Source organism: Lissotriton helveticus, chromosome 2_1 (genome assembly GCF_964261635.1).
Source record: "Lissotriton helveticus chromosome 2_1, aLisHel1.1, whole genome shotgun sequence".
Classification (NCBI taxonomy): Eukaryota; Metazoa; Chordata; class Amphibia; order Caudata; family Salamandridae; genus Lissotriton; species Lissotriton helveticus.
Window position 1 is genome coordinate 1,002,022,226 of NC_136059.1, and position 72,089 is coordinate 1,002,094,314.

The following is a 72,089-nucleotide window of genomic DNA, read 5'->3' on the forward strand; positions in this document are numbered from 1 at the left end:
TCATAACTCCGGTTCTACTTAAGGTGTCAAAGAATTTATTGCAGTTTACTCTATTTTTCTAAATTGGTGTGGGATTTTTCTTGTGTTGTGTTTTCACTTTATTACACTTTAAGGCCAGGGCACTGAAACCGCCCTCGTTAAAGCAGCCAATGAATTAGAACCATCTTTGACCACTGAATTGAGTCCACCACCTTCCCGGTATTCAAAAGTCGAAACCTAGGTGTTTTATTTGACGATAACTTAACTTTCACCTCACATGCTAATGCGATCGTCTCCTCATACTTCTACACCCTAAGGATGATTAAAAAACTTTTACCCTTCCTTCCTTTACACGCTGGCAAAACTTTCATTAACCCACTAGTAATGTCTAAAATTGACTATTGTAATGGCCTTTAATTAACGCCCAGAAAAAGATCACCAACAGACTCCAGATGGTGCAGAATTCAGCAGCTAGATTGATAAAAAGCACACCCAAGTACCTTCCAATCTTCTCAGCAGTTTGAAACCTTCACTGGCTTGCTATAATAAGCCAATTACGTTTAAGGCCCTGTGCATTGCCTTTAAGGCCATCCATAACACCGGACCGGACATTTAAAAAAAAGCTCTGTGTGGATACACCCCTAACAGAACCCTCCGCTCATCAACTGCCAACCTTCTGCACATCCTCCGCACAAGGAAAGCAGCCTGGGGCGACAAAAGATTCACAGTCGCCACTGCTATATTCTGGAACACCCTTCCCCAGCATATTAAATCTTGTTCGCATTCAAGAAACTAATCAAGACCTGGCTTTTTAATCAATAGGCACCTACATTTGGCTCTACCCTCTAGTCTGTTTGCAGCACCGAGACACCCCAGGGTATTTGCGCGCTCTATAAATTGCTTAAATAAATAAATAAAATAAATAAATTAAGGGCTTCAAAAACACTTTACACCTTGCTTCTAAGTTAAGCTTAATTGCTTTTGTGCCAATCTACCAGAACGGTAAAGGCAGGTTAGTTTAGTGACTTTTTGTGCTTCACCTTGACAAGGATGTGGCTGTTGCGCCTCTCAACCAAAAACCCAATTTCTCACAGCAAGTACAGTGCATCAACAAATAAAGTATATTTTCAACAACCTTTTTGTTATGAGAACTAATCGTAAATTGACTTTGAATTTGATGTTTGATGAGATGGTGTTTTTGAATTTGGAGGCAGAAAAACAACCTTGTTGTGAATTTAAGAAGCTGGAGAATGTGGCTAGTAAACTCGGGTAGATTTATACAAAAGGAGGACTTGTATGTCTTATATAGTGGTAATGACAGAAGCTGAAATGCAAAAGGTGACCATTATACAATTGAGAGCAAGTTTGAAAATACTTGTCGAGTTAATCAGATTTTGAGAAAGTGGAAAGAAACAAGTGAGAATGGATTGCAAAGACGTTAAAGAATAAAGTAAGGAGAGTTGTGAGTGATTCTAGGAGTGGAGTGGAGAACTACCATTGAGTGAAGAGCCAAGTGCTAGTGGGTCTGCTTATGTTAACATACTGTGGAGAAGACATGATTTTTGGGCTCTTACGAAAGTGTTTCCAAAGTGTAGAGAAGAACCGTAGAAATTAAATGCAGAGGTGGAAAGGATTGTTACAGTATCAAAAGTATTATGGAAAGATTTGGATGCATTGCTTTATCAAAATGCCAAAGCATTTATAATTTCAATGCAAGACAATTACAAAATGTGGTCAGATGAAGAACCATTTAAGAGTCTGTCGATCTATACCCTCTCTTTGTTGGTTATGGATGAGTGTGCTGAGGTTATTCAGCATTTGAAGGAAGAGTTTCTTGAGGAACAGGTTCACTGGTAAAAAAATATGAGAACAATGCAAAATGCAGATGAGTAAGTTAATGCATATTATTCAATTCTAAAATATGTATTAACATATTTTGAATTTAAAAACATAATGTAATGTTAAATTGTTTTTTAAATAATAATTCGATCATTAAATATTTTATGACTAAATATACATATGTAATGTTTTTATATATTTTCCTAACATTAATTTATATTGCTTATATTTTTTACTATTTTAAATTATTGATTTATTTCATGTACCGTTTTACTTTAAGACTCTTCCTCAGCTATTTTCTATGGGAGGGTGTTGCAGTACCAGCAATTGGCCATGTGTATTGCTGGACTTACCGTAAAAGTGTAAGTTCCTACAGAAGTGTAAGTTACTATAGATGGGCAGTTTGTGAATAACAAAAGGTAGTAAAGTTACTAAAAAGTGTAAAGTTACTCAAAAGTGAAAGAAAAGATTGTGAATCAGGCCACCAGTGATTAGTGATTCATTTCCAAAATTTGCAGGTACCCTTGAAATTCCACGGGGACAGAGTCAGGCACAATGATGGTGCCTGAGAGGAGAGGAGGATTGCATGCTAATTCACCTATAATGATCTTGTGAAAACCTTGTGGGAAAGGAAGGTTGGTTTAAGATCTTTGAAAGATTATGGAGATAGTAGCAGGATGTTGTCCCTTGGTACCACATCTAGCAGTGAATTTGTTTCAGATTCTAGCAGATGCAGGGTGGTTCACAATGATTGATTTGTGCTCGGCATTCTTCTCCATTCCTTTACTTGAAAATAGCCAGTATCTATTTGCCTTCAAATTTACAAATAAGTAATTTTTTTAGGCAGGAATCCTACAGTGGTATATAGAATACCCTTATATCTTTTCCTGAGTGCATACAATTTAGAATCTTTGGAGTTACCCTGTCAGTCAGTCTTGGTGCAATACATTGATGATGTAATGACTGCACCTAAAACAAAAGAGGAAAGTAAGTTGGATACCATCGCATTGTTGAATCATTCAGCTGATAATGGGCATAAAGTTTCACCTACCAAATTACAGTAAATTACTTATTTGGGACAACAAATTCACAAAGGAGCTAGGAAAGTGTCCAAAGATTTGCGGTTCTGTGGTTATGCGAATGAATCCGTGCATTATACAGTAAAAAAAATTCCTGGGGAGGATTGGCTACTGTCATCAGAGGATTCCCAATTTTTCCTTAATTGCAAAGCCATTACAGAAATTGACTCACAGTGATGTAATCAATCTGGTATCTTGGGATGTAAAATGTTTGGAAGCCTTCCTGGAGCTTAGTTATAGTTTATATAAGGCACCCTCTGTAGGAATGCTCAATTATGGAACATAGTTTTATTTCTTTTCTCATAAAAAAGAAGGGAACTCACATTTTTGCACAACAACATGTCACTGGAGGAAGGCATGTGGCTTACATTTCTGAAATTCTAGACCCAGTTACTGCTGCTTTACTTGGATGCTTATGTCTGTAGCAGCCACTTCTGTTGCCATTTCTCAAAGTGATTCAATTGTCATGGGTCACAAGTTATTGGTGTTAGTGCCTCATTCAGTGGAGACACTTCTGATCCAAACCAGAACTCAACAGCTGAACAATGAAATATTGACTTAACAATCATTGGCAATAATTGCTCTACCAGATGTGTCAATAAAAAGATGGTATATTTTATATCCTGCAACTCTTTTGCCACCTTTGTAAGATGACAGTGATGAGAATGTGTCTGAAACTGATCCTGATTACCTTGATGTACCATCATTGTTTATTAAGCCAAAAACAGATATTTAAAATGTACCACTCGGTGTGGCTGATTTGGGTTTCATTTAGGATGGCTCATGTTTGAGAGACATCCATGGAAATTTATGAGTATCATATGCAGATTGCATGTTGACATGTATTATGGGGGCATTGTACTGTAATTTCTGCACAAGTGGCTAAATCGGTTGCCGTTACTATAGCATGCTACATGGCGAGTGCGTTGTGTTTTACAATATATACTATCACTAAAACTTTGGAGTACTCCACAATTTTGGCCAATTGTGGTCACAGCATTGTTTCATGACTTCAACTGGGATACCAATGTGTAATGGAGCATGCATTTCTGATTTTATTTTTCATGCTTTGAAATTGGCATTGAATATTCGAGTGGTAAGGGGCATGGCCAAGATGGCAACAAGACCTGACGTGCTCTAACTAGCTCTGCTGGGGCCTACAAAGATTCCTGCTGAATCTCATGGCATCTGGGCCTGGGATGACTGATATTGCATACCACAGTCTTCCTGAGGGGCCACTGCTGGTCGACGACACCTGACTCAGGCAGCACCTGGGTGGCTGCAGGGCGAGGCGTTGACTGGGCCCTCATCCACAACACTTGCATGGAGTGGTGCTGCAACGTGGTACTGCAGGCACTGTAGACCGTGTACTAGAGCTGTGGCAGTATAGACGCTGGACAACGAGGGAAGCTGCACTGGCTGAGCGGCCGTGAGTTGCTGCACTGAACTAATAAGACACTTGGTTGCGGTGCACCCACGAGAAGGCTTCCATCCACGTGTGGCAGCAGCTACCTGACTGTGAAGAACGTGAGCGATGTGAAACCCCCTTTGGGACACATAATGCAGTGATGATCAGGAAGAGGCACAATCCTCTGCCATACACCTTTTCCGCAGGTGTTAGCCGGGTGCACCCATGCTCCAGCAGGGCCGTTGCGAGGGCGGTGCTATTGCTCAACACCGATGATGGTGAGGAGGTCCAGTGGCCTGCCAGCAGTGCATGGACCTTTACAGCAGAGAGCTGTCATGAGGTAGGCCCCACCTCCCCTGGGCGGTATCTGAATTGTGCTTCTCCCTGGTGTGCTGCGGGTGTCCATCTGCTGCCTTGTTGCGTGGGAGGTCTGGCAGGAGGAGAGATGAGTGTTGGATTTGAGCACACCCCCGGGGGCACCCTGGAATGAGCAGGCCCCCTACCGGAACATTGCTAGTGGGAATACAAACCTGAAATAAGGGCCTCCTCTAGTTGTAGTTAGCCTAGGCTGGAAGGACGACTGCCGCTGTACCTTTGGGGCAGAAAGGAAAATTGGGGAGAGAGGCAGCCTGGTGAATCTGTGTGCCACTATCCTAGTCCATAGGACCTGAGGCCCAGTGCACTGTGGGCTGAGTTAGCAGACCTGGCAGGTGGGATTTTCATTACATTACCTGTTGAGACCACCGCCTGCTGAGGCTGAACACCTGGGCCATTGCATGCTCCACATGCTGCTTTGAGTGGGAGCCCTGTGACCACTCCCTGTGTGAGCCTATGACACTTATTTCTTCCACCTTTAACACTCCTGCTTTTTTTTACCAGAAGATGGGATGGACCAGCCTTTGTTGTCTCTGTGCCCTTCTACATTGATCATATACACCGCCTGGAGCCAGTTGTGAAGACTGGCTGGGAACCCTTGTGCTGCCTCTAGGAGGATGACTACTTGCAACACTACTCAACCCTGCACAGGTCATAATGGTGAAGCCAAACTCCAGTAACGGCCTGACCTTGGGCTGACTGAAGACCCTGTGCTATCTGCCACCTCAGAGACCGACATTGGCCCACTGGCCCACCAGGAGCCCACTCTGCGCAAACATTGTGCCCAGTTTGAAAAGGTCATACATGCTATACTCGAAACCAAGATATTGTTGCCAAGATAGATGCTGTGTGTTGGTGGATGGCAATCTACTTCAAACAGAACACCAGAAGGGGACGGAGAGAGTGGATACCATGGAATCCTCACTCTCCTCTTTAAGTCTTATGCTGCTTAATCATCTCTAGAACCGACTGAAAGAGATGCAGGCAGAGATGGCCACCCTCCATAGATGGGCGGAAGACGTGGAGGGCTGCTTGCGATGCAACAATGTCCGCCTTTTGGGCTCTGAGGGGCCAAGCATGGAACTCTTTGTGGAGAATTGGCTGATGAGCACCGTGCTAGCAGGCAAGGTACCAAAATTGTTCTCAGTGAGGGCATGCACATCGCATCCTATGGCAACCCTCTCTTCCGGGAGCTTGCCCATGACCTTTTATCACCTGATTTAATAACTTCAGGGATAGAGACCTAATACTGCAACTGTTCAGAAGAAAAGGATTTTGCTCCTTTGAGTACCAAACCATCACTGAATACCCAGATTCTACAGAGGAGGTCCAGCGGCTTCGCAGCTCTTACACCGCAGTCAAACAGCGACTCCGGGAGTCAAACTAGAGTATGCATTGAAAAACCCAGCAAATCTCTGGGGTCTGGATGATGAGACATCCCACTTCTTCTCCCCGGAAGATGAAAGGACATTGCTTCATGCAAAAGGCCTAATACCAAGTACCACTGACGATCCATTGAGGATTCACCCACAAGCGAATGGCTGACTCCCCGGACATGCCACAGGGATGCAGAGGAATCGGAGGTCATCCGACCTGGGAACAAGTGGCCCACGAACAGGCATAAGCAGTGGCGAAGGTGTTGCACCAAAGTCAAAACCCATTTGATTCATTGCGTCTCGACCGAGCATTCGTAGACTGGCTCAGACACCGGAGAATTACTCGCATTATTGATTACTTTTCAAAACCTTGGTATTTTGCTGTTGAAGATTGAATTTTGCAAGAACTATTAATAAGAAGGAAGAAAATGTCTTCAAGAAATGAGAGATACCCATGGCTTTGCAATTAAGTTTAATAATTCTTATTTTTGCTATACCTATTAGTGTTTTAATGTATACATAATCTGATGGGTAACTTGCAATCACTAATAATTTATCGCTTTTTCTGAATACTACTAAGCATCATTATTCAGGATGCAGAAATAGTTGCAACCAACATTTTGGGGAAAACTCTTACATAGATTTGTTGAAAAGTCAAAGAGACATAATGAATTTATCTGAATGAGATATTTTAACTCATGTACCAATTTCTGTTTCATAAGGTGTGATTTACATACAGTTACCTTTATTATGTGGTTTATCATAATCAGATTATTATTCTATTACTACGCATCGGAATTATTTAGAATAGGCTAATGTAGATTACAATGTTCCAATAGATCATTCATCTGCCATTAAGAGACTTGAAATAGCTAACATTTTTAGAAGATTCATATTATTAACACTTTCATAGGTAGTATACAGAATGTATGTAGTTTAACTGATATACACCATAACTTTATCAAAGAATATCGCAAGAAAAGATATCATGGTAGGTTGATGAGTTCAAACATATACTATAATATTCTATGCTATACTGTACTATGCTAGTAATTTGTAAAGCACCTAGTGGCCCCTAGAGAGGGCATCCCCACGTTGGCCTGCTACTACAGTGATAACCTAAAATAGACACTGAAAGACCTACGCTGCGAACAGCCAGGTCTTCAGCTGTTTGCAACAACAAAGGTGATTAGAAGTTTACCTTAAATATAGAGGCAAATTGTGACATTGTACCAGAGCTATCACTTGGAAGGAGCAACCTCAATTGCTAACTAGATTAATGCAGGGTGTCGCTGCCACATTCAACTCTGTTAAATGTAAATATCTGGTAGAATTGTAGGGCTGAAGCAGGGCTGCCAAACTTGACACATACACAGAGGGATAACTTTAGCATGTTTCCACCCAGTGGGCATCACCAATGTGGACAGGGAGAGATTTGCTGGATTAACAAATGTAGGAACTAGAATCTCCTGCAATTTAAGCATCAATGCTGGTTTGATAGGTTCATCAAGGGAACCCGACTTAACTTTACACATAATGGATTTAAAGGAGATAGAATCCAGTTATTCAAACTACACCTGCCCATCCCAACGGCAATGTAATACCAGTCATTGGGGAGGGACATGCAGTATTAGATCCGAGGATATCAGCCAGAAAATGTGTATAAATATAATTTACCTTTTTTGTAAAAATAGTCCCCAAGCTTATCACATTTCTCAGCGGATGCTTCCACTGGATGCACATTTGCTGTAGGCTTAAGCAAACTATGTACTTTGGGATATATTTCTTTTGTGGGATTACTACTTTTTGCAATTTTATTCACATTAAAATTGGCGCTGGCCATTTTGACCATTTCGTTATAGACTTTAATGGCCCTCATACCATTTTCTTGTTCTGGGATAATAGGATTTCCTTTTCCTCCAGGTGACGTCAAGCACCTTACAGCGCTTTTTCTCCTCAATCAGTTTTGCATCAAACCATGCAGTAGAAGACCTCTTTTTCTGCTTACCGGTGCACACGGGAATAAGGCTATCCAGAGTGAATACTAGCGAGTCGTTTGTCTTCTGTACTTCTAGCTCAATAGTCGAGTCGTGCTTAGGAATACTGTTCTGGACAAGATTACAAAACCTCTTAATATCTAATTTATTCCATTGCGTGCCCGTAGCAGTTTTGACTTCTGCTGGACCTTGGGCACATGGGACTCTGAATTCAAAAGGGACTATAAAGTGGTTAGACCATACTACCGGGAAAGGGGTGAGTTGCTGAGGCTAGTTAGATTCGAGAAGATAGGGTTCAGTAAATTCCATGCCTCGGGTGTGGTGCCAGTCACAAGTTGGGTCATTTGAACGGCTTCCAAATCGCTAATTAGGTTAGATGCTTGACTGCATTTATTCTGATCGAAATGCCGGTTAAGGTCACCTAAACCATTGAAATTAGCCCTCTTCAAACTAACAGAGAAATATAATCCACCAGTGATTTTCTGAAACATTTTACTGCCCTAGGGGTCTGTAGACAAATAGGCCCGAAAAAAAACTGAAATATTTTTCTGTTGAATCTGAAAAAATGCACTTTCACACTCTTGTACATCTTATCATAACATAGCATACGTATTTGTAAAGTGCACGTTCACCTGTGGGCATTTTGGAGCTGAATAACATGTTTATTGTCAAAAAGAGTATCAAGTCTGCAAGCGAGAGAGTCCCTATACGTAATGGCAATTACCAAATCCACCTTTCGATGCAGTAACCAATGGGAAGAGCTAATGCAGTCTCTGCATATATAGATTGATTAAGCCAAGTTTACGGAAGGAATATAACATCTCGTGCGTACTCAGAAATTAAGTCCAAAATTTGAGCGTGATGGTGAGCCAAACATCAGCAGTTAAAGCCATACATGCTGAAACTCATTATTCTGCTTCCCCCCTACAAAGGCCTATCACCAACATTATGGCAAGCAGTAAAGCTACAGTACTTACAGTTGGAACCCACCACCCCGGATACATGTAATAGGTATGCTTACTGTGCTGCACAGGGCGAAAAGACACCAACTTGGAAGAGGAGTAGTGGATGACCTGCCTGTGCAAAATGACTAAAGTCTATGCTCCCTGGCACTGTCCAGGCATGGACAGGCACAAACAGACTTGCTCACTTTTTATAGAACTTAGGGCACTTTTGTTCTAGCGCATGCCAACCAACTAAAGAGCTGGATTCCGGGAGGCAACAGCCTAACCAAAATGGCCGACAAGAAGCATGCTCCTCTACAAAGCAAAAGCAGAGGAACAACACAGTAGAGACAGTCCAAGACTGAAAAAACTGCAACTCCTTCCCCAACCCCCTGCAAAATCTAACAAATTCACAAAACAGTTTTTTGTAATGAAATTCTGGTAGTCGAGATGTAATTTTAGAAGATGACTTATTTAGTCTATGGGCCATATGTATCAAAGCAAAATGGGTTCGCAAATGCCGAAATTCGCAGAATTCCGGCGTTTGCGAACCCATTTTTGCTAAATGGTATGTATGATACATTTTTGGTGCAAAATAAGGAATCGCTAAATTTGCCATTCCTTATTTTGCGATTGCATTTAAGGAATTGCAAATTTTGCGATTCCTTATATGCAATGTATCAAGGAAAAAAAATGCCATTAAGGAATCCCAAATTACCACCAACTTCTAGTTGGTGGTAAGTTACGAATTCTTTAAAAAAAGCATTTTTTAAACATCAAAAGGTGCCATGTGACGTCATACATGCCCTTAGGGCATGTATGTGCGCCATATGCGCACATATGTCATTTTCAGGGGTGCAGCAGGGTGTTCTTGAGACACCCCTGCACCCTTGAAAATATTCACAGTTTGCGATTAGCAAATTGCTAATCGCAAATTTCCCCTTCATTCCTATGGGTCTCCTGGCCCATAGAAATGAGTGGGAAATTTGTGATTAGCAATTTGCTAATCGCAATTTAGGAATGTTAAGGAATCGCTAAAAAGAAGCAATTTCCTACATACATACCATTTTGCGATTTCTAAATAGCGATTCCTTAAAAATCGCTATTTAGGAATCGCAAAACGGAATGTTGATACATATGGCCCTTCGTTGCAGATAAGTACATCCATAGCTAGGTCCTTAAGGTTAGCCTCTCAAATAGCCCCACTAGGAGCAGCCTCCCTGCTGCTCAGCCCATACTCCAACTGACACTCCTCACCTCACAGGCACACAAACATTCCATTGCATCCCCACCAATCCAACATTCCATACAGTACATTCACATTGACTGACCAGCAAGGGCCAAAGCACCAGGGAAGATGCAAAGATAAGTACATAAGATATAACATATCCTCCCCCTTTATAAAACATGAAAATATATTCAAAGCAAGATAGAATAAACCCTTTACATGAGGGAACGTGCCTAGTGAAATTACACTCAATGTAACACACCTTCTCCTTTATAAAGCACATAAAAATATATAAATGCAATAGGAAAAAACACCTTTACATGAGGGAACATGCATAGTGAAATTACACTCAATGTAACACACCATCCCCTTTAAAGAACATATGAAGATATATAGCAGATGCAAGCTGGTCACCAAACATTTTCTTTAAAATCACAGGTTGCTGAACAAAAAGACTGAGGAAGGACTCTACCAGCCTTACATAACCATACAACATGAAACACGCAATGCCGCTCCTATTACCACCAACACCAGCTGGCCAGACAAGCATGACAGGTGGCATAACACTGCACAGCACACTAACCAACAGTAGCAAACATCCACACAATCAAAAAAACCTCCCATAGTCAGATACACAATCAAAAAACACGCATCTCAGACAGAATTAATGGGTGAGTTTAACCCCACACAAACATTCCCAAGAAAGGGCATCTACTGTAAAACATAGAAACGGGTGAACTCCACCTCAAACCTTCATCCCTCATATAAGAGCATCTACTGTAAAATGTAGAAATGGGTGACCTCCTCCCATACAGCCATCCCTCATGTAGGGACAACTAGTGCAAAATGTAGCAATTTAGCAATAAAACATACAGTAAAATAAGTGGTCGCTCCCACGTAAAGGAAACTTGCACACCAGAAGGAAATCACCACACCAGAAAAGAATATGTCACCACAGCACCTCAGTAGCGACACCAACGCAAAGGAAACTTGCGCACGGGAAGGAAATGGACAAACACTGTATATAAAACATAATGGCAAATACCACAGTAGAGATATCCATGCACAGGAAACTCCACCCATCAGAGTCACCGGGTTTCTTTACCACCATAACATTCCCACACACATAGGGAATTTTAGAAAACAGTAGAAAAGATAATTCTTTGAAGCCATACGCCTTGCACACTCTTAAACAATGCACCAGAACAAAATCTCAGACACACAGGAAATAAGCACTCAAGAAAACATGGCGCGATAAGCATACTGTTGAGGAAAACAATAATATAAGAATAAGGCAGCAAATAAGAATAGTATGTAACTTCCTGGACAGCATGGCACAAAGTGAACATACTGTTAGGCAGCAATGTGGGCTTCAGAATGCCAACGAAAATTAAAAACAACAGCTTGCATGAAATACAACAACATGTTCTGAAACCCAAATATACCGCGGCCAAATATACCGCATTACAGGAACGTAAGAATCAGCATACCATGGATGGAAACAATATTAAAAAACGAAAGGTGTAAATTAGAATAGAACATGTGGAAATAAAAGCATAACATTAAAAGGAAGGCATACAATTGAAATGAAGAACAACATCATGGCAGTAAACAAGCAACAAAGGATGAAGTTACTGGTGAGAGGACGCCTCATCCCCAAACTGCATGCAACATCACACATTGAAAACCCTGCAGAACCTGACCATTTTCTGAATAAAGCAAAGTTCCCAAACACAGAACACTGAGAGCCTGTTTTTCAGGGCCCTCCCATAGCACCATTCGCAAAAAATGCACTTGTCAGGTACAAAACAAAATCTTGGTGAGAAGTGGCTACTCCTCTGTAGATCTTGAAGAACATAACATGTAGTTACTTGCCGAACATAGTCAAGATCCAGACAAAGAACACTGTGAGCCTGTTCTACGGCTCACATGTCGCGCCATCCGGTAGATGTTTACTTGTAAGTTACCATTACAAAAACTCGATGAAAAATGGCAGCATCATAAAATATTGTTACATTGCATAGTACCCAGCGAGGATGACAAACGCCGTAAAAAAAGATGGCGGCAGATAAGAATGATCAGTGGCTCCAAGCGCGTGCGTCCTCCAAATGTCGTTGGACAGCCCATGTTCCTTGACGGCAAAAGAGAGGCGCTGCTGCTCATTCCGCAGCACCTTCATGCAACCCCACGACAATGTTAAAGGGATGCACGCATTCTCTAGGCCAACTCACGTGATAGAACATTGCATGCGCATGCATCCGGTTCCAAGCCAGATACGGAGATTGCTAATACATTGTGATTTGCAGACATGGGCTCGGATATCATACTCTTAACCAAAATGTTGTAATGAAAGTCTGGTAGCTGAGATGTAATTTAGAAGATGATTTCTGTAATCTTAGTTGCAGAAAAGAACATCCATAGCCATAGTCCCCTCATGGCAACAGGACCCCCCCGCCCCACTCATGGATACCCTACAAACATGAAATAATACACAGGACACAGTGTTTGGTTGGAAAGAAAATGCTGCAGGATTTATTACATACAACATATGTAATCAAGATGGGTTATCTTACGGGTGATCCAAGGGCAGGCCGCATTCTCGCCACCTGCCCGCCTGATGAGCCGGGCAGCACAGTGTGGAACCACCTGTGTGCTGCCCCATATGTTAATTAACTAAGCTCACGCCCCGAGGGGCGGAGCGCAACAAGGCAACCCCCGGTTGTACAGGCCCACAACCACCCGAAGGACTACTGAGGCGCCGACACGTGTACCCGGACCTCCCATGAAGTCCAGGTGTTAGGCTCTGGCACCCCTATGTGCCTGCTGAGGTACAACGCTGCACCTCTCAGCTTCCGGATGACCCTGTAACTCCGCCACAGCCCGACCGGCGGCCACCGCCGCCGCCCGGGCCCCCCATCCACTAGGCTCCTTTCTACCTGCAGCCTCTCTCCTGCAAAGCATCGTACAAATCTAGGAGGAAAAGGTCCAAGCCCACTGGATTGAGATGCACGCCATCTATCTTAAAGTAACCCTTTATCTTGTCCTGAATCATCTCATGGCGGATGAAACCAATGCCTCTCTGCGACGTGAATTTACGCATGTCGCGGTTTACCCTCCTCCTAGATTTTTCTATGGCTTCGCATGACCTAGCGCCTCGCCAGACTCTGCGTGGGAGCAACTCGGACCACCAGACCTCACAGCTCCCCACCATTCTGCAAACCTCCACCAGGTCCGCCTTCATTTTATGCAGCAGCGCGGACCTTCCCATGTTGGTGATGTCGTTGCCCCCCAGGTGAATGACCAAGTGATGTGGTGGATCGCCACCTGTCGCAAGCGAGTGCCTGAGTCTGGGCAAGAGGCCGCTCCAGCGCATACCCGGGAAACCTAACCATACACACTCCGTGTTGGAGAAACCCCGCATCCAGTTCCTGGTGGCTGCCCATCGACCTAACCTTGCGACGGTTGAATGGCCCAGAACCCAAACTCTCGAACCTGTCAACACAAAAGACACCAATAACTTTTTTTGTTCTTTTATTGCACACTTAACACAGCAAAAAAGGCACAGCAAACAAAACATGCATAGTGTTCGAATAACTTGTAAGGCCCTTGTGCTAAGGGCGGACATAGCGCTTGTAACAAAGTGACTCCCAGCGCCCCACCCTTCTAATGCCTTCTGCCGGCATGCCCGCCCCGGAGGCGGAGGTGGCCGCCCCGATACGAAAGGAGTGGCTGGAGAAGCGCTTCCCTTTGTCAGTCCGGCCAGCTCGGGCTAGGCAGGCCAGCATTATTTTATCCATCTGGTACCTGGTGAGGGGTGAGAGGTCCTCGTGCACAAGGAGGTAGCCCGCCCCCGCTGGTCGCAGGGCGAGGTAGTTTCGGACCGCCGCCACGGGGCAGCCAGCTTGCTCCCCAATGGGAGCCAGTACAATGCGAACCCCCTTTCTGGTTTGGTCTGTCTTGGACTTCCTGAGCGTGACCGTCATGTCTGAGTCCATGGCGACGTCCCCCAGGCATAGGGCATCGCCAGAGGAATCGGTCTTGGAGCGTGCAACCAGCTCGCTGCTCCTAAAGGCCCCGAAAAAAGCGAGGCAGAAAGCTGCCGTGAACAGGGTGGCCTCAAAATGAGAGCGGGCTACCGATTGCAAAACTCCCAGCATGTCCTGCAGGGTGCGGAAGTCGATGGGGGCTCTGTTGTCCGGAGCCCTGGGCTCGTCCCGCGACCATCCCTTCAGTGCTGCCCTGATGGCGAAAGACTGGGTGGGATCTGTGCACCCTCTTAGTTTGGCGTCGTGGCCGATGGCCGCCAAATGTCCGCAGACCCAAGAGTGGGATTTCCCTAGCTTCCTGGCACTGACAATGAAAGCTTTGACTCTGTCCTCCAGGGGGAGGTCCCCCAAGCCCATGCCATCCACGATCCCGTGGAACGTGGCAAGGTAATTCCCATAGCGCTTCCTGGTGCTTGGTGCAAGGGCCCTCTCCCCCATGGCTCTTAGTTCCTGCTCCACTCCAAGATGCGCCATAGCTCCGGCGGGAACGGGGTAATCTCCTCACTCGCCCATGGGCAGGCCGCCCGGAAACGGCCCCACTGAAAGCGAGAAAGTGCATCCGCTGCAATGTTAATGACCCCAGGTATGTGACGCGCCCTAAATTCAAGGTTGCAGCGCAGGCTACTTCTCACCAGGTCCCTCAGTAGGCAGAGGACCAGAGGACAACTGGCCGTTTGACTGTTGATCGCCTGGACCACCGCTAGGTTGTCCGACCAGAAAAGGACCTTCCGATCTGACAGAGGGCCGGGCCAGAGATGGAGGGCAATGACGATGGGAAAAAGTTCTAAAACTGTTATGTTGGCAGTGATGCCTCGCCTACGCCATGCATTGGGCCATTCCTGCGCACACCACTGCTCGCCCAAATTAGCTCCAAAGACCTCCCTCCCTGAGGCGTCGGTGAACATGCTAAGTTCTGGACTGTCCGCCCAAGGTGCCCTCCAAATGACAGTGCCATTGAATTTGTCCAAGAACTCCGCCCATACTTCCAAATCCCGCTTTATTCCAGCTGAGAGTCTCACAAAGTGATGGCGTTGGACTACGCTCGCAGTTGCCCTGGCTAGGCGTCTTGCAAAGACCCGCCCGGCCGGGATGACCCGGGCTGCAAAGTTGAGTTTGCCGAGGAGACTCTGTATGACCCCCAGCGGTGCCTTGTTCCTCCCGAGCAGGTCCCGAATGTCCAGTTGCAGTTCCTGCACCTTGCCCGCAGGGAGTCTGGACACCCCGTTGACCGTGTCTAGCTCAATGCCCAGAAAAGTGAGAACCTGTGCTGGTCCCTCGGTCTTGCCCGGTGCCAGAGGCACCCCTAGGTGACTTGCCAGATCCAAAAAACGCAACAACCCCTCCCTGCATTCCCCAGTGCCGTCCCTCCCAATGAACAAGAAGTCGTCGAGGTAATGCGTCACCGCTTCGACCCCATACTTCACTGAGAGAGACCACTGCAGGAAGGTGCTGAAAGCCTCGAAGAAAGCGCACGAGACCGAGCAACCCATTGGCATGCACTTGTCGAAGAAGTACTGACCTCCCCATTTGAACCCCAGGAGGTGGTGGCTCTCCGGGTGGACAGGCAGGAGCCTGATTGCTGCCTCGATGTCGGCCTTTGCTAACCATGCCCCCTTCCCTGATCTCCTGACCTGATCAATGGCGGTGTCTAGTGAGCTGTAATGGACCGAGCATGCTTCCTCAGCCAGCCAGGAGTTGACAGAGTCCCCTTCTGGGAAGGACAGGTGGTGAATCAACCTGAAAGCCCCCTGCTCTTTCTTCGGGACGACCCCCAAAGGAGATACCACGAAATCAGGGAGGGGGGGAAGGGAACGGACCCGCCACCCTCCCCAGGAGCAGTTCTTTCCTGATCTTTTCCGTTACCACCTCGGGGAGGTCCCTGGCTGATTTCAAGTTGTCTGCCTCCCTGCTGACCCTCGGACCTAGGTACGGGATCCTAAAACCTTCCAGAAAACCTTCTGCTAGCGTTGCCCTGTCCTTAGCAATGGGGTAAGATCTCAGTAGTGGCAGCAGGTTGGGGATGACAATTGGAGAGGGGCCCTTGTGTTGAAGCTGCCCAATCTGCGTGGTGGGCGACAGCCTGGGGTGGGTCAGGGCCTCCCGGGGGGGGTTTGGTTGCAGGGTGATGGGGGAGAGGGTGTTGTACCGGACCAGTGGAGGGGCTGTTACTTCTCTTGTTTCTGATGACCCCCAGCTGTATCTCGTTTCTCGCAGGAGGTCGCTGCGTGATAGCCACTGCATTTGCTGCATGTGTGCGCGAATCTGCACGCTTTCCCCCATGTGCAGTTCCCTGCATTGAACAATCTGCATGTGCCCACAAATGCTCGTTTCCCCCCCCTATTGGGGGGCCCGCTGCCTCGACCCCCGCGAAAAGACTGCCTGAAGTGACCTTTTTTCCCCCGTCGTTGTCCCTTTGCTACCTCAGTGTTCTTGTCGCTGTTGCCCGATTTGGCAAGGCCCTCAGCCTTCCCCTTACCCATGTGCTGCATCCACAATCTGACCTCTATCTGATCCCATTCCAATTCGGAACACATGGACATCTTCTTTCTAAATTCGTAATCATATCTGTACCAACCCGTACCCCCATTCTCCGCTTCCTCCGTGATAATGCTCTCATACTGAAACAGACCCTGCGCCTGTTCCGGGAATCTCTCTGTGATTACTGCCGCTAATATTCCAAAAGCCTGCCTCCAGTTCTTGAGTGATTTCTCGAGCCATGCCTTGTATCGCGCTTTTTTCTCATCCTCTTTTGCCCCCACTTTCCTGATGTCAACGCCTTCCACCCCTATCATCAGCAGGGAGAAGATGTCTATGAACTCCCTGCGCCAAATGGCCTCCCTACCCGCCTGCGGTACCAACCAGGCTAGGGAGCATTTGCCTGAGAGCAGGGGAGCCATGGTCATCATGGAGGGCGCAGGGGTGCTCGGCGAGGGAGGTGAGGTAGTGGGTGGCGCAAGGGGGGGCACAGCAGAGGAGGTGGGCGGTGATGTGGACGGAGGAATTGGAGAAACTACCAAAGACCGCTCAGCCGCCGCGTGGGAGGAGGACAGAACTGGCGCGCTGGGGGTCGCTGAGCCACTGCTGCTGCTGCTCCCCTGTGAAAGTTGCCCACCCCACGCGTGCGCGAAAGACAACTCCGCTGTAACTGTTGGGGCCGGGGGGGCAGCAGAACACTCAACTGCCGGCTGCGCCGCCGCCCTACTGCCTGCTCTCATTTCGTTCATGAATTCCTGCAGAGAGCTGGTGAGCTTACCCAACTCATCCCGTGTGGCAAAATTCGCAGGAGGGGCCGCCACTTCCTGGGGTGGCGTAGCCTGGACCACCTGCGAGGGGGATAAGGCTGCCGGCACGTGGACGATAACATTCCTCGCTAACTCAGGTGCGCGGCTTTTGGCAGGGGCCGGCTCTGCAGGAAAGTCCTTGCAAGTGGTCTTCCTAACTCTCTTGGACCTCGTGTGTCCAGTGTCCTTATTCTCTGTGATTTCCTGTTCTACCGCAGGGGTTGCCACAACAACCCCGGAGTCTCCTTGGCTGCTGACACCAAGTGCTTCACTGGCCCACGCCACCCCTTTGGCCTTTATTATGTCCAAGAGTGCCTTCAATTGCGCATCGGGGGCGGCTCCTGTAAGGGTTTCCCCAACCTGGGACGTCTGGGAAAACAGTGGAGGGGATCCCTGGCTGTCCATTCCGCCGGCTCCCGTCGACCCTGAAAAAGAAAATGCCCGGTGAGCTACGCTACCAAAGATGACAACCACGCTACTCACCACGCTACTTACCTGCCTTTACTGCCAACGGGCATTGCCGTGAGGGGAACGGCGGGAGCAGCACACGCCGGGAGGCGTCACGTGAGAACGGACCACACTCCCCAGAACTCCCTCTGCCAGCAGCGCGCCCGTGACGCGCAGAGAGCGCCGGAGGCGCCAGATAAAGCCTGACCCCCCGGGAGCCCAGTGGGGGAACACCACGCTACTCACCACGCTACTTACCTGCCTTTACTGCCAACGGGCATTGCCGTGAGGGGAACGGCGGGAGCAGCACACGCCGGGAGGCGTCACGTGAGAACGGACCACACTCCCCAGAACTCCCTCTGCCAGCAGCGCGCCCGTGACGCGCAGAGAGCGCCGGAGGCGCCAGATAAAGCCTGACCCCCCGGGAGCCCAGTGGGGGAACACCACGCTACTCACCACGCTACTTACCTGCCTTTACTGCCAACGGGCATTGCCGTGAGGGGAACGGCGGGAGCAGCACACGCCGGGAGGCGTCACGTGAGAACGGACCACACTCCCCAGAACTCCCTCTGCCAGCAGCGCGCCCATGACGCGCAGAGAGCGCCGGAGGCGCCAGATAAAGCCTGACACCCCCTATCGCCCCGCGAGACGCGCGCGGGAGCGCCCGGGGCGAAGCCCGGGCAAAGGGCGGGCCCTCTACGGCCCTCATAGGCACGAGGAGGCAGGGCAGGGCCAGAAACCCTGCGCAAGGTTCTTGAGGCATTCTACCGTCCAAGTAAGATTGTATTGTTTGTGATACATAGTTCCCTGTGTGTTTGAGGAGTTCTAGCTCTTTGTTACAATTATCAGTATGCCTAAAAAGGGATCTGCACCACCAGCCAATACAATGGAAAACTATTTGGTGCAAACAGTGAAAAAAATCAATCTACAGAGGAGAGAATCGCTGGGATTGAGTCAGTCACCTGACTTACACTGTTTGTCCCCATCTTCATCCCCCTCACCTGAGGACTTAGTGTCCTTGCAGACTTTCTCTGATGCCTGTTCTAATTGCCCCACCACGCAGGAATCCGGCTCCCTAAATGATAATATGTCGTCTGGTCCCGAGGTTCTTATCGTGGAGCTTGGAAATAAATCTGACAGTGATGTGGATCAGGAAATTCGTGCTGACCCTACAGATGAAGATATTTCTATCACTGAACAAACCTCTCGATTAGACTCTGTGAAAATCAAAAACCCGCCGAGACGGGGGGGACTAAGATCAGGGGCTAGGAGGAAGAGGGTAAACACCCCAAAAGCAAACCTCAAGGAAGTTGAAGGGGGAAGTGTTAAGACTAATGTCAGCCATGATGAGGACTTGTTTGATAGAATTGCTGACTTAATAGATAGTAAAATCAAATCCATTGTTAAACCATTACTCTCTAAAATTGATAAATTACAATCTGAAGTCAAAAAGCTGGGAGGGCAGTTGAACAAACTAACAGAGGGTGTTGATAATGTCACGATGTTGGTATCAAACCTGGACAATAATAGTAGAGAAGTTGATGTTCAGGAGGGGGAGAATACAGATGACGTATCAAATAATCCACCACCTCAGCTTCCTGATCCAAAAACTAATGGACCCAATACTAATAGAGGGGACGGTCTTTTAATGGTTGAGATACCCCCTGCACACGCTCAGTCAACTGACCCTCTTCAATTTATAGTTGAAGCCTCCCCTGTTGTTTTAGTACTGGCAAATGTACCACTCTTAGAAGCCGGTGCTGAAGAATCCTCTTCCTCTTTGTCTAACAAAGCCTTGCAGTGGCTTACAACTAATATGAGGTTAGCCCCAGGGGGGGGTCAACTGCTGGCTCAAGAGATTAAAACTGCTAAAAGGGTCCCATGGCTAGGTAATCGCCCCAAAAAATTTAAGGGGGATTGCGTGGCAGTAAGCTTCTCACACTCAGGCGTGTTGCCTAACATCCTCATTAATCTATTCCCACCCCAACGCAGGCAGGGTTCTGTTGTACCATTAACTTTGAAGTTCTTTTATGGTGAGCAGCAGAATGTCACCTACCCTAAAACACCAGCCTTTGGATGGGATACCAATTCTGATTTAAACTATAGATGGGGCCGTGTACAACATCGGAATACTGTGAATCAATCCGCTCCCTTAGTACATCAGAATTCTTTTGCTCAACCCCTCTTATTGTCTAATCGATTTGCACCCTTATCCTTTTTGGATCATAATGACTGACTCTCGTCAGAACATTCTAGACAGACAGAGAAAATAGTGTGCCAGTACTCAGTATGCTTACTTGGAACATAGCAGGTTTAAAGACTAAAGTAGGTAACGCAACATGGTTGACTTTTATAACTAAGTATGGTATCATTGCTTTGCAGGAAACTTGGGAAACAAATAATAGTTTTTCTCTTGATGGCTACAGTTATTTTTGTATTCCTGCTGTGGCTAGCACAGCAGGAAGAGCAAAGGGAGGACTGTTAAGCCTCTTCAAACTAGACATTAAAGGTAGCCTTAAGAAATGTGACTCAGGATCTGAGCAATGCCTTATTGTTGAATTGTCTCGTGTGGAATCTCCCAATATTTTGTTTATTAATTTTTATAATTCCAACGTTGCTGACTGTACATCACATAGTCTAGGTAGATTGGATTACTTTTTGTCAGTCTTTAGTGAAGATGTTAATCCATTTGAAATCATCTTTTTGGGGGATTTTAATATACACCCTTGTTCACTTATGTGTGTTTGCGATGACTCAGAGTCCCCTCCAAATTGTGCACTGGTCCATCTTGAACATAACAAACAGGGGGGCTGTTTAGAGAACTTCCTCGCAAGATGGAATTTATACGAATCCAGTTGTGGGGAGGGGGGGATTAGGGCCCCTACTTTCAAGGGCTCAGACAATGACTCTATTATTGATTATATTTTTATTTCTGCATGTTTTTTATTCAAGGTTTTAATGTATAGAACTGTGGTTTCCGCTTTTAGCGATCATAACCCAGTTTCCATGGACCTAGTAGTGTCTGAATTTTTAGGGCGAAACCATGGTCCTTGTTATGAAGAAAGAAAGCTTAAAGTTAAGGACCAGGGACGGAGATTGAAATGGGATAGTATAATCCCAGAACCCTTTGTTCAAGAAGTTTTTTCAGAGGCTGAGGAGGAGGTCGGAGTGTGTTTAGCCAGTGATTCTAATGATGGGGAAGGGATCCTTGCATTTAGCAGCATATGTAGCAAGATAAACGGCAGGCTTTCTGTGACTAGTAAACCCAAGTCGAAACCTCTTAAAAGATGGTTCGATCACAGTTGCTCAAAAGCACATTCTGCATTGCTCAATGCTTTAAAAACCGTTCCGAAAGATCGTGACCTCATCAGTAATAGTAGAGCACTATACAAAAAGGCCATTGCAGTAAGGAAAAAACAGCTTAAAGATGAAGCCTGGACACAACTCACTGATCCAGCCATACTAAAAAATAGTGGAGAATTCTGGAGGATTGTCAACCAACCCTTACTCACAGGGGAGGATAACTCCCCTCTAGAAACTAACATCCCTGATGAGGGTTGGATTAAACACTTCAGAGACATCTATTCAGCTCATAATAACGCTGAAACCAGGGAACAGGATGTGAATATCATTTCATTAGGGAACCATTTGCACTTTGAAGTCAGTGAAGTATTATCTGCAATAGATTGTACTCTGAAAAAAAGGCACCGGGACCTGATGGTGTTCCTGCTGATGCCTTTAAATGCTTCCCTAACTTCTGGTCAAGATTGCTCTGCAGGGTCTTTAATGCCTTAAACCGTGATAATATCCCCAAGTCATGGAAAACATCAATAATTATTCCTGTTTTTAAAAAAGGAAATAGGCAGGATCCTGCATGTTATAGACCAATTTCACTGATTGATTCCTCAGTTAAGATTCTAGGGAGAGTCATATTAGTCAAATTGAACGAATGGGCCACTGAGAATAATATCTTGAGTAATGTGCAATATGGGTTCAGACCTAAAAGAAGTACCCTGGATCAGTGCCTTAATCTCCACCTGCTGATCGAGAAATACACCAGGGCAAAGGATGGGTCCATGTACCTTGGGTTCATGGACCTCTCCTCTGCGTTTGATATGGTCAACAGAACCAAGCTCTGGTTAAAATTACTTGACATGGGCCTGGATAGATCCATAGTTAATTTATTGGCTGACCTACACTCTGGCCTTACTGCTAAAATTAGAGTATCCTCGAATGGAAGGTGTACAGATGTTTTTGCGTCTGAAAAGGGAGTCAGACAGGGTTGTATACTTGCACCACTGTTGTTTACGCTTTATGTGAACGCGCTGGAGCCTGCCCTCAGGGGCGTTACAAGCGACATCCCACGTGCAGGAGAGCAGGGGATACCAGTTCTCCTTTACGCGGATGACGCGGTTCTTCTTGCACGTACTGGGGTGGGGCTTCAACGACTCCTGGATGCCTTTGAATCCTTTATGGGCTCACTTGACCTGAAAATAAACGCGAAAAAATCGCAGGTTATGCTCATGGGCAGGGCCTCTAGGAGACCTTTTCATAAAACCTTTCTCTGTGGGCAGGAAAAGCTCGCACACGTCTCCTCCTTTCCCTACCTGGGGCTCACCTTTGACGAGAAAGGTAGCTGGGGTCCTCATGTTAAAAGCAGAGCATCCATGCTGGCCAGGACATCTGCTGCCCTCCATGGGTTTTCTAAAAAACTGGGGGGTAGGCCATTTGCAGCTGTCAGCAAAATATACAAGGCTAAAGGCATTTCAGTTGCAACATATGGTGGTTCATTGTGGGGACATAGGGGAGTGGAACCCATACAGACAATGGAAAACAAATTTTTTAGATCTGTTTTGGGTGTCCCTCAGTCAACCCCGTCCTATACCGTCCACATGGAACTGGGGGAAGGCTACATCTCAGACCTGATTAGAATAGCACCTTTAGTTGCCTGGCTGAGGATGTGGCTCAACACAGAAATTCCTCTAAATCATACCATAATGAGGGACTGTTTGACCCTAGATAAGGTACACAGGATCAGGTGGTTGATGTACATTAAGGAAAGTTTTCTGAGGTTGGGGAGGCCTGAACTTTACACTGTTATTGACTCTGTAACATCTAAAGATATTGTTTACACCAAAGTTGGAATGAAGGAGCTCCTATCCCTGGAGAGGGAAGAAATTGAGCTGAAGAAACCCTGTGTCAGGGCCAGTGTATTGCTGGCTATACCCAATGGTCCTGACAGTTACCTTAACGTGGTGACCGATCCCTACCACAGGTTTATTTTAACTCGTTTTCGATTTAATTTGATACATTTTAGCTTGGGTTTTTATCCCGTTTGGAGTACCCCTGAAAAGGCACCACCCTGTTCCTGCGATCATTTCTCTGAGCAAAGTACTTTGCATTTTATAATGTTTTGTAGCCACTACAATGAAGCTCGGAAATTGTTTCTTGTACCTATACTCAAGGAAGCAGGATTTATTTTAGTTAGACCTGCTCTTATTTATTTACAAATGTTACAAACTCCCAGGATTATATTTTATGTGGCTAGTTTCCTGGTGAGAGCTATTAGAAGCAGGAACATCAGACTGAAAAATGTGTCTACCTCCCTTTGTAGTATAGACCAACACTCTAGTTAGTCTGTTTGCTAGGTGACCTTTTGGGTCAGCATTTTTAGAAAGCACTGTAACAGGGTTAGTAGTTGCCAGTTCTAAATATTCTGCTGGGGACCTCCTTAGCATTTTTAAACCTTTATTTAAGCCTTCTTTGCACTTTAGCACTTTGCACTTTAGCACTTTGCACTTTGTATTAGTTATGCTGATGTAAAACTGTTACATTGTGTATGTTGGTCTTTTTCTTTTTTAACTTGTTAATCTTAAATTGTTTTTAACTGCTTTTAATGTATGTGTTGTTTGTATTTTTGTTTTATATATTTGCCATTGTCTTTGTATGATATTAAGTTATCGCAATAAAGTATTTTGACTGACTGACATCATGGTGAAAACAGGAGCGAGGGCCCCGCCTGCCCTCGTTGCCGCCCCCACCTGAAGCTCTCCCGCATCCCCGCCTAGCACACCTGACACCCCTCATTCTGTTCTCTTGAGCAAACACTGTGCCCAAGATACATACCTTCCGAAAGAAGCCGAGGATGGTGCACGGGTGCGACTGCGAGTGTAATCGCTGCAAGACGTAGCCTGGAATGGAAATGGGAGCATGAGTAACTGAACGACCCGGTGGGTCGTAGACTGCTGGCCACGGCGCCTGGGCAACCCCCCTCCTGCGCAAGCACTGTGGGTGGCGAGAGCCCGCAGCCGGACCCCCCAAATGTCCCCCCAAAAAGCCGTCTCGGCCAACATTACCTGAACTTCTCAACTCCCACACTGTGTGGCCCTGCACGCCCCGCTTAATGTCTCCTCCCTGGTACCTGAAAACAGAGGAAACCATGAGCGCCCATCCAGTTCAATTTCACCTTTACAAGACCCTGCCGGATGGAGCTGGTGCCCCTCACTCTATGGGCAGGGGACACAATTGTTTAACTCAATGCACCTTTACAAGACCCTGCCGGATGGAGCTGGTGCCCCTCACTCTATGGGCAGGGGACACAATTGTTTAACTCAATGCACCTTTACAAGACCCTGCCGGATGGAGCTGGTGCCCCTCACTCTATGGGCAGGTGACACAATTATTTAACTCAAAGCACTTTACCAGACCCTGCCGGATGGAGCTGATGCCCCTCACTCTGTGGGCAGGGGACACAAATTACCAACCCCGTCCCCCGTCCCTCTGAGACACCATTGACCAACCCTGTCGCTCTGACCCATAGACCGTTGGTGCCGGGCCCCTGAAACCCCTATTCAGCACGGCCGGGCCCCCCCTGCCCGAAGTCTCTTCATTGTGTGCGCTCCTGCCGGCCCCCCGTTTGGGAGCGCGCCATCGGTTGGGGGTCGCGCGATATGCTTGCTTTTCGCTGAAGGCTTACAAGCCGTCAGCGGGCACTCTGCTGCACGGGGTGTGCCAGGGCAAAGTACGGGCCAAGAATGGGCCAACCAGTGCCTGTGAGAGCCAGGGCTACATCTCTTTCATCAATGGAAAGTCATAGGACCTACTATGGGTAAGCGTAAATTGACCTCCACTACCTGCCCTTCCACTACAGCTAAGACGTACAAGAGCTTGTCTATTATTTCGTCGGAGACTTCAGCAGTGGGGCCTTGACTACAGAAATCACCTCTGTAGTAGAGGAAAGAACGTGGATGCATATCTTTTGCCGACGGGCACCGCATCCTAAATGGCCAACGAGGGGGGAGACAAGGGGGCCTAGACACATGTGCCCAACCTCGAACAATTGCAGGCCTAATATGGACATGAGCACCCATTAACATTGCACGCCTGATCTAGACATGAGCACCAATAACACATTTGCGCGCCTAATCTGGACGTGAACACCCAGTAAACATTTGCACGCCTGATCTGGACATGAGCGCACAATGAAACATTCGCACGCCTCTTATGCCCTCTACACATTTGCGCCGTGGGGCCACCAAGGAATACATAATAGAGACGTTCGCCCCTCACCATGACCCAGAAGGCAATGAATAAATGAACTCCCGGGCCCCGCCTAGCCCACGGAGACGGTCTAGGCCCGAGACACACTGCCCCGATACCCCGGCCCGCCTACATCTCGGGCGGGTCCCAGCTGGAGGCACATGATAGACACACCGTGCCAGAGGGGGAATGGGAGGGCAGGCCAACGATCCCCTTCCGTCCGCCGAATGCAGCGGGACCCGTTGCCTTGCACACGTGGCCCCAGCCATTGTCTGCTGGGGCAAACGAGGCTGACGCCGCTCAGAGCCGCCCGGACCTCGGAGGTAATGCGGAACCCGGCAGCACCGAACCCCCACCTCGGCCCGTTGATGCACGGACCCCCCAATCCACTACATTTCTCCGGTAAGAGGAGGTAATCAGCAGGGTGGGGCGGCACATCCTGTAAGCCACCGGCCGGGTCACAGTCCCCGAAAGTAGAGAGCCTGTGAACGGTCGAAAGGTGGTGCTCATCATTTATATCAGCGATGGCGTGGCAAGAACCCTGCCTCGCCGGGTGTGAAAGAAAGATGATGGAGTGCGGCGATCGTAAAACGGGCACGGCAAGCAGCACATAAATAATAAAATGAAAAACCTGCATTTTACCGTAACACAGTGAGGCCATGTAGGAACCAGGAAATGACTCCACAAACTGCATACCACCACAGCCTATGGAGTTGTGTGTTTTCTAAAGTGATTCTGGCGAGCGTTCCCTACAGAAAGGGGTGCAGCCGCCATTGCACGCCATGGGGGTGCTCCAGCACCACAAAAACAAATGTTGTGTTAAAACAAATCCCATGATTCCTGGACTCACGCACAAGTCAAGAATCTAATGACACACCACATTCCCTTCCCTTCATAATCAAACAGCTGCGCCAACACTTTTGCTTAAAAAGTAATAGTACCGTGGGCCAAGCAACGATTCGTCATCACCACCGGCATCCAGCTACTGCCCGCATTTTATCGTGCTGGGTGACGCAGTGGAGCCTTTACCCCCAAGTTAACGGGGAGCTAGCGGCGACCCGAGTTCCCGGTGGTCAAGCAAGGTTGGGGTGGGGGTCGCCGCTCCGGAGGCACTGCCTGCGGTCGCTCCGACGGCAGCTCCTCAATTCCGGCCCGCACTAGCCGGGCGGGGGGGGGGGGGATCGGTGTTTGGGCGATGCGGTGGGGCACCGACCTCCTGGCAGCAGAGCACTGCCCGCACGTGGGTGTATGTCCGGCCGCTTAGCCCCCTCGCGGCCTGCCCCCCCGCCCGTTCTTTCCCCCTGGCGTGGCCTGTGAGCCGCCGGACACGCGGCCTGTGGCCTCCCTTCGGGACCACATGGTCCGGTGAAAGGTCGACGGCGAGGGAGGCTGGGCAAATCGCCCGTTGCTCCCCCCCATGCGTGGCCCGTGGAGGGAGGGGATATGGGGTGGTGTAGGAGAGCGGGCGTGGAGGGCCTCCCCCCGCGTGGTGGGGGCCTACCGGGAAGCGCGGGCCAAGCCCCGTGGGGAGAGCTTGCGGGCGACCCACTGTCGGGCTTCACCAGCCCAAAGGTCCACCGCATCAGGCTTGCGCCCGGCCCGGTCAAGGCGCCGACACGGGACCCACCATAACCCCCGACCTCAACCCCCGTGCTAAACCCCCAGAGCGATGCTCAGTATGGTGGCACCCCCCACTCCACAGCGGCCTGCTTCCTAAGCAAGCGCCTGGCCCCGATCGACCTCCGCTAGGAGGGAGTGGGCGGAGGAGGGGTGCCGGCCAACTAGGCCTGACTCACCGCAAACACGACGGTCCTTGCGAAGTGCGTCCTACGACCGTCTGTCCGTGGTGAGGGGCGGCAAAGAGGCCTGAACATGGCGAGGGGGACTTAAGTACCCCTCACCCGGCCTGCTGCCCCCCGAAGCACGTCACTGGGCCAGCCCCGTTCCTTGCTGGACCCCTCCTGCCCGCGGGAGGAGGGAGTGCCTGCACGGAAAGGGGGCGGGGGGGGGAGCCCCCCGGCGACTAAGGTGCCGCCCTCTTGATGGCCACCGGGTGGCCTCGGGCAGCTGCAGGTCCTTAGGATAGCCCTATGGTTAGCTCGTAGAATAGCCCCACCAGGAGCAGCCTCCCTGCTTCTCAGCACATACTCCAACTGACACTCCTCACCTCACAGGCATCCAAACATTCCATTGCATCACCACCACTCCAACATTCCACACAGAACATTCACATTGGCTGAACAGCAAGGGCCAAAGCACCAGACAAGAGGCATAGATAAGTACACAAAATACAACACCGTTGAAAAATCACTTTCTAAAAACTTCACTATTTATAAAAATGCATTAAAAAGCATTAAAACTGTTGCCATACATTCTATAGGAGAGAAATCACCAATAATAGCAGGGCACATCCACACATCAGCCTGCTTTTTATATAACTTGGGCACATCGGTTCTAACATGCAAGGCCGGACTGGGAACAGCAACCAGCCATGGCAGATTGCTGCTCGACCTGCCCTGGGAGGGGGGGAGGGGATGCTAGTGAAAAGCACTGCTACCACTTTTATTACTGCCTGCCAACTAGAGCACTAACTTCCAGGCAGCAACTGCCTAACCACAATGGCTGACGGGGTCGGAACTTGATTGTAGAGAAAAGACTGTGGTTAAAAATTCACAAATACATCTTAGCCTTAGAACCTGGAAGGAAAAAGAATTAAATGTTTGCATGATGCAAATTAAATGCAGTGAGTATGATAAATCAGTTATGATAGCGAATAGTGTGTTCTTATAATTATATCATTTTTAGGTTTTATTTGGAAGGTACTATTGACCTTATGTTTAGAGGCATTTTTCATATTTGTAAAAAAACTGCTTATTTTACTCTTCAACAAGGTTGGGCAAGTTCTTGTTATTTAGCTTTAGTCTTTCCTAAAATCTAACATGTAAATAGTTTAAGTAATGTGCCTCATGAAAGAGTGAAAAGAGGAAGTGTGGGCCAACAAGTATTAGATGCGTTTTGTGTTTTGATTTCTCCTATAGAGATTGCTTTGAATGATGTGAATTTTGGAGAATTGTCCACTTTAGTGGATCAGTTGGCAGATAACACAGCTGGCGCCTTTGCTAAGCTTAATGAGGAGATACTTGTGACTAGATCAATGGGATTCTATTCAAAATTAAATGGCTTTAGAAATACTTTAGCTATTATCCAAACGGCCTGATATAAACATAATATCCTCAATAAACATGTACATGATATAAATAATTTTAATGAAAAGCAAAGGGTGCTAAAACAGTTACACTCATACTATACATGAAAAACATATAACATGTAAAAAATCAAAAACACAATGGCAGAGGAAAATATATATACAGCGACAAACACAGTGTAAATCAAACAATAGTGTCCTCTGGGATTTAGGCCATGTTGGAAGCGTCAACGACGTTTCAACCCAAAGTTATTTAAAGGGTCATCATCAGGACATAAAGCTTCAGGAGTGAGAAGCAACCACTTAACAAACTTTTCTAAAAGAATGAAAAACACGTACTTGGAAATGATAAATGATACTACAAATCAGAACTAGTCAGACCTTATCAACACCGAAATGTGTGCTCGAGAGTCTTAGGGTTGGTGAAGTAATCAAAGAAGGTTTTAAGTTGAGATAGAAGTGAGAAGGAGAAGAATAGAGTCAATCATCCCAGCAATTACACCAAGTGTAACTAATTTGAAAAAAAAAGAAGTGAAATATATTAGAAATACTATAGGCAAAAGAGGGATGTGTTTGTCATGTAATATCACAGTGTTTTACTTATATATTTCAAATAATAGTCAAAGTATTTTTAACTAAGTTGATAACATGACAAACCTTCTAAATAAGACTTACCCATTAGGAGAACCTGAAATCTGGATAAGGTAGATTCATGGAAAGGCAATGAGTTATCTATAAATATTGTTCCTTCATTAGTAATATTATTGACAGTTGCATTCAGTGCGTCTTTAATGTTTACGTTTTGTGGATCAATTTGTATAAGGGATTTATAAATAATTGCAGGGGTAAGAAAAAGAAGACAATGAAACAATTAACGAGGGAAGAATTTGCTCTCAATGAAAAGAAAGCGGAAATCTATGAACATCTGAGAGCGCTGGAGAGGAAAAATCCTTCATTATCAATAGTGATGACTGAGTTGTAATAGTTTGGTGGTGTGATCATTTTCAAATATCAGAGGAAGGATTGTGGAACATAAACTGTATTTAGAAAAATAATGCTTAGCATAGGCTTGGTTTACTTGACGTATCTAGGTCTCAATAGGCCACATTATTGAAAGTATGTGTTTAAATGTGCATGAGCATCTCTTTTCATTTGCTTTTCAGAAAATCATCAAAATTCAGCTGTAGCCACAGTTTGTATCTGTACTTGTCATTATGGTTGTCTAGAACAGTTAATTGAATTAATTTTCATTTCTTGTTTATTTCTTCTGCGCAACTAAATTGTGCAAGTTATGCTAAATAAAATTATGCACAAGTGGGTGTTATTTAGGGTGGGTTGGAAGCAAAAATTGGGATTGGTTTGCTGTGCAAGTAAAATGTTAGTGCTGGCTTTCTAAGTAATAACATGCAATGAAACTGTGTGCTGTCTTTTTCTAAAAGAGTGTAACAATCATTGGAAATTGTAATAGGTTTTGCCTATGTGATTAATAATAAAACTTTTTAGCACGTTTTAGCTTGATGAGCAGTTATGCAATATAAGTTGAAGAAACTCTTTAAAAGTGTTATCACTTGCTTATTGAAAAGGAAATATATTGTGCAGTAACTGGTGGTAATATAAAGCACACCTGTACCATCGGGTGATGTTGGCGCTACATAGAACTAACCCCCCCAAATAATTGTGAAAAGCAGGTTTTAACGCACAGGCGATTTGGGGGGTGTAAGGCATCTATTCAATGATAGACTATCTGAATGTTCCACACATGGTTTTGGGACAGCTATGGATTCCTTGTGTTACTGCCATAACATAGCCAAACACTTCATAAAGGGAAGGTATTATGGATATAGAACATCTTTTCATGGCCTTTGTTTTTCCTGCTTTCGGCATAAAGTTACATAGTTTTTACTCACAGATGCCAAATGATGCTTTTACCCTTCCCTGTGTTAATGAGTTCATATAGGAAAGTTATACAATATCATAAACTGCAACATAGTGAAAAAAAAGAAAACATCTAGAGAACTTCGAAACATCCGGGCCAGAGGTAATGTGCTTTATCATTCATCTAGAAAAACGTGAAGCTTCTGTGTTTTAATAGAGAACTATGCAACATTTTAAATTCATTTCACAAATGTGTTTCAGGTGATGGAGTGATATAAGGCCCACTGCTTTATAGTTTTAGTTGTTTGCATTTATTATGTTGATGTTTAACTCATTCTGAGAGCTTTTCCCTCACTGCTGCGGTTGGTAATAGGGCCACGTTGTGCCACTTAATGTGATTAAATAATTTCCCGAAATCCCTCTGGAGATATAAAGCTTTTAACAATTTTTCAGGTCTTTAATTGAAAATTAGCTTTGACAGAGCTCCAGTGGAAACACTTGGCTCATCCCGTAATGATGTTGGCTGACAAGAACCCTTAAGCGAGGCGACACATGAAAGAAATTGCAGTTTTTTGCCTCTTACAGCTTGTAATTACTGATATAAGGTAACCCATGACCTCTCTGAGAGACCCTAACACCCACCAGGGAGACGTTTTTGGTTTGGCAAAAGAAGTGGCAAGGAGTTTTAATGCTGCAGCGAGAGTTGGTAGGGTTGTTAAAATGGACCTCTGAGGCAAATAAAGGATAGCATGAACAATTTCCATCAGCTCAGAAGCTTATGTAAGAGTTTATTTCATTACATTGATTTGCTCTCCACATGTGAAAACATCCTCAGCTACCAAAACATCACATATGATGGAGCGGACAAGTAAAATGACATTTGCCTCTATCAATTCACGCTATCAAAAGAGATTTCCGATAAATATTTCTTGATGAAAACATGTAAACTTCTTAAATTGAAAAACGTGAGATTTCATACTGCATAGTAAAAGCATGCAGAAGTGTTTGATAACGTGTAAAGGTGAAAAATGTAAACAACGAGAGAAACAATGATACTTCATATGTATGTAAAAACATGTTTTGAGAAACAAACCTTAGTTAACATAGAGATTATGGTGACTAAAACTTCTAATATATTTTGAAATTAAATAATGTCTGCATAATGAAGCTCCTGAAATTATTAAAATGCCTAATTCAGTAATATTCTATAGCTCATCGTAGCGAAAAAGAGAAACGCCGATACATTAAATTGATATGGAGAAAAGATGTTGCTTTGGGTGCATGAATGTATCCCGCAATGGTAGCTGAGAATAAAGAAGGCGAAAAAGAAACATACTGAAGAGCCAAAAGTTCAAGAACTCATGACAGACGAGACTCTAGAGGATATAGATGATGAATTATTGAATGAATTATTTCTAAATAGACCTAGACCTTATCATGAATAACAGAATAGTTCAGGGAGAAATCCGTTCATGGGTTTAATGCCAGAAGCTCCATCTGCAAATTTTCCTCCAGCCTACAAAAAAAAATTGTTAAATGGAGATCAGACACCTGAGAGAGCAGGTTTTTCAAATACTGTCATGGCAAATAGTCCAGATTCATTAGTGCCAGTAACTATAGGTCCCATTGCTCCTTCGTATCAAACAGGACTACGAGTTTCACAGGTTCATGCAATAGCAGTTCTCAGGACACCCCTACGCCGCACGGCCACCAGCTGTGTGTGTGCCCCTCGCCTCGCTGCTGCCCGCAGCCTCGTTGTGTCTGCCTCGTTGCTCCCTGCCCCTCCGCCGCATTTTGCGTGTGTGCGTTTAATCTTTCTTTTTCCCAACAGTTTTTTGCCCTGTGATTGTTGTATCTGCTGTCCCCTGCGATTAACCTTTTAATTTTTCCTAACTGTTCTTTGCCTTGTGATTATTGTATCTGCTGTCCCCTGCACGTTGTTGTATTGGCATTGTTGATTGTCCCCCTGTGCCCGCCCCGCTCCCCGCTTCCCGCCGCCGTCCAAGCGGCCACGCCCCCTTTTCGTTTTGTGCCCTCCCCGCTCCCGCCTCCCAACTGCTCCTCCCTCCCTCCCACTTGGCCATAAATGGCGATCGCGCGGCGCAGGTGAGTGTGAACTGTTCTCAGGACACCCCCGTGCCGCACGGCCACCAGCTGTGTGTGTGCCCCTCGCCTCGCTGATGCCCGCAGCCTCGTTGTGTCTGCCTCGTTGCTCCCTGCCCCTCCGCCGCATTTTGCGTGTGTGCGTTTAATCTTTCTTTTTCCCAACTGTTTTTTGCCCTGTGATTGTTGTATCTGCTGTCCCCTGCGATTAACCTTTTAATTTTTCCTAACTGTTCTTTGCCTTGTGATTATTGTATCTGCTGTCCCCTGCACGTTGTTGTATTGGCATTGTTGATTGTCCCCCTGTGCCCGCCCCGCTCCCCGCTTCCCGCCGCCGTCCAAGCGGCCACGCCCCCTTTTCGTTTTATGCCCTCCCCGCTCCCGCCTCCCAGCTGCTCCTCCCTCCCACTTCGCCATAAATGGCGACCGCGCGTACGTGCAGCGGTCACGCGCAGCGGGTGCGCCGATTGTGCGCTGAAGGCGCGCCAAAGGTAAGCCCGTCTACGCCGTCCGCGCCTGGTCCGCGCCCAGCGCCAGGACCCCTGGTCCCCACCAATGCAAGTCGACCCGACAGACCTACGACGCCGCGGCCCTCAACGCACTCAATGCCGGACAGAAGCTCACCTGCTGCAGGGCCACCCCGAAACGCACTCACAGACCCTTCTCCTGCACAACCTGCAAGTTCACCTGCCTCCGAACCTGCACCACGCCCGCCAAGCCTAACTCCAGCAGCGACCTCAAGTGCATCCTGCTCAACACCCGCTCTGTTCACAGACACGCCGTGGAACTCTGGAACCTCTTCGACACAACATCACCAGACGTCGCCTTCCTCACTGAAACGTGGATGAATGCCTCCTCAGCCCCTGACATCGCCATCCCGGATGGATACAAGATCATCAGGAGGGACCGCGTCAACCAGACCGGAGGAGGCATCGCCATCGTCCACAAGAACACCATCCGCATCACGACCGACGCCGACGACACCCTCGCCACCGCCGAACACCTCCACTCCCAGATTCACACCGACCCAAAGACGACCCTCAGAGGCACCCACATCTACCGACCCCCGGGACCGCGCACGCAATTCAGCGAAGACATCATGGACTTCATCAGCCCGCACGCCCTCCCCTCCGCCGACTACATCCTCCTAGGGGACCTCAACTTCCACCTGGAGAACAACAAGGACCGCAACACCGCCGCCCTGCTGGACAACCTCGCCAACCTCGGCCTCAAGCAACTGGTCAACTCCCCCACCCACTACGCCGGTCACACGCTGGATCACGTCTTCTCATCCAGCAAGCACATCAGCTTCAGCCACTCCACCGAACTCCACTGGACCGACCACAGCTGCGTCCACTTCAGATTCAGAAAAATCACTACCCACCACCACCCGCAACAGGCTACTCACAGGAGCTGGACCAAGATCACCACCGACCAGCTCACCACCTCCCTCAAGCAGAACCCACCCGCCAGCACATCAGACGCCACCGAAGCAGCCCGCAACTTCACGCAGTGGCTGACCGCCTGCGCCGATGACCTCGCACCACTGAAGAACCCTCCCAGCAGACCCAGAAGCAAGAAAGCCCCCTGGTTCACCGACGAACTCAAGGCCTACAAGAAGATTTGCCGCACCCTCGAGAAAGCCTGGCTCCACGACCGGACCACTGACAACATGACCACCCTCAAACACGCCACCCGCAAGCACCACCAGCTCATCTGCACCACCAAGAAGAAGTCACTGAAGGAGCGACTGGACAACAACGCCCACAACAGCAAGGAACTTTTCAGCATCGTCAAGGAGTTCTCCAACCCCAGCACCGGCAACAACGACATCACCCCCTCACAAGATCTCTGCGACACCCTCGCCTCGTTCTTCCACCGCAAGATCGCCGACATCCACAACAGTTTCGGCGCTCCATCCACGCACCCAACAAACGAACCCCACAGCCACCCTCCACATCTGGACCACGGTGACCACCGAAGACACAGCCCGCACGATGAACACCATCCACTCCGGCTCTCCAACGACCCCTGCCCCCACCACGTCTTCAACAAGGCCGACTCCACCATCGCACCCCAACTCCGGGACATCATCAACACCTCCTTCAACACCGCCACCTTCCCAGAGAGCTGGAAGCATGCCGAGCTCAGCGCCCTACTGAAGAAACCAACAGCGGACCCCACCGACCTCAAAAACATCCGACGCATCTCGCTCCTCCCTTTTCCCGCCAAAGTCATCGAGAAGATCGTCAACAAACAGCTTGCCGCCTTCCTTGAGTCGAACGGATCCCTCGACCCCTCACAGTCCGGTTTCAGAGCCAACCACAGCACCGAGACCGCCCTCATCGCAGCCACAGAGGACATCCGAGCCCTGCTCGACAACGGGGAAACAGCGGCACTCATCCTCCTTGACCTCTCCGCAGCATTCGACACTGTCTGCCACCGCACCCTAGTCCAACGCCTCAACAACACCGGCATCCAAGAGAAGGCACTGAAGTGGATCATCTCCTTCCTCGCCGGAAGAACACAAAGAGTCCGCCTCCCCCCGTTTCGATCCGAGGCCATGGAAGTCATCTGTGGAGTCGCGCAAGGATCGTCACTCAGCCCCACCCTCTTCAACATCTACATGAGACCTCTAGCCGCCATCGCACGCCAACACAACCTCAACATCATCTCCTACGCCGACGACACCCAGCTGATCCTCTCCCTCACCAGAGACCCCGACACCGCCAGAACCAGCCTACACGAAGGGATGAAAGACGTCGCCGAGTGGATGAAGAACAGCCGCCTGAAACTGAACTCAGTCAAGACGGAAGTCCTCATCCTGGGACCATCACCCTCCGCCTGGAATGACTCCTGGTGGCCCCCAGCCCTGGGCACCGCCCGAAGCCAACCGACCACGCACGCAACCTGGGCTTCATCCTGGACTCCTCCCTCTCAATGACCAGACAAGTCAACGCCGTATCCTCATCATGCTTTCACACCCTTCGCATGCTTCGCAAGATCTTCCGATGGATCCCGATCGAAACCAGGAAGACGGTCACCCAGGCCCTCGTCACCAGCCGTCTGGACTACGGAAACACCCTCTATGCCGGAACCACAGCCAAACTACAGAAACGACTTCAACGCATCCAGAACGCCTCCGCCCGACTCATCCTGGACATCCCCCGGCGCAGCCACATCTCCGGCCACCTGAGGGACCTGCACTGGCTCCTCGTTGACAAGAGGATCACGTTCAGGCTCCTTACCCACGCACACAAGTCTCTCCACGACCTGGGCCCCAAGTACCTCAACGACCGCCTGACCTTCTACACGCCCACCCGCCAGCTACGATCGACCAGCCTCGCCCTCGCAACCATACCACGCATCCGAAGAGCCACCGCCGGAGGCAGATCCTTCTCCTACCTGGTGGCAAGACATGGAACTCCCTCCCCATCCACCTCCGGCTGACCCAGGACCACCTCGCCTTCAGGAGACAGCTCAAGACCTGGCTGTTCGAGCAGTAGTGGACCCCTTCCCCCAAGCGCCTTGAGACCCTTCCGGGTGAGTAGCGCGCTATACAAATGCCGTGATTGATTGATTGATTGAGCAGTTCCAAATGGGACAATTGGAGAAGCCATTTTTTGCGTAAAAGGAGTGAGAAGACGAGAGATCAGGGAGCCATATTAACATCAGGAAGAACTGAGATCCATGAGAGTAGGTTAGAGATGAATAATAGAATGAATTCCACCATGGAACCATTAATAAACGTTGCAGAAAATGGTCTTGATACACCAACTAGAGGTCAGCGAATAACTAATGGAAGGCTTTTGCAAATCGGAAATCAGAAAACAAATCTACAGGTGTTGCAGAGAGAGGGAGAAACTAGTACAGAATGTCAGAGATCGGAAATGAGCACATTGATTGGGCCATCACCGGAGAAACTTGATGATTGGGTTAGAGATATAGCTCCTACTGGCAGTGTACACTCTAATGCAATTCGAAATCTGAGCATAGATGTGAGCAAATTAAAAGTGGAACTAAAAGAGATGATATTGGGTACATTAGTTCAGAGAGACTAGCAACATATCGTGATGAAGAATTTCTATTTATGTGCAAAGATATAACACAAAAAGCTAAAAACAACCAGGAGAAATTTGCTGAGGTAGCATAAAAAAATGGGGTGGATATTGAAAAATCTAAAGCTTTACAGAAAACATATCAATTGGATTTTAGTGACAGAGATTTGGAGAGTTTGAATCCCTCTGGAAAAAGACTGCATATTAAAGAGTTATTAACTACTTTGAAGCGATGGGGAATAGTAGACATATGGGAAGGCAAATGGGCTAAAAAGAAGGAAGATACAGCAAAGGTTCTGCCTTTATACCCAATGATAGGAAAGGAAAAGGGTGAGGCAGATGAAATGGCATATCCCATGAGAGAAGTACCAGGAGGAGGGTATGTCCATGTCCAGAGGAACAGACAGGATATATTGTCCTTTACCAATGACAGCGGCGTCACTAGGGGAGTGCGGGGGCTGCAGACCGCACCGGGTGACACCATCACATGGGGTGACACCAATCTGGTTGCGCTGTGTAACACAGCTCTGCAGCCTCGCCTCTGCCTGCTCTCACCTATACTGTTGCTCCCTGTGCAAGCTTCTTCCTCATGCTGTTTACACTCACTACCAGCGTCTTGCAGGAGATCTGCAATGCTTGACTGCAATTTTCTTCACTCACAAGGCAACTCTATAGCAGCCTAGCTCATCTGAGGGTGCATGGCTTCCTATCTTTCAGTATCTTGCACAGTTTTCAGTTTTTCAGTGGACCAGTTCTAAATTTCAGCTTGCTCTTCACTGCAGCACAACCTGTTGCTCACACTCTTGTTTATACAAATCCTGGTACTTTTTTGACAGTGTAAGCCCTTATGCACCAGCTCCAGCGGCGTAGCTAGGGGGGAAGCCAGTGCACACATGCCATGCACACACCACCTACTATCATAGTGGTGATGGTGCGATGCGCAGCGGCGGCGTACCCAGTTTGTGGGTCCCAGGGCAGTCAATCTCATAGCGCTACCAATGACGGTCCTGGGCCAGCCCCCGTGCTGTGCTCATCTGACACTCGCTACCACCACCGCGCTGAGTGGAGACAGTCTGTCTCAGCAGGGGAGTGCTGCTGGGCTGGTGATTTGCAGAACCCCTAAGCTACGGTAGGGGCCCAGATCATACGATTTATTCATTTACTGTATTCCGGGCACAGCTCTGTGTGTCGTCAGAGAGAGTTGCTGTTGATAGTATAATTCAACATAATGTTTTATCTTATCTGCTCAAAAGCCACTTTTGTGACAAAAAATTTGTCTCCCAAAAAAGCACACAATCTTTCACTCGCTGCTGCATTCACACTATCTCAGACGCCCATAAAATTTAAAAGTATCGAAGTTGTACAGCATTGGCTTTGCTGCGGCGCATCCTCGGAGACTGACGCACATATAGTCTTTCTTTTCTGTCTGTCTGTTAGAGAGATTAGTATTCCTCTGTAAAATATAGCCAATTCCAGTGCCTCAGTTTCAGTTTATATCAGAAGTGCATTGCTCGTAAAAAGCACATTTAACAGGCCAGGATTGTTAATATGCCCACTGTCTGTGTTACTACAGGCCCTGTCTCCTTGTTCTTCTGGCTGTAACCTCAGGGCCTGGTCGAGTTTCTTCTGTTCCATGACTGATAAAGAACCCAATGACTTGGAGTCCTGCAGTTACTGGGCTGCAAACGGTTTTCCTGCTGTTATCCTGCCAGGATTCCCAGGCGTTTGTGTTCCTGGAAACCTACTGTTGCCACAGATTGTATGAAACCCTTATTCTGTAGTGGGGGATCTCTGTGTATAGTCATAATCTAGTGAATAGTCCCGCCCATGTGCTTGGACCCCGAAGCAATCAAAAATAATCTCTTAAGCTGTCTTCATTGCAGTCCTGCATAGACACTTAAGAGAAAATTAAAGACAATAATGCAGCCTGTACCTAAAAGGCTACACTGTCCCGTACTTCAACTAGAAATGCCAAGGATATAACTCCAATAACACATAATCTGTCAAGTTTCACCCATAGAGAAACTTTCCTTCCCTCACCAAATCCTTGGAATGATAGAGAGGAAGGTAGGGACAGACAAGCCTCCATAGGCTGCCATTATGTGTCTGGAAAAGGGATACTGTGCCTTTAAGGAACTTTCTGTAGACCCTCGGTATCAGCCCCTTCCTTTTACTTTCAGTTATTTTTGAACGTGCATAAAGCAAGGCCTGTAGCATACCTCACAGTACCATTTTCTCCACCGGGGAGGAGGGCGGGCGCTTATGACTATAACAGAGATACCCCTACTAAAGATCTGGAGTTACAGGTAAGAAACTACTCCTTCTGTAGTAGGGGATCTCTGTGTATAGTCATAATCTAGTGAATAGAATGGCAAGCCCATCCAAAAACAACCCGGCGGTGGAGAAATATAGACAACACCGCTATTGTGCGAACAGATTCTGCAGCAAAGCCTGCCCAACCTGAGCATCTGCTCTGGCATCCGAGTCCAGACAGTAGTTATTAGCAAACGTGTGGACCGACTTCCAAGTGGCCGCCCTGCAGATCTCTGCAATGGGAACATTTCGAAGCAAAGCTGTTGTAGCTGCTTTGCCCCTGTTAGAATGAGCCTTAGGCTTACCCCCTAAGGTCTTATTCGCTCTCTGATAACAGAGCTGGATACATGGTGGATACCCCTACTACAGAACTTCAGTTACAGGTAAGAAACTACTCCTTGCCAGGCATACATAGCGGACCCACACAGGAGAACATTTCTCTCTTTGGGCTTTTTACTTTTCTGATTCGATAACATAATAAATAACTTTACCACGTGCAGTACCCTGACTGACAAGGACGCCTGGAGTTCCGACGAGCAGAGCCAGGGAATTGTAGCCCTGTGCAATCTGAAGAGATCTAACACATCTTTCTGGAGGAATTGCATTTATCAGGGACTGGGTGACCTGGAGGGTCTGATAGACCTGACAGAAGCTGTATTACTAGGAGAAACTGCAGTTTTATTTCAGAAACATTAGTCGCAGCCAGACAGCGCCTTGAAGATTTTAGCTCCTAGGTTTGCCAATATTCCAAAAATAGCTCCAGAAATACCCTTGCTGATGAAATGTCTTGCATGTGACCTGCTAGCCTGACTCAGAGATACCGCCATGTGAATCTGTAAATGTTTTGTGTATATGAACGAATCATTTTGACAGTGCGTCCCTGTGGAGTCTGATGCCTGTTGTCGCTGTGCTCTTCACTGCGGACAGATAGACAGACAGACAGATGCATCGGTGCTTCACCGGTGTTAGCCCGCACAGCAAGGCTGCGACAGAAGCCGCGGCCAGCCGCCCTCAGATGTCTGCGGAGTTTCTTAGGGCCCCTTATGTTCGGTGATTCGGACCCTAAGCCTTCTAGTCTGATGAAGCAGGACTCCCTTGCATCGGCATGGAGCTCACTCTGTCTGGCTGTGTGATACTTCAGTCTTGAACTGACTGAAGCTTGAAGGCTTGGGCTTGGGAAGAGGGAATTTTCAGGTATAATCCTCACTTCCCGTTGACATTTTACTCCCCCCTTCTTCAACTTGTCCATCCCCAACTCGTATCGCCTGAATCTATAGCCATCTGCTGTTATTTTTTATTTATATAAATTGTGTTGTAAGCTCAATTGTGCTATCAGCCCCATATCAGTTCAACGATTTCATTAAAAAAGGAAGCCAGCATATGTACTTGAGTTTTCTTCAAGTAGGATTATCGCAGCTAATCAGCTGAGGTTGCATTATTTAAAAGAATTAATTATAGATCATAGCTCCTTCTTTTCGACTGCTTCCTACTTGCAGCCAGGTCAGTTCAGGCGCCATGGCCTGCTTTCTGTCCCTTCACGCACTCTCATCTCCCCCACTTCACAGGATGGCAGCGCCTCGAGTCAGCACTTCGAGGCGGCCTTCACCTGTTGGGTAGATTGTAGCCTATAGCTCGCAGGCTTTCTCAGGGCCGACCAGCTGTCTTTCCAGCACTTGTTGTCTCGTAATTTGTAAGTACAATGGGGTCAAATTAGAAAATTCGTTCAAGGTGTGTGTTCCCGGGAGCATTAATCGGTCTTCGCTCCGGGACCTTTACTGCTTTCAATGCTGGCATAGCATTAGGAACACCCCTGTGCAACCAACTCCAGACTGCACAGCAGACAGAACATCGAGCCGACCTAGCGCCGTACATTTCCGACAGAGGAGGTCCATGCGGTAAGTCGTGAGAGGGTGACATCATGAGTTACCCGCACCGGGTGACACCAACCCTAGTGACGCTACTGAGCAATGATTTTCTGAGGTTGAGAGAGAAGCCTGTCGAGTGGTATAAAAAGTGGAAAGGTTTGTGAAGGTTTCAAAAGTTTTGCTAAATTATTTGGATGCTCTATTTGATATTGCATTTCCAACTGATTTATGGGGTAACTTTAAAATTGCTGTTGATTGGCCAGCGACAGAGCGTGCTTGAAATTAAAAAAACAGGTGCACCATCAACAGAGGAGATGAAAAAGTATAATCAGGTAATTACATATTTGAATGGAAAGATGTCAATGAAATAAATAGATTTTGTAAAAATAGACAGGACTACTCAAGAATTGAAAGCGTCAGTTCATGCATACTACGAGAGACTTCTAAAAGCATTCAAACAGTATAGTGGAATTGAGAATGTGTTAAAAAAAGGTATGGGACATTTTGTGTATCGTTTCATGTATGGTTTAAGACCTGAGATTAGCGCCATGATTCAGCAGCATTTAATTTGTTGGCAGAGTAAGTCCATAGATGTAATACTTTGATATGCTAAGTATTGTGGAGACGATATTGATTCGCTACACAAACAGTTAAAAGAGAAATTTATGTTGGCACAAATGAGAGCAGCTAAGAAAGTATATATGATTTTTCAGGTATGATATAGGGAAATGGTCAGACTACCACTGAAATGAAGGGTGTGATGGTAAATCCCATGCAGAATTTGATGCCTCAAGAAAGGGGACGAGGATCAAATATAGAGACACTGAAAAAGACATTTCCGTGTCATAGTTGCGGCAAGCTCGGGCATTAGAAGCCTGAGTGTAAGTCTAATTTGGCTAATCAGGTGAATGGACAGACAATCGTGACAGGTGCAGATGGAGTGGTACAGTCACAGGTGAATAATGGTATGATGAATCAATCGATGTTGAATGTAAGGAGTCAGAATCAAAATATGCCTCAAGCTCCTATGCAAAACTTGAATGGACAGGTACAGAAATACAATGCAAATATGGGTTTTCATGCATACATATAAACAAGTAAATCCAAATGTGCAAGTGGCATCCCAATAGTCATTACAGATGGATGACAGTGACTCAGACATGTCCCAATGATGGTGTCTGAGAGGAGAGGAGGAATGTGTGCTTGGCGCATCCTTACAGGTAGGTCAGAATGGTCCTTCATGGAGGGCAAGGTAAATGCAACACCTATTTTATTCCTTGTAGATACTGGTGCTACCCGATCCACTGTGAGAAGTGTGGAGATTACCAACCTACCCCTCTCGGGATAAAGAATCCAAGTAGTAGGAGTATCAAATCAATTGATTTCAACCCCAGTGACAGACCCTATGCAAGTATAGGTTGGAACTTTTGAGGATTTACATACATTTGTGGTGTGTGATTCTAGTCCGGTAAATTTGTTAGGGCGAGATTTGTTGTGCAAAATAAATTATTCTATCTATTGTACTCCAGAAGGAATAGAATTTCATACTAAGGATGAAGATGTAGTGTTTAAAATTTCAAGACAAAAAGCACAAGTAAAGGGCTTGTATCCTTTACTTACGGAAAATGGCTTACCTCCTGTGCGAAGGGACACAGTCTTACCGGAAGTGTGGGATATTACAGGAACGGATATTGGATTGACGAAAGGAGTAGCTCCAATTCAAATCACAGTAAAACCAAATGCAGAATACCCAAGAACGCCTGCATATAATTTAGGTCCCAATACTATTGCTGGAATAACACAATTGATTGAGACTCTGTTCGAACAAGGAATTCTGAGAGAGATTTTGCGTGGTCCGTGTAATTCGCCTATCATGGGCATACGAAAACCCAAAAAAATACAGAATTGTTCAGCATTTGGGAAAAATTAATCAGATTGTGATACCTAATTGTCCAATAGTACTAAATCTTGTTGTGATTCTATATCAGATTCCATGTGAAGCAGAATGGTTTTCAGTGATTGACTTGTGTCAAGCTTTTTTCTCCATTCCATTTCATCCAGATATCCAATATTTATTTGCGTTCCGGTTCGGAAAACGTGTTTTGGCATGGTGACGAGTTCCACAAGGTATATGGAAAGTCCCTCAATCTTCATTTAAATATTAGAGAGAAATTTTGAATCTTTAGAAATGCAGAATCACTCTGTGCTAGTACAGCACATTGATGATTTGTTGGTTGCATCAGGAACTTAAGAAGCTTGGGGTACAGAAAACGTTGCCTTACTGAATCATTTACAATACATACATCAAACATCAAATTACACACTAAACCTCAAAGATGTGTCAGTTAAAAAAGATCAGTAAAGAAGGAAAGACAGTGAGGGAGATAAAAGGAAAAAGGAAAAAGAAGAAACCCCATTTACAATTAAATACAAATCGTAGAAATTTTACTAACAGACTCCTTTATATACTAAAACATGTAGGACAATGGCACTCAATACAGTACACAAACCACAAAGATAATCAACAGTACAATGTGTAGTCGAACAAGTGGCTGAGGGAAGGGATTATACATAGATAAGAGTTCAGCACAAAACTGAACCAACACAAAGCATAACAATGCGTCCTTCTTCAATTGCAGCTACAAATATGCGTCGACGATGTTCCGACCATTGTAGACATTCATGTTTATCATCAGGACAGAACAATAGTTATCTGAGTGTCCACAATAATTGGATAAACCACCCTTTTAATATTTTCTTTCAGTCGTTTAATCTTCCGATTTATTCGTTGGTCCCTCTAATCTTTCGTGTGGGTTAATGGAACCCATGGCCAATTAAATAACGACTATATCTTCCACACGCTGTTTCTGAATGTGAGTATGGCAATTGACACATTCTCTGTCATTTTTGCTTTGTAATAGAGTTAGATAGGGACACTAATAATAAAACAAAAATCCCATTGTTCCTACAGTATTTTATTCTTGAGCCACTTTCTTGGTGGATCGAACATTATTGTCAAAATTTTGGTTGGACCTTCTCCTTCTTTTGAATAGGTGAATTAATTAATAAAACCGTGGTTTGAGGTGGAGGTACCTATCTCACATTGGGACTTATTTCTCTACACATTTTTGAGTGATGTCATTGATTGTATTTACTTTTCTGACTTTTGACTTTTCTCTTTCGTTCTTTTTCTCTTTTTTCTTTCTCATTTCCTATTCATTCTATACAGAGAATTACTTTGATTTGCCTATGTTGTAATATAACATTTATTCCTATATGTTTTGATGCTCATGCACATATATTTTTTGCTTTTAGATGTTTTATCCAATTATTTTGGATGCTCAGATAACTATTGTTTTGTCCTGATGATGACCGTGAATGTCTACAATGGTTGAAGCATCGTTGACGCATATATGTAGCCACAATTGAAGAAAGACGCATTGTTATGCTTTGTGTTGTTTCAGTTTTGTCCTGAACTCCCTATCTATGTATAATCCCGTCCCTCAGCCACTTGTTCAACTACACATTTTATTGATGATTATCTTTGTAGTTTGTGTTCTGTGTTGAGCGCCATTGTCCTACATATTTTAGCATTTAACCCCTTCGACGCTCATGACGAGCCCAGCTCGTCATGGAGTTTCCATTGGTTTCAATGGAAATTACATGAAGGAGAAAAAATAGACTTAGCATCCAAGTGGTTAAGGAAGTCTGTTAATACATTGTCTACAATTTATATTTACTTGTACATGGGTTTCTTCTTTTTCCTTTTATCTCCCCCACTTTCTTTCCTTCTTTACTGATCTTTTTTAACTGACACATCTTTGAGGTTTAGTGTGTAGTTTGATGCATGTATTTTTACCTTGAACACTTGTTTGGATTCGAATACTTGCCCCTGCTTCAGGTTTTCAGGGCTGCCCCTGTTGTTTTTAACCATTACTGAATCATTTGGCAGTGAGTGGACATAAGGTGTCACCAGCAAAACTCCAGTTTTGTAAAAGACAAGTTCTCTATTTGGGTCGCCACATTGAAAAAGGAGTCAGAAAGGTGTCCCAAGATCGAATCACTGCTCTTTTGCAGATTAATCTGCATAATACACAAAAGGAGGTTCAAACGATTTTGGGAATAGTTGGTTATTGCAGGCAGTGGATACCAAATGTTTCTCTAATAGCCAAATCACTTCAGATATTGACACAAAGATGTGTATGATCCTGTGCCATGGGATGAAGAATGCATGCACTCTTTTCTTGAACTGCGAGAAAAGTTTGTGTAGAGCTCAGGCTTTGGGAATGTCCGACTTTAACAAGAGTTTTGCAGTGAGCGTGAAGGTTGTTCACTATTGGTTCTAACGCAAATGCATGGAACTGCTCGCAGACCTGTTGCATATTTTTCTGCTACATTAGATCCAAAGCTGCTGCTTTACCTGGATGTTTGAAAGCTGTCGCTGTGACATGTGTGAGTTTGGAGCAGTGTGAAAATATTGTGATGGGTCATCCTTTGAAAGTGTATGTGCCACATTCTGTTGAGATTTTGTTGATCTGAACTTGAACACAGCATCTTACAAGCAGCTGATTAACAAAATATGAACAAGTTATTCTGGGTGCGGAAATGTGACTGTGACAAGATGCAAAAGTTTGAACCCAGCTACCTTGATGCCATTACTAGGACATGAAGTTGTGGTGGATGAAGCTGATAATGATAGTTTTGATGTGACCGAATTATGTACCAAACAGCGACCTGACATCCAAAATGTCCCGTTGCCTGAGTCAGATCATGTTTTGTTTGTGAATGGATCGTGCTTGGGAGATTCAGTAGGTACCTTGAGAGCTACGTATGCAATCTGTACTGTGGTGGGTGTGGTTGAAGCATCATGGTTGAAACTGTATTCAGCACAGGTGGCTGAATTGATTACCCTTACCAGGACTTGCAGCATTACAGCATATTAGAGTATCCATATTTACAGATAGTCAATATGGTTTTGAGGTGGTGCATGATTTTGTGCAGTTGTGGTCTCAACGTGGGTTCATGACCTCGTCGGGCTCACAAATATGAAACGGAGAGTGCGTGAAAAACCTACTGATGGCACTACAACTGCTGGCACAGATTGCAGTGGTGAAATGTCCCGCTCAGCAAACTGCCCATGATCATGTCTCAGATGGCAATGGCATATGCTGATGAGACTGCATGTAATTGCACCCTAAATTCTTATGCATTCAATGGGGTATCTTTAAAGGAAGGAACAGTCTGATGACACAGAATACAGGTTGATGTTTTCAGTTGTGGAAACTTGGGAAGAGATCAGTGAATTGCAAGATGTAGTACCACAAGCAGAGAGAGAAGGGTGGATTAAAGCAGGATGTAATCATAGACAGGAAGATGAGGTGTGGGTATACATGGATGCGTGACCTGTGTTGCTGGATAGCCTGTCTCCGATAGCAAGAAATAGTCATGGACCTGACCATGTGGGGGGAGATGCTATGCTAGGTCTCTTTCACCAAACTTGGAGCAATCCACGATTTAGAGCCATTGCAGAGTGTCTGTGTCAAAGATGCGTGATATGTCAACTACAAAATGCAGGGAAGAAAAACAGTGGTCAATGCGAGTCACATTGGGATATCAGGAGGTCCTTTTACCCGCATGCAGCTCGATTTCATGGAAATGCCCCCTTGCATTGGATTGAAATGTGTTCTTGTGATTGTGTGTCTGTTTTCTCATTGGGTAGTGGCTTACCCCACAAGATGCAATGATAGCCTAACAGTAGCTAAACTGCTTCTTAAAGAGTTGTTCACTAGGCTTGGATTTTTAGTCTTGTTGGAATCGGATAGAGGTACACACTTCAACAATGAAGTGGTACGAATGCTCTGTGCTGCATTGCAAATTGAACAATGGCTGCACTGCTCCTATGGGCCAGAGGCATCTGGTGTCGTTGAACAAGGTAATGGAAATATAAAGTCCCGATTGGCAAAGGTGTGTGCGTGCACATCCCTAAAATGGCCTGATGCGCTACATCTGGTGTTGATGAGTTTGCAAAGCATCCCAGACAGAAGCACTGGACTGTCCCCATATGAGTTAATATTGGAGAGGGCTATGAGGCAGCCTACAGTCCTAGCAAATCAGCTTGTAAATATTTCTGATGACTTAGTACTCAATTATTGTAAAGGATTGGCTGCTGTGGTGTGTTATATGTCTCACCAGGTTGGAGAAGTCAAAACTACAGTTCAACAGAAGCAGTGCCACAACTTGTGCCTGGGGGACTGGGTACTAGTAAAGAAGCACGTGAGAAAATCCTGTTTGGAACCTCATTGGCGTGGGCCTTATTAAGTGATACTAGTTACCATACTTGCTGTTAAATGTGGTGGTCTACCTAATTGGGTGCATGCAGCCCACATTGTTGAGTCCTATGTCCTCTTGAGAGTGCAGGGTCTGTGGTGGACGAACTAGTGGTAAAAGAGTAATGTCCTGTTTATACTGAGCAAAGAGTAGAGAAGGCGCCCGCTATTGGGTCTGGAAACACTGGCTTAAACGAGAGTTAAGGAGAGTTGATCCCGGTTGGTAACAAGAGTCAAAGCAAAGGGGACTTTGCTAAAAGAAGGATTGACTCAAATGATGCGAACAGTGTACCAGAAACATGAGTGTGATAAGGAGACCGTTGGCCCAGAAAATCTGAAAGATTGAGACACATATTGACTTCAGAAAAAATACCTTCTACTGTGATTGAAGTCTAGTTAGTCTGAGCAAAGTGATACACATGGGGAATGAATCTACTGTATAAAGAACAAAGAGAGCACGAACACCAATTCACAGATATGCAGCTCCAGAGTGGGCATATTTAGCTGCTGTAAATGGCTGGGAAAGAGTATTATGCATTCTGCTTCAAAGATTGCATGTCACAGAAACCACCATGAAAGAACTAATGTGAAAAATGCTGAAAAAATAAAGGCCAAAAGAAATGCGAAGGGGTAAAGACAAAGTGACAAGACCCTGCTATAAAGTTACCGCACAAAGCCTTATGATACAGAGCGTTCTATTACAAAAAAGAAATGAGCACCACTAGATCCGAGATAGAAAATCCAAATCAATCTTCACTAAGGTGTGTTATATGTCTCACCAGGTTGGAGAAGTCAAAACTACAGTTCAACAGAAGCAGTGCCACAACTTGTGCCTGGGGGACTGGGTACTAGTAAAGAAGCACGTGAGAAAATCCTGTTTGGAACCTCATTGGCGTGGGCCTTATTAAGTGATACTAGTTACCATACTTGCTGTTAAATGTGGTGGTCTACCTAATTGGGTGCATGCAGCCCACATTGTTGAGTCCTATGTCCTCTTGAGAGTGCAGGGTCTGTGGTGGACGAACTAGTGGTAAAAGAGTAATGTCCTGTTTATACTGAGCAAAGAGTAGAGAAGGCGCCCGCTATTGGGTCTGGAAACACTGGCTTAAACGAGAGTTAAGGAGAGTTGATCCCGGTTGGTAACAAGAGTCAAAGCAAAGGGGACTTTGCTAAAAGAAGGATTGACTCAAATGATGCGAACAGTGTACCAGAAACATGAGTGTGATAAGGAGACCGTTGGCCCAGAAAATCTGAAAGATTGAGACACATATTGACTTCAGAAAAAATACCTTCTACTGTGATTGAAGTCTAGTTAGTCTGAGCAAAGTGATACACATGGGGAATGAATCTACTGTATAAAGAACAAAGAGAGCACGAACACCAATTCACAGATATGCAGCTCCAGAGTGGGCATATTTAGCTGCTGTAAATGGCTGGGAAAGAGTATTATGCATTCTGCTTCAAAGATTGCATGTCACAGAAACCACCATGAAAGAACTAATGTGAAAAATGCTGAAAAAATAAAGGCCAAAAGAAATGCGAAGGGGTAAAGACAAAGTGACAAGACCCTGCTATAAAGTTACCGCACAAAGCCTTATGATACAGAGCGTTCTATTACAAAAAAGAAATGAGCACCACTAGATCCGAGATAGAAAATCCAAATCAATCTTCACTAAGGCGTAAGAAAATATGTGCTTGCTTTTTAACTGCTTTTGCACGAATCCTTGTCTTGTTGTTGATAATACTAAATCTACATCATCATGTTTATCCTAATAAACATACCAATTGACCACAATGAATGTAATGACAAACGTGCAAGAAGGAGTAGTGATAACTAATGAGTTTAAAAAAAGTGGCAGGGAAGGTGATTTTGGGAAGGGTGCTCCAGTGGGTGGACGACAATAACATCCTGTCGGATTTCCAAGCCGGATTTCGTTCTGGTACTGGGACCATTGAACAGGCCTTCAGACTGGCCCTCTTGTATTGGAAGGTGGTGGTACTGGGCAAAGGCAGTCTGTATTTGGCCTTATAGACCTTAAGACTGCCTTTGACCTGGTACTAAGGGAGGAGTTGTGGAAGGTTCTGGCAGAATTGGGGTTGCCCCCGCATATCCTATTCCTCCTCGTGAGACTACATGCTGGTAATTTTGCGCAGGTCCGATGGGTCACGAAGGGTGAAAAAACCGACAGGATCCCTGTGGGAAGGGGCGTCCGCCAAGGATGTGTGCTAGCTCCCACTCTGTTCTCTCTTTACGTGAACGGAGTGGTTGAGCATTTGTTAAGAAACCCCTCCGATGCTCCTTCTCTGGCGGGCAAACGGATCCCAACACTGCTTTTTGCAGATGACACTCTTCTTATTTCAAAGTCTCCCATGGGCCTCCAGAGCCTCCTGAATAGTTTTCAGGAGTTTTGTTTACTGAGGGGGTTGGTAATCAATACCGATAAAACCAAGTTTTTGATCATGAATCCCCCCAAGCAACTTGGGCGTCCTCCGGCTCTGAATTCTATTCCATTGGAGAGGGTATCCGAGTTTGACTATCTGGGTATCCGCCTTAATGATTCACTTAGCTGGAACCCGCACATCCAAAAAATGCTCCTTAGTCATAAAAGGGTGGGCGGAGCATTACTCAAGGAACAACGCTCCTCCACAAGCAAACCTATAGCCCCAGTTGTGGAGATATATAAAGCCAGAGGGGTTAGCGCTGCCCTATATGGGGCGGAGCTGTGGGGTACCTGCAACCTGGATGTATTAGCAAAATCGGAGAGCAAATTTTTGAAAGATCTGATGGCTCTCCCGTGGAGTACACCTACTGTACCAGTGTTACTGGATCTAGGCTGCAGATCGATCAAGGACCAAGTGAAACTCCGCCCCCTGCTTCTTTGGGCCCGGTTGTGGCGGGTGCCCGTACTAGCCCCCTATGCGGAAGCACTATCGGAGGTTATGGCCATGGAAGGCTAGTTTAGGATCAAATGGTTGAGGGATGTTAAACGGCTATTAGCGGAGTTAGGGCTTGGTGACGCATGGGCATTGAGATCTGCCCCACCCAAAGCCATGATTAAGAAGCTGTACTGGAATTGGGTCTCTTCTAAACTACATTTAGATTCATGTCATTGTAACTCCACTGTAGCCTTTGTGAGGTTCAAAGATGTGGCGGCCTATGAACCCTGCTTAGACATCCTCTCCATCCCTCTTGACCGTGCCTTGTATTTTAAGTTTAGAGTGGGGACCCTTCCAGTAGGTGAATTAGTTGCCCGTTGGAAATCCTCCTATCAGTTTTCCCCGTTCTGCGGGCGTTGCCCCACCCGAGTAGAGTCAGTAGCCCACGTTCTGTTTGAATGTCCGGATTATTGTGCACCCAGGAGCCGCTGGCTGAATCCCTTATGTAGACTCTTAGGTACCCGCCAACACAAAGTGGCGCTGCGTATTTTAATGTCTGACACATCCACTTTGATTGTTTGTGCTGTGTCAAATTTTTTAAAGTGGTCATAGTTGATTGGAGAAAAAAGGCTTTCTCTGTCAATTTAATTCTGTTTTAACTGTTTTAACATTTTCCTCCCTGTCCTTACTTTTCGTTTAAATAGAATGTGATTGTTACAAATGTTTTGTCTTATATTTGTTGTACAAGCTTTTATGATATCTTCATATCGAAATAAAGCCTATCAATCAATCAATTAACAGGTACTGACTCACCTCATGATCATTCAATTAACAATTTCTCACTAAATGTGTTTACCAAATTGTTGTATGAATACGTTTAAACTATGGATGCGAGAGATTGTTATGTGTGCATGCAATTACCTGGCTCTGTGTCTGAAGGGGTGACTTACCATAACCTACCCTTAACATATGGTATATCTTCTAGTGTACTAACTAGTTTATTCTATTGTAAAGGGCAATATCAATATTATTATTGAAATGATGACTTGATTTTCTCTGAAGTTCCAGTTAGGAAAAATGTAAATGTAGTGCCAGATGATCGAGATGCTGAAATAATGGGAGAATTTTTCCATCCTGTATCGCCCATAGATACTGTATATGCGCATCGACCTGACTTGTGCTTTGCATAGTGTAGAAAAGGAATTTATAAATTCATAGAAGATCAATGGGAGGCTATAAAGAAAAAATCTGAAAAACAAATTAAAACACCTCCATGGGCACATAGGGATGGTGAATATAAAAAGGGAGAGACATATGCTGCAATTACTCCAGATTGGCAACATAAAGGAACACTTTGCATATTAAGACGTAAAACCTAACATAACAATAAATTCATTGGTTCCAGTAAATGTGAACACACCTTCCTACTTATGGGAGGTTGGGGATTGTATTTGGCAGTACTGGACCCTGTATTTCCAGGAGTATACTTTGTATGTGGGAAAAATGCCTATTATAAATTACCTAGACATTGGTATGTGAGTTGTTATATGGGAATAGTGTTTCCAAAAATGTATCATGTAAATGAAAACAGTGGAACCAATGAAAGAAAATGACATGCTTTAAAAGAGGAATATGTGCTCCTGAAATGATTGGGACTATTTCTGGAGCAATAATACCCTCAGTTGGAGTAATATTAAATTCACATAAAATTCATAACTTTCAACAATAGTAGATCGATTATCAATAGATACTGCTGGTGGATTTTTGGTAATTGATACGGAAATGGTTGCAATCAGATATATGGTTTTACAAAATCGACTTGCTTTCGATGTACTTTTAGCAAAGGAAGGCGGAGTCTGTCACATGCTGAAAGATCAACAATGTTGCACTTATATCCCTGATAAAAGTTAGGATTTAAAGGGATATATCAGCAACATTACTAATTTAGGAAAAGATTTAACTGAACTAAAAGTAGATGGTGCTTGGGAGAAAATTGGGAAAGGATTTTCACCTGTGGGAAATTGGTTTGCAGCACTGGGACAAAGTCTAGTAGGGAAAACACTAACACCCCAAATGACAATTGCTATTGACTTAATAATAATAGTACTCATATATATCGATATTGTAAACATAGAAGGAATATTGAAGACAATAGAGGGTGAAAAATAAATAGAGCAGGAGTTGAATTAGAAGTTAATAAATGTGGTTTTTATGATGACATGAAAAGTTTAGAACAGGTTAGATGGAAACAAATGAAGACATCTGCATTCTAAGATTACATCAGATTATGATTAGTTGATTAGATAAGATTGTGTGATGGCTTGATTCGCCATTAAAGGGGGGATTGATGGAGAGGAAAAAGGTAAATTATGTTTGCCTCTATCAATATTTGTTATCAAAAGAGATTTACGATAATTATTTCTTGATGAAAACTTGTGAACCGGTTAAATTGAAAAACGTGAGATTTCATACTGTATCGTAAAAGCATGCAGAAGTGTTTGATAACTGGTAAATGTGAAAAATCTAAAAAAAGAGAGAGAAACAATGATATTATATATGCATGTAAACACATGTTTCAAGAAACAAACCTTAGTGAACATAGAGATTGTGGTGATGATAACTTCTAATATGTATTGAAATGAAATAATGTCTACATAATGAAGCTCCTGAAATGATTAAAATGCTTAATTCAGTAATCAATAGAATGCAAATCTGTAGCTTTCTCTAACCTTATGTGATAAAACATGTTTTACAAATTGACACAAAAACATTGGTCTGAGAAATGATAAAACATGCAAATGATTTTTTTCTTTTTTTAGTAGTGCCTAATATGGTCATATAATTTCTCAAGAAGAATACTGATTGAAATTAATCAAGAAAACTCGAAATGCAATTAATAATGTATGATTTATAATAATCAAGAGCATGAAAATGATTTAGCAGAATTTCTTGTAGGCCCCAGATGTTGTTTTCTAAATGCTCAAAAGGCCGAATCAAGCTGCATTAGTCACTTTAGACGCTGTGTCAACTTTTTGTGAAGTTTCTTTTCTGTACTCAACAAAGAGTTCCCTTTTGATTTAGCAACATGTTTGACAGAAATGTATTATTATGATTGCAAACCTGGAGAAAGCATCTGGGAACAGACAGACTGTCAGCAAAAGGAAGTTTTCATATTTCCGTGGAAAAGATGGAACTATATACAATTTGGCTCTTAGTGGATTTGCAAAAGGATTACTTAATGTGCCTGGATTTTTTGTGCAGTATTGATAACACTATGAGCAGCCTACCATGAGCAGCCAATGGAAACCACATGAGCTGACAGAAAAGATACTTTGTGGGTGTGAACCATTAACGCTTGGAAGTATAAATGCCCCTGGGAGGAGGAGTCGGGGCTCGCTGTCATCTCTATTTTCCTTGCCTGGCATGCTGTCTGACTGACTTTTGAGTTCCCTCAATGCCAAACTTTAAACTGAACTTTCCTGACTGTCCTGAACCTGCACTTTCCTGGCTGCTAAAGTTGAGCAGGAAATAACCTGTTGGCTGAAGGGTTAACTGACTTGATTAGATCTCTGTCGAAAACAGACTATATGACGACCTTATTTTGGTTTGTACGATTTAAAACTGAACATCAATTTTCTATGTTTCTCTCTTTCTCTCTAGGCAACCAGCAAAAGTTCATTTCTGAAACTGTATTGTATTAAGTGGCTATTTGCATTAATTACCTGGTATTAAATCTGATACGAAATATGATTTCTTGTTCTGACCATTCAGATTGAGGCTTTAGATAAATGTTTTCCATGAGAAATCATTATTGTATTGTGTATCTTTTGTTTGGGTCAAGGCATTCTTCTCTCTAGGTATATGGTTTTGATAACACTGAGGAAGGTGATGATACAGGCTCATAAGGAAATTGCCTCGCATTCTCCAAATATTCAAGTCCCTGTTAGCTGAACAAAAAGATCCATTGGAGGACCAAGGTTTGATAATTGCGATGGTGACAAAGAATTGAAAGTTTATGGGCCCAGTTGGTGATGATGAATTATAATGTTTGGAGAGTAATACAATTTGGTAAGCTTTCCGTTGCATAACATAACATAACACACGATTCTTAGAGGAAGACCTAATGAACAATGTGGGCAGAGAGCAGAAAAAAATTGTTAACCCCCCCCCCAGTTATTTACGTACTTCGCATTACGCTTCTGCCCAAAAATATTGTCCATTTGAAGCATAAGGAATGTCCTACACAGCTGGTCATCACCATCCCACACTGGCTGAAGCAATTAATTTTTAAAACAAGATCCCAAAAACCGTGATAGGTTTTACAAAGAGGGGACGATATGGGTGGAATTCCTCCTATTTTTAAATGTTTACTAAAATAAAAAAATAAAACACGCATTTTCAAAATAGTTGATACAAATTTTGCGCTGTATTGTACAAGAAGAAGGTTACGGGGCCAAAGAGCACTTGTGCATATTATTTAGATTCTTTTTCTTCCCTGCAACGGCAGCAGGTTCCTGAAAGAGGAAGGCAGATATTAAAAACATAAACGGGTTTAAGACAGAAAGTACTGCAACTTAATCCTGTAAGAAAGTGCAAAAGACAATTATTCTATTGTATTGAGATTACATTTTTATAATGCTTACTACCCCAGGCGTGGCGTCAAAGCACTTTTTCGGCGAATAGCAAGCTAATCCGGAACCGAAAAAGGATTAGTGGTGAATTAGTATAGTGAAATATGAGATTCATTTGAGCGGTGGATATGTTAATCTGTTATTTGGATTGAGAAGGATAGTGGAGGGATAGAAGAGGAAAAGGTTTGCATTTATATAGCGCTTGCTGCCCCTGATGAGTTGTGTAAGCATTTTTTGTTGAGTAGTATGCACTCCAGAACCAGAAGAGGCTTAGTGGTGAATTAGTCTAGGGAAATAAGAAATTAATTTGAGCGGTGGACATGTTCGTCTGTTATTCAGATTAAGAGGATAGTGGAGGGATGGAGGTGGGAACGGTTTCCATTTATATAGCCCTTGCTCCGCTGATGAGGTGTTGTAGCACTTTTCACCGACTAGCATGGTACTCTGGAACCAGACAAGAATTATTGGTGCATTAGTGTAGGGATCATCAGGCCATGCAGTGAGTAGGTCATAATTTTTCCATTCGCCACACATGAGTATTTCTGTTTTGGAAGCATTCAATTTGAGATGGCTCCGTGTCATCAATTGATCCACAGCTCTGAGACAACTGAAAATTGGTGAGTTTCCAATGTCTTTGGGGCATTCCAGTTGAAGGAGTATGTGTGTGTCATCTGCATAGTTATAACAAGGGAGGTGAAATTGATTGATCCATGACGATACTGACTTCATGTAGATGTTGAAAAGCATGAGTGAGGTAATACAGCCTTGAGGGACCCCTGCTTTTGTGAAGTACGGTTTGGAAGAGAAAGGGGGGTTATGGATGGCATTAGTTCTGTTGTGAAGTTAGCATGTGATACAGTCTAGAGCAGTCCCCTCTATGCCGGGTTCGTAGAGTCTTTGTCCCATGGTGTCATGGTCAACCATGTCAAAGGCAGCCGAGAGGTCCAAGGGAAGTAGCGCAGCAACCCCGTTCCATTCAACTATGTTCTTAAGGTCATCCCAGAAGGCAACGAGGGCAGTTTCTGTTCCTCTTCCAGGAAGGAATCCTGTTTGGAAGTCTGAAAGTATGTCATTATTTTCAATGAATTGTGACATCTGGACACATGTTGCTCTTTCTAGCAGTTTGCCCAGGAAAAGTCCATTTGCAATCAGTCTGTAGTGTTCAGGGGTTAGTGGGTCCAGGTTTTTTTCTTCACTAATGGGCGTATGTACGACGTATTTCCTATGTGTAGAATAGTAGCAGTATAGTGTTTGATATCAATGAGTTTGTAATGGCGAATCCTCTGCGGTAGTGCAAGTGAATTCGACATTACTTATGCCGAAATGCCACTCTGGCAAAGTATGCATTTCGATGCTCATGTCTCTGTGTTCCTGTCGGCCTGCCTCCTATTCACATCTGGTTGCTGGGGACAGCTACATATGTGCATTCCTGATCAAAAGCCATAAACAAGGGCCTCAAGGGAAAATGCAGACCTCTGACTGTGAGGGGCCTTTCTGGGGTTGTAATGTGGGGGTGAAATTGGCACCTGCATTCCAAGAGGCAGGGTCTTGGACCCCCAAAATATAGTGATCAAATGTCTGGGGTAGGATGGCAGACAGGACAAAATATAGAGAGGGCCTGTACAATACAAATGTGGACTTTTGAACTGGTCGTATCTTCAAAGGCCATTGTAGGTATAGCTACTGGGGCTGAGAGCCTCTGCAGTTAGAGCCATTTTTGGATTTGGAACCATACTACATTGGTTTGACACTGTGAGGAATCATTAGGGCAGGAGGGACTGCAACTGGATTAACCACAGACTTGTGGTGGGCTGGAACTTGTAGTGCTCCAGGAAGGGGACATTTTGCCTGGACGTCACTGGTCCGTAGATATGTCCTAACTGTTGTGGACCAAGTCTCTAAGTACTCTCCAAGGCCCAGTTGGCTGGCCTCCAGTCCACAAGATGCCAGGGACACAAATGATCCCCCCGATTTTACAAGATCAAAAGGACTGCACAGGGTGCATCTGAAAGGGGTGGGAGCGATCATCGGGTGGGACAATAGAGAGGGCCTGTACATTACAAATGTGGACTTTTGAACAGGTCGTATCTTCAAAGGCCATTGTGAGTATAGCTACTGGGGCTGAGAGCCTCTGCAGTTAGAGCCATTTTTGGATTTGGAACCATACTACATTGGTTTGACACTGTGAGGAATCATTAGGGCAGGAGGGACTGCAACTGGATTAACCACAGACTTGCGGTGGGCTGGAGCTTGTAGTGCTCCAGGAAGGGGACATTTTGCCTGGACGTCACTGGTTCGTAGATATGTCCTAACTGTTGTGGACCAAGTCTCTAAGTACTCTCCAAGGCCCAGTTGGCTGGCCTCCGGTCCACAAGATGCCAGGGACACAAATGATCTCCCCGTTTTTACAAGATCAAAAGGACTGCACAGGGTGCATCTGAAAGGGGTGGGAGTGATCATCGCGTGGGACAATGTTCGTCCAGATGTACACCATCATTACACTGTGCAGAGGCGTGTGCTCGTAAAGATCAGTAGCCCACCTAAGGAGTCAGGATGTGAGCAGTTCGAGCAGTGCTGGGGAAGCCTGCAGAGTCCAAGGGACCCATGCTTGTAACCAAAGGACTTGTACTAGCTTGCACTCCGGAGTGTTTGGCATCCGAGGGGTTTTGGGGACTTGAACTGGGAAATGACACTGTCTTTGACCTCCAGATCGGGAGAACAACAGTGCCTGCCTTCGTGGCCTGAGGTCACTGGGTCCCTCTCCCTGGACCCACACTACAAGGTACTTTGTTGTGGAGAACATCGTGGCAGAGCCCGAGAGTTTTGCTGGTGGGGGAGCTACAGTGGCTCACTCCTCCGCTTGAGAGGAAATATTTATCCAGACTTGGAAACGTACCAGCTTCCTGGGTCACAACCTTTTGTTAATGGAGGGGATAACAATCCCACAATCGCCACTTGGCACCTGGAGATCTAATCTGGATGGATGAAACTAAGTAACTGTTTCTTTCCCTTTTAAGTGTTTTTGACAATCTGATCAACGTGGCACCTGCAGGGGCAACTTGTATCATTGACTGGTGTAGTTGAGTGACTGCAGTGTTGGATCACGAGGCGTAGTCAAAGACCTGTGATCGCTTGACCATTTCAACTGTTTGGGGTATGCAATATTGAGAAATGTCATGTTGGAAGAATACCTCTGAATAGGGATTATATGTTCATGCCGTTCTGCTGCTAATGGGAAACTTTGACAATTGCCTATCACTGTAAATATGTATACGTATGTATAATGTGTATCTTGTTTTGATTTCAATATGTGTGTAATAAAAAAGACCAGTGTTTTATACATACGGTGGGGAGTCTTTATGTGGCATATGCAGTGCGTTGTGAGGCTGTTGTTGTGCCAAGACTTTATACTTGTGGCCCTGAGGATAGACCTGACAGCTCAGTGCCAAGCTACTCAAGGGTGAGCACAGGTTATTGGACATGTGTATCGTACTCATCCTATCTAGGATGGTGATTCTGCCTGACTTTGATGTGTCCCACCCTGCCAGAAACCTCTGTGTCTAACAATAAACAATGACTGTGACTTCCTGGATGGTTGAGGGAACCAGAGATGTGTGACTATTAATCATGCAGGGTTGGCTCAAGGTCCAATTTTTTAATTGTGATTTTACTTGCATGAAAGAATGAGCCTACTGCAGACATGGCCAAATTACAGAATGATTTATGACAGAATCTCTACTCACATATCAACCATTCCGTTAGAGTAATATGATTTGTAATATGGAGCCCTTTGTACCTGGTGCCCAAAGTTAGCAAATGTTGCATCCATGTAGCATGTCTTTTATCTTCTACCCACTGTGAGACTTAGCTCTCAGGAAGATCTGGACACCATATCATTCAAATGAGTTCCTACTCCTATTCCTATATGGTTCAGCATAAGTCTCTGGCACATGTGACATTTCAACGTACACATGGATGTGGATCGGTTTAACACCAGTAGACAACAGTAACATTTTGTAGGACAGAAACTCATAAGGAAATTGACTAGTATGTGCCAACGTCTCTTGTTAAATGAGTATATTTATACAAGAGATAATTGTCATCTGCTAGAGGCAATGCAGAATAACTTAATGTTAGCAATTGCTGATGGTCTTGTATTGTTTATTCTAAACTGATGCAACTTATGTTTTTATTCAGATTAAGGCTACAAATAGATAGGGAGTAGAATGGCAGCAATTCTAGAACTTCTTGTCTCACATCTGGATTGTGGCAATGTCTTGATCCATGGCCTTGAAGATTTCACAATGCCTACCCTTATGGACAGCGAACATGCCACACCACATTTTAGCAAGTGCCTGAAGAAATATCACCACATCATCCCCACTCTGAAGAAACTACACTGGCTCCCCTTGACACCGGCGCAATCTTGAAAACCACCTCTGCATCATGTACAAAGCCATCAAGATCAGGTCCACTTTAAAATGGTGCGCCCGGGGAAAACATTGAAAATGTGTCCTATTACCATGAATGCACTGCCCCCTGGGCAGCCACGAACACGTTGTGCCCTTGAGGCAGCGCATTCACGTGAAATACGAAGCAGTTGCTTTAAAGCCACTCCATGTTACTCAGTGGGGGCGGCAACCCGCCTGCACTTTCAGAGGGGATTTAAGATCCCCTTGCAGGCGGGTGCAGTCAGTGACTGCACCGGCCTGCAAGGGGATTTCTGGGGGTCTACCTTTTAAGTGGTGCACTGTCAGTGTGCCTTCTGATGGCTTCTATGCCTCTGTGCCCGCGTCCGACTTTTGACAGGAAACGGCTATGATCCACAATTATTTGTATTACTTATATAAAATCCAATTTAATGGCAAGGTTAGATTTGTCATATTTATTTTAAGCTTTATTGGTTTTAATCAACTTACATATTAAATACATTTCAGCTGACAAACAGGTCACTTATCCGCCAATTCACCAATATCTTAGGTCACAGGATATGACACTAACTTTACATATTTTTGTCCCTAAGAGCCAATCCTCTAATTCTGATTCTAAAAAACATTTGCTTGATACAATAATAAACGACCACCGAGAATCAATGCCCCATACACTATCTTCTACACTGTGCAACGTAAGTCCATGGCCGCTTTCAATTTTGTGCCCCTTGGAGGGACAGATTCTCTCCATCATTGAGCAATGTCCCTCTTAATCACAACTGTACCCAATCGCATTAAAGAGTTCCCGCTAAGTGTAAAACTCTCATCATTTACAATATTCAATAAGGTCATTTTCGGGGTAAGATCAATTGGTCTGCCTAGTTCAAGTTCAAGTTCGGTAATTTGTATAGCGCACTGCTCACCCAGAGGGTTTCAAGGCGCTTGGGGAGGGTGTTCGTTATTTGTTGAATAGCCAGGTTTTGAGTTCTTTTCTGAAGGAGATGTGGTTCTGAGTAAGGCGGAGGTGAGTAGGGAGTGAGTTCCAGGTCTTGGCAGCAAGGAAGGAGAAGGATCTGCCACCCAAGGAGGATTTTTGGATGCGCGGGACTGCGGCGAGGGCTAGATTGGACGATCTTAGTTGGCGGGTGGGTTTGTAGAAGGACAGTCGAGTGTTGAGGCATTCAGGTCCAAGGTTGTAGAGGGCCTTGTGTGCGTGGGAGAGAAGGCGGAAAGTAATTCTTTTGTTGACGGGAAGCCAGTGGAGGTCTTTTAGGTGACCGGTGATGTGATCTTGGCGAGGGATGTCTAATATGAGTCTCGCTGATGCATTTTGGATGCGTTGGAGTTTTTTCTGTAATTTTGCTGTGATTCCGGCATATAGTGTGTTACCATAATCCAGTCGGCTCGTCACCAGTGCGTGGGTGACAGTCTTTCTTGTCTCGAGGGGGATCCAGCGGAAGATCTTTTTGAGGATGCGAAGTACGTTGAAGCAGGAGGATGAGACTGCGTTGACTTGTATGGACATCGAGAGAGAGGAGTCTAGGATGAAGCCAAGGTTGCGCGCATGGTCTGTGGGTGTGGGTGCTGTGCCCAGAGCGGATGGCCACCAAGAGTCGTCCCAGGCAGAGGGGGAGGGTCCTAGGATGAGCACCTCCGTTTTATCTGAGTTGAGTTTGAGGCGGCTATGTTTCATCCAGTCGGCTACTTCTTTCATGCCTTCGTGGAGATTGGTTTTGGCGGTATTGGGGTCTTTGGTGAGGGAGAGGATTAGCTGGGTATCGTCGGCGTAAGAAATGAGGTTGAGGTTGTGTTGACGAGCGATGGAAGCGAGTGGACTCATGTAAACGTTGAAGAGGGTGGGACTGAGTGAAGATCCTTGAGGCACACCACAGATGACTTCAGTGGTCTCTGAGTTGAATGGGGGAAGTCGGACTCTTTGTGTTCTCCCGGCAAGGAATGAGATGATCCAGTCCAAGGCTTTTCCTTGTATGCCGATGTTGCTAAGGCGTTGTATAAGGGTGCTGTGGCAGACTGTGTCGAAAGCGGCGGATAGGTCGAGGAGAATGAGGGCTACTGTTTCTCCGTTGTCCAGAAGTGTTCGGATGTCGTCGGTCGCTGCAATGAGGGCGGTTTCGGTGCTGTGTTTGGCTCGAAACCCGGATTGAGATGGATCGAGGGAGTTGTTGCGTTCAAGGAAGGCGGCGAGTTGGCTGTTGACGGCTTTCTCAATGACTTTGGCCGGGAATGGGAGGAGGGAAATGGGTCGGTAGTTTTTGAGTTCGGAGGGGTCTGCTGTGGGTTTCTTCAGAAGGGCGCTGAGTTCGGCGTGTTTCCAGCTTTCTGGGAAGGTGGCAGAGTTGAACGAGCAGTTGATGACGTCCCGGAGATGGGGTGCGATGATGTAGTCAGCTTTGTTGAAGATGTGGTGGGGGCAGGGGTCGGTTGGCGAGCCAGAGTGGATTGAGTTCATAAGGCGGATGGTGTCTTCGGTGGTGATTGGGTTCCAGGCGTTAAGGTTGTTAGTTGGCGGGGTGGGAACTGAGGGGGGTGGGGAGGGTTGATCGTTGGGAGTAGTCTCGAAGCTGTTGTGAATGTCAGCAATTTTGTTGTGGAAGAAGGAGGATAGCGCATTGCAGAGGTCTTGGGAGGGAGTAATGTCGTTAGATGCTGCGGCGGGGTTGGTGAATTCTTTGACGATGTTGAAAAGTTCCTTGCTGTTGTGATTGTTGTTGTCGAGGCGGTCCTTGAGAGCTGATTTCTTGGCGGATCGGATCAGTTGGTGGTGTTTGCGGGTGGCTGCCTTGAGGGTGGCCATGTTGTCGGTGGTTGGGTTTTTTCTCCATGTTTTCTCCAGGGTGCGGCATAGCTTCTTGGATTTTTTGAGGTCATCATTGAACCAGGGAGCCTTTTTGCTGGCTGATTTGGTCTGGTGCTTTTTCAGGGGTGCTAATTCGTCAGCACTGTGGGTAATCCATTGCTTGAGATTGGTGGCCGCTTAGTTTGGGTCCAATGAGAGGGTGGGAGGGTTTAGGTTGAGTGATGTGAGGAGTTGGTCGGAGGTGATTTTGTTCCAGTTTCTCCTAGGAATGGGTTGGGGGCGGTTGTGGTTCAGGGTGGTTTTGTAGCTGAAGTGAACGCAGCTGTGATCCGTCCAATGGAGAGCTGTGATGCGATCGAAGGAGATGTGTTTGCTGGAGGTGAAGATAGGGTCCAACGTGTGTCCGGCTGTATGGGTGGGGGTGTCGACCAGTTGTTTGAGTCCAAGGTTGGCCAGGTTGTCCAGCAGGGTGGTGGTGTTGCTGTCGTGTTTGTTTTCAAGGTGGTAGTTGAGGTCACCTAAAAGAATGTAGTTCTCGGAGGCGAGGGCATGTGGGCAGACGAAGTCAGTGATGTCATCGCTGAATTGAGTGCGGGTTCCTGGAGGCCTGTAGATGAGGGTGCCTCTAAGTGTTGTCCTAGGGTCGTTGTGGATCTGAAAGTGGAGATGTTCGGCGGTTGCAAAGTTATCGTCGGAGTTGGTCGTGATTTTGATGGTGTACCTATGGATGATGGCGATGCCTCCTCCTGTTTGGTGGGTGCGGTCTTTTCGGATAATCTTGTAGGCGTCTGGTATGGCTATGGCGATATCGGGTGCAGATGATGAGTTCATCCATGTTTCTGTAAGGAAGGCGATGTCCGGTGACGCGGTGTCGAGAAGGTCCCAGAGTTCAGTTGCGTGTCTGTGGACCGAGCGGGTGTTCAGCAGGATGCACTTCAGGCGGTTAGGTTCGGAGTTGTGTGTGGAGGAGGTGGGTTTGGTAAGGGTTCTGAAGCAGTTGAACTTGCAGGAGAGGCAGGCGAAAGGGCCGTGGGTACGTCCTGGGCTGGCTTCGCAGCATTGTGGTGTGCGTCCGGGGTTGAGGGCGAGGAGGGTAGCGGCATTGTATGTGATTCTAGATGGGTGGGAGCGGCGGGGGCCAGGGGGACAGGCGCTGGGCGCGGTCCCGGCGCGGACGGGCGCAGACGGGCTTACCTTTGGCGCACCTTCGGCGCGAATGGGGCGCGACCGCTGCGCGCGAACGCTGCGCGCGAACGCTGCGCGCGGGAGCTTCTGTCATATGTAGAAGTTGAAGTGGGCGGGGGCGAGGGAGGCTCAGCTGGGAGGCGGGAGCGAGGAGGAGACACGGGCCAGGAGAGGGAACAACAACAACAAAATGGCTACGTAATCAGGAAGCGAAATGGGGCACAGCCGAGGACCGGCAAAGTAAACAAAATCAAGTTTCAGTAATTATGTCCAAGCAATGCGGCGCCAACGTTTACATAAGCAATCTACTTGCGCAGTAGCGAGTTTCCAGCAGGCACGTTATGAAGTATTTAGAATGGCAATGCGGCGCAGGAGGGTTCTAATAGCGCTTAGAGGCTACGATACCAATCGCTGTGAGAAGCTTCAATTTCGGAACCAGCAAGGTAGCAGGCTGCAAAGAGGTACACAGGCAGGCAGCAAGCGTGGGAGCGTGGGTGCCTAGCACCTCCCCTAACATATGTCGAATGGTGAGCAGTCAAAATATACATTTTTTAATATCGACCTACATTAATATCGAATTTTTAATATCGAAGGGACAGAATATCGAAGTCAAGAATATTGTTGACCAGAATATCGACCCCAAGGTAAGCAATATCGTTTTATTTAATATCGAAGTAAGTAATATTGAAGTCAGTAATATCGTAAGCAAAAATATTGTTATTAATAATATCGATTTTTTTTAGTGTTATGTATTTTAGTATGTATTTTATATGTATGTTAAATATTTTTTAAATGTCATTTTTAGAATAAATGTTCAGAAATTATTAATTTTGTTAAAGTACATTTTGAGTTTTATTATCAGAGCGGGTTGTGGGTTTATAGGGGAATAGGGTGGGAAGTAATTTAATTATAATTAATTAAGTAATATGTTTCAATTAATTGGTATTGATTATTAATTAATTGTTCATGAATTATTAATTGGTAATTTATTTTTATTATTTAGTTAATTCTATGAATTATATTTAAGTGTATTCATTTTTCTCTTTTGTTATTGATAATTAATGTATTGTTAATTAATAATTAGTTGGTGAGTAATGTTTATTAAGTGATTAATTGATAATTACATTAATTATGTGATTTTATATGTGTAGTGGGTTGTGGGTTTACATGGGAATAGGGTGGGAAGTAGTTACATTAAATTAATTAATCACATTATTTAATTTATTGGTATTTATTATTAATTAATTGGTAATTAATTATTTATTGGTAATTCATTTTTATTAATCAGTTAATTATAATATTATAATTAATTTATTGTTATTGTTAATTATTTTATTGTTGATTACTATTTAACTGGTGATTAAATATTAATTGGTAATTAATATTTATTAATTAGTTAATTTATCATTATTATACTTCATTTGTTAATAATTGTTATTAATTGATTAATTGATAGTTACATTAATTGTTTTTTTGTATGTGTAGTGTGTTGTGCGTTAAAGGGGGAATAGTGTGGGTTGTAATTTAATGTTATTTAAGTAAATATTAATTTAAATTTATTTGTATTTATTAATAATTTTTGTATAATTTAATTATGTTATTTTTTTTAATTATTTGATTGATAAATATGTTAATTTAACCCCTACGCCATCCAGCGCATTCCCCACTGTTGCACTCTCTGGAGTTGGAATAGTAATATTTACCCCTACGCTATACAACGTTTCCCTACTCTTGCACTCACTGGAGTGGGAATAGTCATTTTTACCCCTACGCTAGCCAACGCTTTCCCTACTGTTGCGATCACTGGAGTAGGAATAGTTATTTTTACCCCTATGCTATCCAGCGTTTTCCCTACTGTTGCACTCTTTGGAGTGGGAATAGAAATGTTTACCCCTACGCTATCCAACGCTTTCCCTACTGTTGCACTCACTGGAGTGGGAATAGTACATTTTACCCCTATGCTATCCAACGCTTTCCCTACTGTTGCACTCACTGGAGTGGGAATAGTAATGTATACCCCTATGCTATCCAACGCTTTCCCTACTGTTGCACTAACTGGAGTGGTAATAGTAATTTTTACCCCTACGCTATCCAACGCTTTCCCTACTGTTGCACTCATTGGAGTGGTAATAGTAATTTTTACCCCTACGCTATCCAACTCTTTCCCTACTGTTGCACTCACTGGAGTGGGAATAGTAATTTTTACCCCTATGCTGTCCAACACTTTCCCTACTGTTGCACTCACTGGAGTGGGAATAGTCATTTTTACCCCTACGCTATCCAACGCTTTCCCTAATATTGCAGTATGTGGAGTAAGTATATATATTAATTTATAAGTAGATGTTAAATTAATTTTAAAATTAATTAAATATGTAGTATTACTTATTTTTACATTATTATTAAAAACAATATTTTGACATAGATATTTTCGACAACGATATTTTTTTTCTCAATATTTGTGTACTTACCTTTACGTAGATAGGACTTCGATATTTTTGTCTTGGATATTTCTGTGTCGATATTATTGTAGGTCAATGTTCTGTCTGTCGATATTTTGTCAGACATTCATGTCGAATGATATCCCAGAATGGCCTGCGGGGAGCACATGGATGTGGGGTCCAGTATATGTGCTGAAGATACTTAAACTGCATCAGTCTGAATCTAATCAAGAGCACAGCTGCATGAGGGGCCACCAATGCTTAGGCCCACTCGAAGTACTCAAGGAGATCCAAGTGTTGTTCCCATTTTGATTTCAGTCCAATAAATAAATTGTGTGTATTAATTACCAGTGTTTTGTAGATCAAGGACACCTGACGACGCCCTGGCAAGAGACAATTTTTGTTAACTTCACTTCAGGGGTGGAGGGGGGCGAATTCCACAAGACTGAAAGTTGCAGGGAAATAGGGATGGAGTGTATGCCGGAGTTGTAATATTGGGAGCATTCAAGACCGAATTCAGGCTTGCTTTGCTCAAAAAACACTTGAAGCATTTGAACCAATGATATTACCAACAGTTGTAATTACTGGAGTGTCTCAGTCTCTAAATCCCTTCAACACTGCACCTGAGGTAAGCAAGTGCCCACCCATAATAGATTCTCATTTGTAGGTTCCTTATCTCACTCACCCTGCTCGTCTCTGGAAGGCCTTCCATATTTGAAGAATAATTGACATTATTGGAGATGTATTAGGTGGTGGTTTTCCACAATATACATAATGAAGGGGAAGTATGCCGGATCATGAATAGGTCCATATAACCAGTTATTATTGCCCAGTAGATGTGACGCCCTATAGTATGAGGCCATATCCACCATGGCTAGCCCGCATCACAGGTTGATTTACACCTCTTGGTATAGAAAATTTAGTTATGATCCTCTCCACACATAAAAACTGTGAGGGTCTTGGCTAAGGTATTGACCTTGGTGTGTGGTATATAGTAGGGGTAGTTTTTCAATATGTGTAAGCACTTAGGAAGGGTTACCATCTTGATCAGTGCTATCCAACCTAATAATGAGAGAGGGAGATTAGCCCATTTTTGTGTAATCCTTTGAATGAGAGAGGGAGATTAGCCCATTTTTGTGTAATCCTTAGACTCGCAGCGAGCAGGAATATTATATTGTTGGTTCTGGCTTCTCTTGTGGTGTCAGTTACAAGCATTCCCAAATATCAAAACCCTGTGTCTGTAATAGTCAGACCCAGCTGGGCCCAATTATGTAGTTGTACCACTCGACTGCCTTATCAGGAAAAGCCTTTGATTGCCAAAGGTATCTAGTATCTCCATAATGACTGATCAGATCTCTCCAGTTGGGCCACATACAGGAGAAGGTCATCCGCATATAGAGAGACCCTGTCTACATACATGTCTGACCAAGTAAGGCCCATGATGAGGTCATCTATCCTTATCATGTGTGCCAAGGGTTTTACCGCTAGTGCAAAAAGTAGAGGTAAAATCGCACAACCGTGACTCGTGCCTCTTTGTAACATGGAGGGACTTGGGCTCATAACACCATGCATAGGAGCTTTAGATAAGTGAGGAATGCGGATACAAAGCCCATATATTACATTAATGAAAATAAATATTGCCTAGAAATGCTACCAAAGGCTTTTTCAAACTTAATTTGCAATTTAGCCTGTAGTTGGGTTGCCAGTGTGATGGCATTGTGTTGCCTATGGATATTGTGCCTGGTGGAGGGGTGGAAATTGCAAAAAACACAGTTGATGGACAGAATGTAGAACAATGTCATACATGCACCCCAGTACAAGGATCTGGGCCTAAATCCATCGTTTTTTTGCACTCCACACCACCCTGGGTTAAACACTGGCTATATGCAAATCAGCTCTGACCCTATGCCTCATGGGAACAGTCCAGTCCGAACTACCAAGCCATGTCTTTCCCAGACCGGAATCAAGCATCCAAGGACCGGTTTCTGGCTATCAGCCTTCATCAGCCTGGATAGCTTGACTCCAGTGGTGTGGAGAGCCTGGGACTCACGTCTGAGCATACCCAGCACACTCGGGGTGAAAATTGCAAAAAACACAGTTGATGGACAGAATGTAGAACAATGTCATACATTCACCCCAGTACAAGGATCTTGGCCTAAATCCATAGTTGTTTTGCACTCCACACCACCCTGGGTTAGACACTGGCTATATGCAAATCAGCTCTGACCCTGTGCCTCATGGGAACAGTCCAGTCCGAACTACCAAGCCATGTCTTTCCCAGACCGGAATCAAGCATCCAAGGACCGGTTTCTGGCTATCAGCCTTCATCAGCCTGGATAGCTTGACTCCAGTGGTGTGGAGAGCCTGGGACTCATGGCTGGTGGAGGGGTGGGTCATAAAGCCACACTGTCTTTATGTACAAAATGAGTGATGACATTAAGAATGCACGTTACCAGGATTTTTGCTACTATTTGGACTTTGCTGTTGATCAATGAGATTGTTCTGTGGGAGGCAGAGCTATGGGCAGGTTTATCTGGTTTAAGTATTTTGTGATTTGCATTTCCTCTAACTCTGAAGGGAGATTATTTGTGTCTCTGACCTCTTCATGTAAGTCTGGAAGGGGTTGGGCAAATATATCTGTTTGGCACTTGAAAAACTCATTTGGAGGACTGTTGTCTTGGTCCAACATGACCACTTTACCCCTTTAAGCTCTTTTTGCTTCTAAGAGCTTGTGTCGTGGTCGCAAATACTTTACACATTGTCTCTTATGTTAAGCTTACCTGCTCTGTGCCAAGCTACCAAAGGGTGAGACAGGTGATCTTTTAGTGTGTTTAGTTGGAACTGTAATTCCTGCTTGGACTGGGTGTATACTCTGCCAATCAGAATCTTGATTTCTAACAGTACAGTAATGCCGATATACTAGGGATTCATATTTCAGTTTACCTCTCACCCATGTCACATGTAGGATCATATCAAGATCTTGAAAATTAAGGATTCTGGCAAACATTGACTGGGCCAGGGCACCAGGATAGGTCTATGGGTGAGCATGCAGGGCACCCGCTCAAGGACAAAACAGTGGGAGAGGTCATGTTTCAGTATTATGGTTCCTAACCAAGTGGTCAGTAAGTGCCTGCTGTGTGTACCTTCTGCACCTTCGAGGAAGTCCAAAAATCACAATTTATTCCTGCGAGAACGGCTATCAGCATCCTCCGTCCACATAGTGAGATGCTTAGATTCCATCAAAAGACGTGCCACAATGGAGCGAAGTTCCAATAATAGTGTCCTCTAATTCTGAGATCCATCACTTCACCTTTGGCACCCAGCACCAAGTGTTACATCTGCCGCCACTTCCTCTATTTTCTTTCATTGGGCTACCTTGGAGTTTTGAATAGCCTGGAGAATAATGGCTGTAGAAGTGTGTGCAAATTGCATTCCTCTTTTCTCTATGGTGGCCGCAGCTTTATCGAGTCCAGTGGTTGGGCGCACTTATATATTTGTCATTGTTTTGATAATGCTTGGCACTTGTCCTTGTCTGGAGAAATCAAATGAGTTGGAGCAGCACACCTGAGGCACCCCAATTCTGCTTAAATGTTTGTTCTCATTGATAATGCACAGATTGGGGATGTTGATATCCGGCAGTGGTTGTGTAGGGTATAAGGATCATAGTTTGTGTGACGACGCTGTCAGGATTTCATGGGGGTGAGCCTGAGTGGTAGGGAGCATATTCACAATACAAGTCGGCACATCTCTGAGCTGTCCCACAACTCCCCTGAAGTAGGATCTTATGATTGTTGTCTTTTGGTCTCCCACTGTCCCTTAGAGGAGTAGGTGAGAAGACCGAGTATCAATACGGGGGAGGTGGGGGGTTGAAGTACATTGTAAGACTGAACTAAAGGCTCCAGTTGTATTAAAAAAACAGCTGGGGAATACACAGGCAAGTTATAGCTATGATCCCAGGTAGCTTATATGCGATCAGAGATTACCCCACGTCACCAAATTGAGACAACTAGACCTCAACTCCACCCTCTGCACGCTCCAGTGGACTCTGCACAGGCCCCACAGTTGCCAGAGCCCAAGTTGCTCTGTGAACTAGCCCCCACTTCACCCCACTGATTTAGGGGTACTCCAGCATTCCCACAGTTGATGAGTCTGCCCGCCTTCTTTAATCTTTGACCTGGCTTGCTTACCGACTGGTTCAACTGAGTGTTGCTGCACCATGTGCGGCTGGGGATCTATATGTATCCACTCCTCCTCAGGTTTCGCCGGGCACCAGATTGAATCAGGCACTGATGGATGAGTTATTTACCACTGTCTTTCTGACCGGGGATACACCCCCTCTTTGTTGTCAACAGCCCCTGAGTTGAGACATATGGACGTACACATTTACAGTCACTGTGTCTTCGTTGGGTAGGCTCTCGATGTCAGTGTTCACCTTCACGGTGTATGAACTTCAAGTAGGACAGCAGACTCCCATCCGCATCTGGCACAGTGTCAGGCCAGTGTATTTATAGAATGTCAGGCCCCCTGAATGCTTCACGGTGCAGGATCATGCAGGATTAAAAGTACAGTGGTTGGAGTGTTAGAGAGATATGTCCGTTCGGTGTTCAAGCCACCAGATTTATAACAAATGTAGGAATATTTCCTTTTAGTTAGGAAGTTAACTTGGCCTTTGGCCAGAACGTATCGGACCACATGGAGCCCTCCTGGAATACAGCCTTCTGCTGTGTCCCGCTGGATAAATCCGATGAACACTTCAGAGGATAATTCCCATGCTACAAATCTTCACCAGGCGAAGACACCAAAAGTATCTTGCGACACAATGACAGCCCTGGGTGTGAAATTTGACTTTTCCCCCCAAAATGAATGGCTTCAGCTGCACCTTGCTCAAAACCTATCTGACTTCGGTGTGGCAAAGTGGCAATGTTATGTGGTCTGGCTTGGAAGCCTTACCATGTAATATTAACATGATACCCAAAAGCGGAGCTCGGATGTGCACTAGTAATCCTTCTCTCTGTCCTGGTAGAGTGTCAAAGAGCAGACAGGCTTACTTAAAGGAACATGTTAAGTATTTTACAGTACCAACATGGAGGATAAGTAATTGACATGACTCGAAAGAAATCCAACACAATTTATAAAAACTAGAGCTTATTTTAATATAAATTTAGACACCAAAACAAAATCAATACAGGGTGTATAACCAGAATTATCGAATTTAAGGTGTTCAATAAACTGTAATTCGTAGATCTGTCAAACTTTAACATTGCGGTCAATGGAGAACATCTCAGGTGATACTTTGTCACTTGTGGGGTGAGTTCAACGTAACCCACATGGAGTTAAGGTCTTGCAGGTACACAGACCAAGCCTTGACAGACTAGATAATTTTATCTTGCCCAGGGAGTTCGGGTGCAGAGGTGACTTGGCTGTCCTTGGTGCTGAATAGGAGCTGCAGGAGCTGTCAAAAACAATACTTCACAATACAATACTTGCAGGTTGAGTTCAGATGAGCCCCTAAGTGGAAAAGCTTGGAGGGACAGTTAGAACAGCTCTATGAAGTTTAGGTGTCTTGGTTGCAGATGTGTGCTTGGCTATCCATGGTGCTGAATGGGGACTTAGGGTGCTGACTTTAACATGTGCGCCTGGCTATTCCTGGTGCTGGACGGGACTGTGGGTGCTGACATCACCAGGTGTGCCAACTAAGCCTTCTTTGGGATGCAAGAACTTGACAAGTGCTCCACAGGAGTGGAGTGGGGATGATGCAAAATGTTCCCTCTGCGGCACTGAGTGAAGCAGTTAGTAGTCAGCCAGACCACCAACAAGCCTTGGTCCCAGCAAAGGTCACGACTGGGTCAATCTTATTCCAGAAGTCCTGGGAACACTGTAGAGTGCTGGGACTCTTCGAGGTTCATGACTATGCTTCCCAGAAGGCACCTGGCTGGTTATTTTCGGGCTGGTCCACGACAGAACCTGGCGGTCAGTCCTTCTTTGGATCGTGGAAGTGAGGTTTGTGCCTGCTAACTGCATGGGACTAGTATCACTAGTCCTAGGGAGTCCTGGTGAAGTCTTTGGGAGGCAGAGGGGTTCACCTTCCTTTTGGAACCAGTCTCTGGTCCAGGACAAGTCGCAGTCTGGTGGGTGCAGGGGGCTACCATAGGTGCAGTACTTCATGCCTCTTCTTTGCGGTGTCCTGCTGTGTGCTGGAACAGCTTCTTCTTAGTCCTTTTACTCTTCAGAGCAGATCTGGAGTTCTGGTGCCAGGGGTGCCCCTTAAATCTTGGATTTAGGGGGTGGTTAGAGGTGTGAGTGTCAGTAGCCAAGGGGCTACTGATCCTGCCCCTGAGGTGACCACATCTGGGGGGTGTGTGCCACTCATCTACCCAGAGCCTACTATTCTTGGGACTTGTCAAAATGGCACAAGCCATCCTCGACT